Consider the following 72,089-nt stretch of genomic DNA (forward strand, 5'->3'; position numbering starts at 1 on the left):
TTTAGAGGAACTTTAATTCTTTATATCTAGATGGTTTTTAGTATGTTGTATTCTACATTTTTTGTTTTTAGATTTGAGGTTTTTTTAGTGATTATTTTTGTCATTTTATTTCTACAATATACAGACATTTTATTATTCATTTCTGTGTTTTATAATTATGGGGTTGCACTGTAGATGATGAAGACTCAGTTTTGTTTTTAGGGGCTGGAGAGATAAGCACAGTAAGAGAGCATTTGCCTTGCTCTCAGTTGACCCATGTTTGATCCCTGGAGTCCCACCTGATTTCATAAACACCACCAGGAGTGATTTCTGAACACAGAGCTAGGAGTAATCTCTGAGAACCTCGAGTTTGGCCTTGCCCCACAAGAAAGTTTTATTTTTCCTCAGTTCTAGAAAATTGTCTTTTGGCTGTTGTTGCTGTTGGTTTATCTATTGAGCATCTCATTTTCTCTGTTTTCTAGTTCTCTCTCTCCATGTCTCTCTCTATATATGTATATTTCTAGTTCTTTCTATATTATCAAATCCAAATCTTTATTATAGGCAAGATATCACAAAATAGTTACCAAAGAGGCAAATAAATTTTGTAAATTTGATTCATCTAGCTTGCACAGTGTTTTGAAATATAATGTTTTGAAAATAATTGATTCAACTATATTAAAGCTGGTATATTTAATCTAAAAAGCTTTTATGATGTTTTGGCAAACTAATGTGGCAATCTGAACCTAAATTTCTTAACAAGGGCCAGAGAGGTGGCACAAGGGGTAAGGTATCTGCCTTGCCTGCTCTAGCCTAGGATGGATTGCAATTTGATTCCCCAGCATCCTATATGGTCTCCCAAGCCAGGAGCAATTTCTGAGAGCATAGCCAGGAGTAACCCCTGAGTGTCACCGGGTGTGGCCCCAACCCCCCAAAAATTTCTCAACAAAATTGAAATGAAAATATGTAACATTCTACTTTAAAATGGATTGAACATATTCAAAATTGTTCTTGTTATTTCTGCTTCTTTGTAGACATTCTTAATGTCAGTTTAAGTATTAGCTATTATAGAACATCATACTTGTGCCATTTTTCAATTGTTCCAAGATATTTTATATTTAAATATCTTTCATGATGGGCTCAGGTTAGAAAGTGCAATTGTTAAGAAAAATTAGTGATTACTTTTTTTTTTAATTCTATTTATATATAAACCTACTGCAAGCTATACACAAAGGAGACCTCTTACACTAGCAGTCCAAGGGGGAAGGTATGGGAGGCATACTAGGGACAGGTATGGAGAGAGGACAGCACTGGTGGTGGGAATGGCTCTAATTCTTTGTCACTATGTATCTTAAATATTATTGTGAAAGACTTGTAATTCACTTTTATCAGAATAAAAATTATTAAAAAATTTTAAAAATAAAACATTGTAAATATAAAAACAGTATTCATTTTACTTATAAATAAACTTAATATAAACCATCATACATACATCTGTAAATGTTATTGAAAAAATTAAGTATCATTACATATCTAAGAAAATGTTCATTATAAAAATCTTATCTATTTAAAATATTAACTGAAGTTTTTTCAGTTTAATTTTCGATGTTTATAAAGTAGGAATAGTAAAATACCACTACAAGTTAGGTTAAGACACTACCAGATTATATATCATGTTATCCTTAGCCTGGTATAAAAAGAATATCTATACCAAAAATACAAATTATGTATCTTGACAAAAATATGCATTGAAACAAGTCTGGAAATATAGTTAAGAATATGTAGTATAATATGTTATTTATGACATAACTTATAGCTTGATATCGTATATCTTATATAGACAAAGTAGCTATTACCAATAATTCATATATAATACTGGTAATCAAATCTGGATTGGTGCTGTAAAGCGAGCATCCTACTCATTTGTGCTATCTCTTTGGCCTCTAAATAAGTATTTTATAAATAGTCAATTGGAGATAATTCCCAAGCAGTGCTCAGTTGACTCAGGGGTGTGTATCATCCAGTGATCAATTGAGGATTTCACACATGAAAAGCATATACCTCTGATCCCTATGCTAGATATTTTTTGTTTGTGTATTTCTTTTGGGACCACACCTAGTGGTGCTCAGGGGTACACCTGGCTCTGCACTCAGAAAATACTCCTGTTAGGCTCGCGGGACCATATGATATGTTAGGGATAGAACCTGGGTCAACCACATGCAAAGTAAATACTCTACCTACTCTGCTATTGCTTGTGCCCTCTGTTTCTTCCCCCTGTGATTTTTTAACAGCCCCATAATTTGTAAATTATTAGGTGGCTGATAGCAGTTATAAAAGTCTTTGATTCTCATGGGGCCAGAGCAGTGGCACAGCAGTAAGGCATTTGCCTTGCACGTGGCTGACCTAAGACTAACCTCCTGACCTCAGTTCAATCCCCCCATGTCTCATATGGTCCCCTGAGCCAGGAGCTATTTCTGAGAACAGAGCCAGTAGTCCCTGAGTGTTACCGGATGTGGCCCAAAAATAAAATAAAAAAGTCTTTAATTCTTAGGATTAATAAAACTTCAATGCAATTTTGGTTAAAATGCTTATATTCGTAGATGCTGTATAAGTGATAATCTATGCTAGGCTTTTAAACTTAAATAGAATGTTAGTGTTTTTCAGAGACATAGGCATTATGTCTTCGGTTTTAATTATTTTTCAGATGTAATTTTTCCCAGAAAAGTTCATGGAACACATACACAAGGCTCTTTTCCCATGATGTTACAAACCTCCTATTTTGAATTAAAATGCAGGCTGGCACCATAATGTATTTGCTTCATAATCAGACCATCCCTACAGACAGTAAATCTTTGGACATTACTCATGATTTTTTTGTTTAATTCACTTCAAACATTTTAAGAGTGAGGGATATGTTTCAGAACCCTTCTTCTTGCTCACCCCATGCCCACAAAATGTTCCCACAAATAACTGGTTCACTTATCTTATTTGGCTATTTACCAAAGTGTTTCCCTCTCTGTAATATGGTCAATTTAGTATCTCCAACCTTTGTGACCTGCCAACAAACACTTCATAACATTTCTTAGTTATTTTCTCCAGAGCCATATATTCTATTTTATTTTATTTTATCTTATTTTATGCCCTTTTCCCCCTTATTAGCAATGATACCCACATATGTTTTTTAGAAAATAGCCAGCATGTGGATACTGCTGTTGTTTGAACTTGTTCTTTATTTTTCCATCCAAAATATTAGAAAAGTGTCTACCTAAAATATGAAAGATAATCTATGGCTATTGAGTGAAAATTAAATGAAAAAAGTGAATTATATGTATTTCTTAGTTAACTCTAGGTTTTTCTTAGTTTGCTGGAAGTTGTTTGCTTGACAAGAATAAAAACCTCTTAAGTAGTCAATAATTAGTATATATTTCATGTAAAATAAAATTTCAATTCAATGTAAATACTGAAATAGAATTAATGTAATAGGTTAATGTTAACACATATAAACATGTTTCCAAGTGCAGTGTTTTTTCTTCAACTCTATTTATTTCTACATTTATAATAGTCAAGATGTAAAAACAACTTTAGTATCAAAGGATAAAATAAAATATATACATATACAAGTACATAAACATATATTTAGACATAGTGAGATATTATTGAGTTATAAAATTGTATAAATTCAGAAACTATTTCTCATATCAAAAAATACCATCATGTATTTACACGAAGGTCACAACAAAACTCACTTTTGAAAGACAATTTAGTAGAGAGCATTCTCTGATAATTCTAGAATATGGTTACAAAAATGCTGAGATGAGTGCATTACTATTACTTTTATGAAAGATAATATACTTAACATTTTAATGATATTTATAGGTAGTCTTAGATTGTGTTGCATTATATTATTTCTCTTTTTTGTACTAATGGGAAACACTGCAACCTGATTTCATTACTCAATTTACATATATCAATATTATAATTACTTATATTTATCTTTTGTTTTGGGGCCACACCTCGGGTGACGCTCAGGGGTTACTCCTGACTATGCACTCAGAAATCGCTCCTGGTTTGGGGGACCATACTGGACTCTGAGGACAGAACCAAAGTCTGTCCTGGGTAAGCTGCGTGCAAGGCAAGTGGCCTACCACTGTGCCCTACTGCTATAACTCCAGCCCCAAGTTTTCTTTCTTAAAAATATTGCTAATCAGGGGGCTGGCGTGTTGGTGCAAGCAGTTGCCTGCTTTAGCCTAAGACGGACCACAGTTCGATCCCCCTGCGTCCCATTTTGTCCCCCAAGCCAGAAGCGATTTCATCCAAACTCCTGAGCGTCAGAGGGTGTGGCCCAAAAAACAAAAACAAAACAAAACAAAAAAAGAAAGAAAAGAAAAGGGGCCGGGCGGTGGCGCTAAAGGTAAGGTGCCTGCTTACCTGCGCTACCCTAGGACGGACCACGGTTCGATCCCCCGGCGTCCCATATGGTCCCCCAAGCCAGGAGCGACTTCTGAGTGCATAGCCAGGAGTAACCCCTGAGCGTCACCGGGTGTGACCCAAAAACCAAAAAAAAAAAAAAAAAAAAAAAAAAAAGAAAGAAAAGAAAAGAAAAAAAAATTTCAATCAGGAACTATTTCCAGTTTGGTGTTCAGAGAATAGTTTCAGTAATGATGGGGGAAGTGAATATGATTCCTGGGATTGAAACTGGGGCTCTATCATAGTAATCTTGTGAACATGTCTTTTGAGCTACCTACTTTGCCAATAGCAATGTTCATTTCAAAGTAATTCAAAACAATCTAATACATTGGAATCCATAAACTCTCTAGCTTAAATTAAATATAATTCTTCAGTTTACTTCTTAAGTGTTCTTTAAAAATATTAATAACACATGATTAATACTTAGAGCATAATTATAAACATATCTGTAATGAAATGGCAACTATAGTCAACCTAATTTCTGTTCTCATATAATCAATAGTGTTTAACATGTTAAAGGATCTAAAATCTACTCTAAAAGAAAGTTCCAGTGTTATAAATACAAATTAATAATTTAAATACTTAATTGTAGTTAATGATAACAGCATATTCATGAATAGACATTTGATAAAATAGATTAATTTCTCCAGATACAATCAAGATTTTTGTAGCATACACTTTAAATATTATCATTAAGTCCCACCTACTCAACCCTTTCCAATTTAAAAGATGTTGGAAGATATTTTAAGATCACTATTTTGAAAGAGAATTATTTCTATTTTATAATATTTTAGAAATAAAATCTAAATTTGTCATTACCGTGTTTATATTTTTCGGTACCTAATTTAGTACTTTTTTGTTATGATGCTATATTTTGCGTGGAATTTAAAATAGGTAAAGATAATTTAGAGCTACTTTATTTTGAAAATTATACTTCAATATCTCCCCTTTTTGTTAAGTAATTTAATGATATCATAAATTTTAGGCAACAATTAGACCATCAGCAACTAAATATTTTCTCAATATTATGCTAGCTACTTAAACATAACAGAATTTTTCCTTTGTAAAATATGAGCCATCTCTTCTATCCTGTAAAAGTTTCTGCTTTTCAAATCTCTTTGTAGATTCAAAATGTATGAAGTCATAAAGAAATTAAATGCAATTATTTTTAACCATTCTTTACACAGATTTCACTATAACCCAACTTTTATGATATTTTATTTTGCTTTGGTAACATGAGTTTAATAACTTTGTTAAGTTACGTTTGAGGATTTTAAAGTTTATTCTCTGTGATTTTAAAATTAAGCAAGTATAACTTCAGTAGATTTAGTGTAGGCTTAGAAAATACAAGTCTTTAAGAATCCAGAAGATTAAGGCCGGAGCAGTGGCACAAGTGGTAGGTTGTTTGCCTAGCATGCACTAATCTAGGACAGACCGCGGTTCTATCCCCCAATGTCCCATAAGGTCCCCCAGCCGGAACTGATATCTGAGCACATAGCTAGAAATATTGTGGCCTTTGGAATCAGCTCGGAATGCTCTGTCTGTGAGACCTCCTTCAAATAAAAAATAAGATAATAAATAAAACATTACATATTTTTTAAAGTTGATGTATAGCAATATTTGAAATGATCATTCTTATTAATTGGTAAGATTAATTGGTCTGTAAGAAACTATAAAAGAAAAAACACACTCCAGGTGGGTTTCTGGAAGGAGCTGATGGGACACCCTGGGTTTTCCCCACTCCCTGGCCCGGTCGGGACTCTGGCCTAGGGTGGGGCTTAAATCCCCTTCCTTCGGGCTTGGGAGGGTCTCTCTCCCTTCCTGGAGCAGGATTTTTGGCTAGCACGGGCTGGCAGCTGGCAGGCCTCCGTATGTGCCAGCAGCCTCTTGGCCCGGCTTAGGGTAGGGGGGCTCGGACATGGGTCACCCGACCCCCCTCTCCCCCTTTCCTCCGGATCTCCAGGTGGGTTTCTGGAAGGAGCTGATGGGACACCCTGGGTTTTCCCCACTCCCTGGCCCGGTCGACTCTGGCCTAGGGTGGGGCTTAAATCCTCTTCCTTCGGGCTTGGGAGGGTCTCTCTCCCTTCCTGGAGCAGGATTTTTGGCTAGCACGGGCGGGCAGCTGGCAGGCCTCCGTATGTGCCAGCGGCCTCCTCTCCCCCTTTCCTCCGGATCTCCAGGTGGCTACAGAGGTTGGCTAAGGGGGTGGAGATTGATCTGGGGGGTGCAGATAGCTGCTCAGCTATACTCAGTCTGTCACTGGCAATTCCATACCAGTCTACATTTTGCAAACCGCGCGGGGGCGCCCCCGCGCGACCATATGCTCCTCCCAACCATTAGTATTCCATATTTACTCTTCTTAACTTCAGTAACAAACAGTTCTATTCTCTGACCAAAGACATACAGTAGATCTAACAAATCCCAGAACTACTTAGAAGGACAGAAATTGAACACATATTGAACACATATATCTTTTGAATATTTTATGGGTACTTTCTTTAACTGATGTATCTCTCTATATATTCCTCTACTATGATGTTTCTATCCACTTTTCATCTTGTCTTTTCTTTGTAAGCTGTTCAGTAAGGATTGTTGGTGGAACTGTCCCTCAGTTTGATGCCTATGATTGAACTATGTCATGGAAATTGCTGGTCTTGTTCCTATTGCCTCCAGATGCACCAATAACGCTTCACGGCATTGATCCTTGTTTGCATAGACACATTAAAATGGGAAAACACCATACATACAGATAAGTTCTTATCTAATAAATCTCAGTACAATGTACCTTACACCCTGAACATTGATATAATGACCTGGCACAGGCCTCAGAAGAATGGGCGTCCTCCATTCACGCCAGAACCAGGCAAGCTATCTACGAAACATCCAAGGTCTTTTATAGCAACAGCTGGAAGCAGTCCTCTACCAGGAAAGACTCTACCAAGGGTCTGACATCGACCTCCTAAAAAGAGACTTCTGTTTACACTGAGAAGACTTGACAACAACAATGACCTGCTCTACAGGACATGGTTCTCTCTATTGCCCCATAAGTGTGAGGTGAAATGAGAGGATGCTCCGCACCATCCTGACTACAATATGGGATATGCAGACTCCAGGATCTTTAATACAGAAGCATGATACCAACAACAACAGAGACTAAGTGAGGAATGGAGGTGTATTGCCACTACAGAGGAGGACTTGAATTGGACAAACTAGTGTGCCTGGAGCCTAGAGTCAGTCCTGTGCCAGGAAACTTCAGGGGTAGGGTCTCCTTGTATCTAGACCATAATTTGCCTTTCCATATCCCTTATGTTTTGGTGGGCCTATGCAAACAAATGCCACTTTAATACCGTTTTTTACTATGTTCCCTTGACTCCAATCCTTAAGAAAAACAACCCACTAAAACTTTTGAGGCTAACTTAAACTAGTAAGCATGTGCATGGAACTAGAGAAATGTACTTTGCCCTCAATGTTTAAGGAGTTATATAAATCTAATGTCTTTAGATTATATTTTGTGCTGCTAAGTATGTACTACAACTGGGGATTTGAGGGACAAAGTAATTATATTGTACATGGGTTCAGTTTTGTTTTTCTTAATGTTCTTTGGCTGAAAGTTCAAGGCTGGGATATCATCGATGGGACTACCGAGAATTCTGTTTATGGGTGATTGGGCTTCCACTGTAACTTTACCCTGTCCTCTTTCTTTGCATCTTTGTTGTCATAATTAAAATAATAAAAAAAAAAATAAAAAAAAAAGAAAAGAAAAAACACATTGTATAATAAAACTCATGTATAAATGACTATTAAAATGATAATATAACCTAATGAAAATGTGTAATATATGGTAGCCAGTTAATAATAAAAATTCACATAAGTTTACATTTTTTATTAAAGTAAGCTACTCTATAAATAAAAAACATAGAATAGTAAATACAGAAGTCATAGCAGTGGCAGAAGTGGTAGGGCATTTGCCTTGCATGTGCTAACTTAGGATGGACCCTGGTTCAATCCCCCATTCTCCCATATGCTCTCTCAAGCCAAGAGCAATTCCTGAGTGATTAATCAACCAAAAAAGAATAGTAAATAAATTTATGTAGTCAAAATTAACCAATCACATAACTACATAATAGGAATTTAAGAAAAGATACACCTTTCAACCTTATAAAAATTAATAAAAATTGTAAAGAATTTGTTCTCCTTATTTAATGATTTATGCTAAATATCTAATTTATAATTAATTATTATGCATTTATAAAAGTTAGAAATACAAAATGAGAAGGTACACAAAATAAAAGCATTTTGTAGAAGGAAGCACATATAAAAGAGTTATAGTAAACAAAACTTAACTTTGCTTTTGCAAGGTTATTTTTCTTTAGGTGGTTGAAAGGGTCTGTGAAAAGAATTTTCTCACTCTTGGTCAGGCAAGATCCATTGGTTTTAGACTACTGTACTGAAGGTGTCAAATAATATTTAGGCTAACTTTTAATTCGTTGACATGAAATTTGGAATACATGACTTTTGTTTGGCCTGTTAATTTTATCATGTTTAAATTAGATTAAGTATTCATGAGACTGAAATATGAATGCATGCAATCTTTGGATCTTCTAATGAATACACACATTTTAGCAAAATATAAAATGATATAAATAAGAATATTTATCTGATGATAATAGATAAAGCAAAATAGCCTACTATATTATCTTAGTTAGGGACCCAGAGAGATAGCACAACCGTAGGGCATTTGTCTTGCATGCATCCAATCGAGTATATTATCTTAGTTAATATAGTATTCAATATCTTTAAAGTAAAAGAATGTCCAAATATTAAAATATTAATTTGAACATATTGATATAAATAGTGTCAAAATAATATTTCATTTTAACAAGAAGATTGCAAATTTCCAGTTTTTTCTTTTTTGTAAACTTAACATATTTTAACTAAACACAGAAAAATAATAAAACTAAAACTGGCAAATCAAGATCTTACTATTAATTTTCTTTTTTTCATATTTACCAAATTAATTTTTAATTTTTCCTTTACATTTATATAATTTATCTCTCTTGATGTTGGACCTATATTTAAAATATATCATTATTTCATAATTTGTAGAAAAATTATTTTACAAAATAGAAAGCATTTTTCATTGGTGAGTTATAAGACAAAATGAGGAGGAAACATATTATGCATTGAGAAAATCATAATACTCATAAAGAAAAGCTATTCCCCACTTTGGAATATAATTCTAGAATTGAGCTGCTATAAACTGACATTTCAAAAACTCAGAAATATGAGCTGGTCTCTAATAAAGGACACCATCTGGCTGTGGCTTTGTTAGAGGTTTCTTTTCTATTACATTTTCTATCATTTTTGCATAAAAATGCTTCTTTCAGTGCATTTTCAGCACGTGTTTGGAAGGTTCTGTATTGGGTTGCATGCATCCCATTTAGCTGTATTGTGTAGGCTTTTAGCAGTAAGCAGTATGTATTTGGGCAGGTGTGAATTTGCCTTAAATATCAACTGGAAGGACAAAATTGGAGAAGAAGGATAGGAATAGGAGAGGCAGCATAATTATTATGACCTAAGGCCTGGAACACATCCCTGGAAACAGACAAAATGCTGTTGGACATCAGGAGATATCTTCTTTTATTCTTTCTCTGACTGGTTGATTGCTTGTGTGAATGTGCAATCAGATATTTCAATTTCATTCTGAAAGTTTAGTTTGGTTTGTTTAGATGTATATAAGTTATAATATATTTTTTTTTACCACACAGCTTTAAATTCATTGCCAAGTTAACAATCCAAACTTGTTTCTTTTCCTTTTAGCAATTGACATTTTGTACAACTCATTAAGAGAATGAATATAATGCAGAAGTTGTTCATGAAATATAGGAGAAAATGATTTCTGCAGGATATGAACTCCTGATTGATTTTATATATAATATTCATATTATATATGCATAATATACACAATTTTCCAAACCAAAGTGCCTTTTGTGGAAGTTTAAATTTCAGCTGTTATGGAAGCTTTCATTATACAAATATGGAATTTATCATGGGGTATATTGATCTATTTGGCTATTATGAGCTTAATAATGCTTTTATGTAACTGTGAAATTAGGAATCTTCTTTTTCTCTCACATAGTGTAATTATAAGTCTAAACAGTCCATAAAACAAAAATTATAGAAATAAGTTTCTATATTAGTTCCCCTTTGAGGAGAAGTGAGAAAAAATGGACTTTAACAGGAAAGTAAAGAGTGGATTCAGAGAAAATTTGGCATAATTTTGATGGATTACATTTTGAAAAGTAACTTTAAGGCAACACAGTTTGCTTAGATTCATCATTGTCTTAGATTCATCATTGTCAAAGAGTTTTTATTGACTTTTTTTTGTTCAGTTGGAATCCTGCACTTGCATAGTGTTAGATTTTGTCTCAAGTTTGCCTTGTATTGTTTTATGGCCTTTGATAATCTAGTTATTGTAAAGCAGAAAAATATCTCTTCAAGAATGCCTAAGTGAGATGATATTCTACTATATTTTGAGATATATTTGAAGGGGGAAGCAAATTATCTTTACATCTGCTTTGTTGAGCAGAGAGACGAAATAATTAGTATGACAATCTACTGGATATATAGGAAAAAAGAAAAATACATGGTTGGAATGACAAAGGCAGTGCATTGTGCCATTTTATCTCTACTTGTTGACAGTAATGTTTAGTTGCAAAGATAATAGACATACAATTTGAATCTTGAAGATGGACTAACTATTGATGTCATAATTAAGAATACAATGCAGGAGTGTTAGTACAGGAGTGTTTGGATGCTTGCCTTATATCTTATATGCTGCCATTCTGGACCGAATTCTTGTACTACTGATGTTCCTCCAGAGCCTAACCAGGAGTAATACCAGAACACAAAATTCTTATGCACTGTTGGATGATACCCCAAAACCCAAAAAGGATACAAACAACAAATTAATGAAATATATAGACTTGGCATATCTGTTAAAATATTGGGAGGCTAAATATCAGTAGGTTGTTATAATAATAATAGAATAATAAAATAGTAGAATAAAATACAAAAGGATTTGACTTTGGAATATATATATTTGGAATATATATAAATATATATGAAATATATATTGGAATATAATATATTTTAAAATATATCATTAATCATGTCAACACATATAACATGAGTAAATCTAAAGAAAATTGTAAGTAGTACTTTATTTAGATCTTCAAAAAATGTCTTATTTTAGGCAATGCTGGATTGTATGATTATGTACTTTCAAAATGTTACACCTTTTCAATCCTAACATCAAAATGGCAGTTCCTCCACCAATTATATATACCCTAATATCTAATAGCCAATTAGATATAACCTACATCTTTTTACCTATACTTTGGTATCCTCAGTTCTGCTGTCAGGTCTAAAGAGTTTTTCAATGACATTATTTCTTGCAAATTTTTTTTATAAACAACTTAATGACTTCAAAGAAAATAATTATATCAGCATTCTATATATTAGACTACCTGGCATAGAATGATTGGTTCATCTGCTCCAAGTCTCACAATCCTGAAATGTTATTCTAAGATCATATATTTTACACATTATTTTTTGCTATGTTGGACTTAAGTTTCCAAGTTTTTCTATTGTTGTACTGAAGTTTCCAATTTTCTTTGCAAAGTGGCAGCTAATACCAGCTCCTGATACTCAGAGTCAACTAATTTGTGACTCTCTCAGAATAGGTCTTTTTATCTTCCAACTCATCCATAGAATATTATTCAGGTCTTAAATCTAATTTTAAAAAACAATACCCACTTTAGAGTATTAAAGAAAAAGCGAAGAAAATCTTGGGTAAATAAAAATTTAGTAGGTTTCTGCTTTCATTATCTCTACAAAACTTTTTTCATAAAGTGAAAAGTTATGTACTCAATAGAAGAGAAATTCACTGGTTATGTAAAGGATATGGGCATCTTGGGAGTCAAACTAGATTCCTGTTACCATGATGTGATTTTGAGAACTTGGATGTATGGACTTAAAAATAATACTATAAGCACTAGAAATCTGGTCAGATAATAATGGAGGAGAATAAACTATAGTTAGATGTAGTACACAATATTAAAGGAAATAGAGAAATGAGAAACTTGCCTAGCAAGTGATTTATTAATAATGAGAAATGTGCAATTTGCAAAATAAAATTTAGAATGGCACCGTAAGCAAAAACTAACAAATATTCCAATGAAGGTCTCTAGGATATTTTAAAATAAATAACGACCTCATCATCAAATATTTTACTCATAAATGTCTTTTTTATCTTAAATATTTATATTCTTTATTTTTTTAAATATTTTTTATTTAAACACCTTGGTTACAAACACGATTGTTGTTGGGTTTCAGTCATATCAGATGACACCCCTTTATCACCAGTGCAACATTTCCATCACCAATGACCCAAATATCCCTCCTCCCCTCCCTGCCCCTACCTGTACTCTAGACAGGCTTTACACTTCCCTCATATATTCTCATTGTTAGGGTAGTTTGCAATGTAGTTATTTCTCTAACTAAACTCATCACTCTTTGTGGTGAGGTTCATGAGGTTGGCTGTAATGTCCAGCCCTCCTCTATTTTGTCTCTGAAAATTGTTGAGAAATGTCTTTCATTTTTCTTAAAACCCATAGATGAGTGAGACCATTCTTTGTCTTTCTCTTTCTCTCTGACTTATCTCATTCAACATAATAGATTCCATGTACATTCATGTATAGGAAAATTTCATGACTTCATCTCACCTATCGGCTGCATAATATTTCATTGTGTATATGTACCACAGTTTCTTTAGCCATTCATCTGTTAAAGGGCATTTTGGTTGTTTCCAGAGTCTTGCTATGGTAAATAGTGCTGCAATAAATATAGGTGAAAGGAAGGGATTTTTGTATTGTATTTTTGTGTTCCTAGGGTATATTCCTAGGAGTGGTATAGCTGGATCGTATGGAAGCTCAATTTCCAGTTTTTGGAGGAATCTTCATATTGCTCTCCAGAAAGGTTGAACTAGTCAGTATTCCTACCAGCAGTGGATAAGAGTTTCTGTCTCACTGCTTCCCCGCCAACACTGCTTGTTCTCATTCTTTGTGATGTGTGTCAGTCTCTGTGGTGTGAGGTGGTACCTCATAGTTGTTTTGATTTGCATCTCCCTGATGATTAGTAATGTGGAGCATTTTTTCATGCCTTTTGGCCATTTGTATTTCTTCTTTATCAAAGTGTCTGTCCATTTCTTCTCCTCATTTTTGATGGGATTAGATGTTTTTTTTTTCTTGTAAAGTTCTGTCAGTGCCTTGTATATTTTAGAGATTAGCCCCTTTTCTGATGGGTATTGGGTGAATAGTTTCTCCCAATCAGTGAGGGACTCTTGTATCCTGGGCACTATTTCCTTTGAGATGCAGAAGCTTCTCAGCTTAATATATTCCCATTTGATAATCTTTGCTTTCACTTGCTTGAAGAGTGCAGTTTCCTCCTTGAATATGCCTTTAGTTTCAATGTCATGGAGTGTTATACCTATGTGTTGTTCTATATACCTTATGGTTTCAGGTCTGATATCAAGATCTTTAATCCATTTGGATTTTACCTTCATACATGATGTTACCTGGGGGTCTAAGTTTGCTTTTCTGCAAGTGGCTAGCCAGTTGTGCCAACACCACTTATTGAGGGGCTCTCTTTGTCCCATTTAGGACTTCTTTCTCCTTTATCAAAGATTAGATGATTGTATGTCTAGGTTCTGCATTCTCTGAGTACTCAAGCCTGTCTTTACACTTATTTAAAAATTATATATTTTATACATTAAATACGTCACACTTAAATTGTTTGATTTTTTTTAGTTTTTACCGAAATAAAAACCTTGTTTTTAGAATAATATTAACAATTTTATTTTAAAATATATCAGGAAAATCTGCTACATGTTACAAAAATCTATAAAAAATTTTAGTGTTAAAAGGATTAGATATACAAGTCAGAGAGCACAGGTTTAAGTTGTTTACCTTGCAGCAAACCAACCCCAGTTCTATCCCTGGCACTGTATGTGGTTCTCTATACAGTGCCAGTAATAATCCTTGAACTCAGAGCCTGGAATAAGCTCTGCAATAACACTGGTAGGTTGCCTTTTCCCCTCCAAATGACTCCATATGCATTCACTAAAATTATATACCATATTTACTAATTGAATCTCTTTATACTTATAGATATATGGAAATATGGGACTTGGGAGGTAGAAGAGAAAGACTTGCCAGTTTGAATACATTTCTAATATTCTCTTCATGTTTACTATACCTAGTGTTAGTTTCACTCTAAACTTCCTCATCACCTAGTGACGAGCTCAAGTTGATAGCTAAAATCATATTTCAAATAAGAAAACGAAAGCTGGTGCCGGCGAGGTGGCGCTAGAGGTAAGGTGTCTGCCTTGCAAGCGCTAGCCAAGGAAGGACCGAGGTTCAATCCCCTGGCATCCCATATGGTCCCCCCAAGCCAGGGGCAATTTCTGAGCACGTAGCCAGGAATAACCCCTGAGCATCAAACGAGTGTGGCCCAAAAAACCTAAAAAATAAAAGAAAAAGAAAAAAAAAAAAGAAAACGAAAGCTAAGCTTTTGTGCATGCTTGTCTTTATTGTAAAATAACTTCTTTTTTAAATTATGACACTATTGAGGCAGAAGGAAGGCCATATTCTGGTAAAAAACACATACATTTTAATAAAACCTTTCCTTTGAATTTGAATACTAGATAGTTCCCACTTTGGATAGGCTGAAATAAATTAAATCGTTGAATTGATGTAAATTAGTTCTAAAATATTTTTATTACAGAAATATACTGAAAAATACAATAAAAATGAATACAAATACATATTTCTCCTATTGTTAACAGAAAAAGTGAGGAATATATTTGTTAGGTATCTTTAAAAATTAATTAAGCCCAAATTGTATTCTAATTTTAAAATTTTAAATAAGTGGAAACACTTAGAATTAAAGGAGATTTATCCACTTTGTGTATAGAATTGATCAAAAGTAATTTAATGAAAAAATTATGTCATTATTTATAACATAAAATACAATTAGAAAAGAAAAAAGATGATTCTTGGTTTATAATTATCATTTAATATAAATCACTCTAACAATATATGCTGTACAACTTCATTTTCTCACTGTAAATTGTAATGGGAAATTTGCTATGAAATATACACACAATAGATAATTTCCTAACAATATAAAAAGAACAATTTAGTTATTATATCACAATATCTATGCAATACTAACAAAAGTAGAATATAAATTTATCAAAATTATCTGTTAGTTCTTTTTTTTTTGGATTTTGGGTCACACCCAGCAACGCTCAGGGGTTACTCCTGGCTCTATGGTGAGAAATTGCTCCTGGCAGGCTCAGAGGACCATATGGGATGCCAGGATTCAAACCATCATCCTTCTGCATACAAGGAAAATGCCTTACCTCCATGCTATCTCTCTGACCCCAGAGTTAGTTCTTACTATTTTTTTTATCACTGATACATATAGATGAAAATATATATGAAAGTGCTGCATAGTGTCCACTTCTAAGGCACGTGGCTAACTTAGTTTCAAATTTTATTTTTTCACATTTATAGTCACACAATAATATGATGAGAGCTAATTAATTACTTTTACCACCTCCTCATTCTTTTCCCTTTTAGAATGTCTCAAACACTGCTCAAATATATAATGTTAAGAGGGCAGAAAATTGTAAAACTTTTAATATTCTAACTTCATTGTATATAGGTATGGCTTTATTTGTGGTGGAAGATTTGGGCCACACCTGGTGGTGCTCAAGGATTACTGCTAATTCTGTGATCAGAAATGATTCCTATGAGGCTTAAAGTACTGTATGAGATGCTGGAGATCAAACCTTGGTGGGTAATGTGCAAGGCAAACTCCTTACCCACTGTGCTATTGCTTTAGGTGTGGCCTTTGACTATGAGCACAATCAGAAGTCATCTAAAATTTTTTCAGGTCACTGGTAGATGTTTATGTTCCTCTTCAGTTCAGGCTCTGTTTTCTCATTGTCTAAAAAAATGTATTGGGGTAGCCAGTGCACTTATTAGAGAGAAAACTCACCACCATTACATAATATGAAGTCAATACTGTCATATAAAACTAAATCTGTGTTCTTGTAAAGAAAAAGCAGAATTATGTATTTCCTACTCTCACCAATGTCCCAAATTCTCCAACACTGTCCTGGTGACACTTCTAGATTTTTCTTCCTGATCTTCCACTTCCATTCCACCCTTCTTTATTTAAAGTTCAAATTACTGTCATTGGATTCTCCCCACTTTATTGCTATATTTTGTGTACCATATATGAGTGAGATTATCCAGTATTTGAAAAGCAAGTTAAAAAGTTAGAAATACAGGAAATTTAATCAAAAATCTAAAAATAAAACAATTTCTTATTAAACACACAAATAAATTTGAGCAACTTATTCTTTGAAGAAAATTTTAAAGTGTAATTATTTATTTACATATTTAGGATCACAGTTACAGAGTTGCAAAGTTATTTTCAAATTTTGGCGTATTGTGCTTTCATTGAATGCCTAAAAACATCGATCTTTTCACCAGTATCACTTCCTCCACGAATGTCCCTAGGTTCCCTTTTCATTCCCAGTCTGCCTCTATGACAAAACATATCCTAGTGTACACTTTCTTAATTTAGTTCTCCACCCTACCCCAGTGGCAAATTTTCTACTTGAAACCAGTTCTCCTGTTCTTTTTTTAATTGCCATTTGGTATTTTATTTTTCTCTATGGAGTTTCTTTGTAAATTACATATGAGAGATCACTCTGTGTCTGTCCCCCACACATACAAACTTCATTGCACATGATAATGTCCAGATTCATCATGTAGTAGTAAATATAAGTCAGTATGACATCTTTTCATGGCCAAGCAATATTCCATTGTTTATATGTACCATGCTATTTTTACTCAGTCATCTGTTCTTGGGCAATTGGGTATCTCCAGATTTTTATCGAAGTCAATAATTCTATAATATACATGGGAGTGCAAATGTCTTTTCTGCATTGTGCTTTTGGCATTTGGAGCATATTCCAAGCTATGGAATTGCTGAGTCAAACAGAAGTGTACAGAATTTATAGGTTTGTTTGTTTGCTTTGGGACACATCCAGAAGTACTCAGTGCTTCTTGCTCAGGGATCACTCCATATTTTTAGGGTGGAGGGCGCAAACCCAGCAGCGCTCAGGAGTTATTCCTGGCTTCGTGCTCAGAAATCTCTCCTGGCAGGGTTTGGCAACCATATGGGATGCTGAGACTCTAACTAGGATCCATCCTGGTTTGGCTTCATACAAGGCAAATTCCCTACCGCTGCACTATTGCTCGAGCCTCAGGGATCACTCCTGTGAGGGTCAGGGAACCCGATATGGTATTGGGATCAAACTCAGGTGGATTGCATGCATATCAAATATGTTACCCATTGTAATATTACTCTGGTGCAGTTTCTTCATCTTTTAAACAAGAACTGATAGGAAATTTTATTACTTTTAAAGTTGAAAAAAAGAGATTTGACTCCAGATCTATTTGTTATGTTATTTCATGTTGTATATATGACTAGTTGATCATATTATTGAGAATAAATGTAATAAACAAATAGGAATCCCTAAAAATAAAAAAAATTGCACTAATTTGGAAAAGCTAAGGATTTCTAATTTTATCATTAGCTGAGGAAGGTTATCTGTAATTTTTAAGAAAAGGCACTCACTTGTCATTTTGTTTTCTCCCCTTGTGGAGTCAAATTATAGGAATTCTATCCTTAAACATGGGACAATTTACTTATCATGTTCATTACTTAGCAACTTTTCATGATGCTACTTTTACTGTATATTGATTCTTCCCTTTTCTTTTTTTTAATTTTTTTATTCTTCCATTTTCTAACAACAATAAAAATGTACTTAAAAATTGTAGGTCATACATTAATTTCAGGAGAAAATATAACTGTTTTTCTCCCCAAATCAGACATTGTTATTTCAGTTTGCTTTAGATCTCAAGTAGGACATTTACTCAAAGTAACACATAAAACAAGAGAATATAAAACTGTTGTTTCATCATTTCCAAAGTTTCTTTGACCTTTAAAGAAAATGGATGGCACTGATTGAAGTTGTAATGAATACTTGCTCCAGTGTTGTGACATTTCTATTACCTCATTGTTTGATAATTTCTCTCTACCTTGCTCAAATTATGTTTATAGTTTGTGTTTTCCATTTTTCACCTGATGATTTATCCAGTGTTATTGAGGACTCAGTCTGCTTACTGTAACTGTGTTTTTATTATCCTTGTCTAAGAATGACTTTATGATTATGAGTTTCCTCTGAGTCTGCTCTAAATTCTTTGTTGCTGCTGCTACAGCATTAATTCAACTCATAATGTCTTACACTACACTCCTGAATATATTACCTACAAACAACCCACAAATATTTTTATTTCCTGACTCAGATTTTAATTCAGCTATCAACTGTCTTGGGGAGTGCTCTGCTCAATAGAGCAAATGAAGGAGATATTGATTCAATAGCCAAATATTGCTGATAAAAATTCCTGAGAAATAGAAATATTACACATTCATAGCTTTCCTGCACTAGTAAACTCCCAGGAAATTTTTTTATTTTTTAAGTGTAAAGATAAACCTGAAGGCTATCTTAAAATTTATTGTGCTGTGAACACCTTCATAGGATGTGAATGTGGAGCTGTCAAGTTATGCTTACAAATAATGTTATTTTTCTAGACAATTTTATTTTAGAGCTTTGTACAAACATTTCCTAGGCAAATATGTGTATTAGGGCCAAGTTATGTTAGAAAAAGTCCTGGGGAAATGTCTGATAGATATGAATGCATTATCTGATAAAAATTCATATATAACTGTTTGCTCATGGCTTAAGATACAGATAGGCCAAAGATCATTGAAGAGGAGAGAAATCCTGTGAAGTTGTATTTCTAGTCATAACAATCATATGCCTATACCACCAAAGCAGCACAAAATAAATTTTTTTACACCTTCTTTTTGACTATGATCAGTGAGCATTGTAACTGCATAGAAATAATTTGTGCATGATGTACCAGTGCTTATCATGATTCTGTTAGGTGAAAAATAGTCTACCAACACTGTTTTATCTTAAGCATACTTATAAATCTGAATACTTAAGTAATCATTTCAAATCATAATTTAAATTATTTGTGATACTTTTTTTTACGGTTCTTCAGTCTTGTACTGTTTAGCTTTGAGATCAGATCATCAGAGTTTAAATACTGGCTCTATTAAATTTTCTGCCAATCTCTGAACTAAAAGTTTTAGTTGTTTTTTTTTTCATCATAGAAAGGAGACAATAAAACTTGTGCTTTATAGGTGATGGATGATGTAGGAAGCAGTTAGCGCTTATTATAGACTAAATGGTGAGACCTAGTAAATGGTTGCTGTTGGCAGTGTTGTTTGCCTAGTAAACAGAATGTTTTGCTTAGATAATGTTATTTGTATAATACTTATTTAAATAAAATTTTTAGAAATTTACTTATTTTTTGTGTTTGAATATTTTGTCCCAGTATAGGTTGTTTTAGTTAGTTAGTGAGAAGATTGAGGTTTAATATTTATGAACTTCAAGACCTATGTACCTTTTAGGCTTGTTAAAGGAAAACATTAATGACATATGAACAATAAAAAGCATCAGGAGTCGGACACATTGGAGAGGTTATTTGCCTTACATGAGATTAGCCCAGGTTCAATCCCCTGCCTTCTATATGGTACTCCATAAAAGTAGTGATTTCACACAAAACCAGGAGTAATTCCTAAGTGTCACTGGATTTGGCCCTTAAAATAAAAGAATAATCTGTGTTCTTAGTAAAATTTTAAAAGTATTAATCATCTTTTAAATAATTAAAAGCAGTAAATAATTATTTCAAAAATTTATTTTAAAAAGAAATTTATCAAACCCCAATGTTGATCAATCAATGTGAAAATTATTGAAATCAGATAACCCTAATACTGTACAAGGAAAAGTAATATGAAACATGAAGATATTAAGATATTTTCTCAGTTACATTTTTAAAGGTGGAATACTTCCAAAGAAAGCAAAACTCAATCTAGTGAATGTATTAACCTAAGAATAAGTAAGCTTTCAATTTTCAAATCAGATTTAAAGCTGTCAAATTAATCTAGTGAATTTAAATTTTAATTATATAATTATTAGACATGTGTACAAAATCACTTGCTATAGTTTTTAAGGGAACTTGTAGTTTAAATATTAGAAGCACAAGATTTAAAATGTATGCCAGCAGATCAATTGATATTTCAGGTAACTCAACTTCATAAAAATACTTTAAATAAAAAGGCTACAATGCTTTTTATTATAAATATATAGAAACTATTATTAATGTTTTTATATATTTGCATGTAGTTGTATAATTTCTTGGTAATTTATATACATACAGTTTATAACATTTACAAATGTGTCAATTATTATGAATCTCAATGCATATCTTCTAATCATCCTATCCATTTTTGCTAAATAGAGCTACTTTGCTTTACCTAATTGAATATACGATTGTAAATGTGTTAAATTTGGAACTGGAATCAGGATTTTTATATCGATTTTGAAGTTAAGAAGCAAGAGACCTTCTCTTGACATTTTCTCTGAATTTTTGCTCTGTTATTATTTTTATTGTGAAATTTACCTTTTACTTTTCATGTAGTAAATTGCCAACAACTGCTTATAGAACTGAAAAAAATATGAACTTGACACTTGTATGATTCAATAGTAATTAGTCTCTCTGATAAATTTTTAAGTAGATCAGGCATTATATCAAACAACCTGCCAATTACACTTATATACCTACATATATTACCTGCCCTGCATCTTTTCAAGTGGTGCTCAGTTGGCCTAAAGGCCACTCCTACCCCACCAACTAGACTAGCAATTTAATAAGAGCTCTAAAAGATGTGGTTCTCTTTGGATCCTATAATACTGGGAATGACCTGGGTTTTCTGTCAGTCCCTGATGGTTTCCCTGAACTTATGGTGCCTGAGTTTGGATCTAGTCAAGACATGTAAGACATGCCTTAGACCCCTGTATTATTTGTACAGACCTACCTAATTCTATTTCTGCTCTATCCAATACATGGACTTATATATTCTCATGGCATTCTCATTTACTTTTTATATTTCAATTCCATCTATATATATTGCTGTCCAAGTTTATATTAGGAAAGAAAGGTTTTTGAGCTGTAGATCCATATATCTATATTTTTTAACTTATCCAGTTGAAAATACTAAGTACCTTCCAAAATGCTACTCAACATATTATATAGCTCTTAAAAATAATTTTAAATAAGGGTACAAACAGGTTGTTAGGGAGGTTATGAGATTCTACTTTTTGTTTTAAAGATTCATGACATGGAGGAACCAATCTCAAGGCCTTGAATGTTTTAGGATGTGGTCCAATGTTTGATTTGTTTTTGACATGTATGAAAATACATCTTGTACATTATTATTTTTTTTGCCACACCTGGTGACATTCGGAGATTACTCCTGGCTATGCACTCAGAAATTGCTCCTGGCTTGGAGGACCCTATGGGACACCAGGGATTGAACTAAGGTTCTTCCTGGGTCAGCCACGTGCAAGGCAAATGCCTTACTGCTGTGCTATTTCTCTGTTTTTTTTCTTTTCCCCTATACATTTTTTTTTTTTGGTTTTGGGGCCACACCCTGTGATGCTCAGGGGTTACTCCTGGCTATGCGCTCAGAAGTTGCTCCTGGCTTCTTGGGGGACCATATGGGACGCCGGGGGATCGAACCACGGTCCATCCTAGGCTAGCGCAGGCAAGGCAGGCACCTTACCTCCAGCTCCACCACCCGGCCCCCCTATACATTTTTAATAAAGGATTGATGATACAATGTTTTTGTGATTTAGTTTATTGTTTTAATAATATATAACAATTTGTATTTTATTAGATTCAGATTATTCCTAGAGAACTATGTTACTATTTTGGAGAAAACTCTTTACACAAACATCCTCAATAGTATCTTCAGACTCATTGTACTTAACAAATTTTATAGTATTACATGTAAATCATTTTTAAAAGGAATTTTTTGAGTGAAAACTTATCTGTGACATTATTAATTCTTTTAAAGCTCATAACTATTTGATTATCATATTCACAGAAGGGTTGTCAAATGTTTTCTGCAAAGTATTTATATTGTTACTTTCAGTGTTCCAATTTATTATAGTATTGTTGGGTTTTATCTATTTTATATTTAAGACGATAGTCAATCCAGAGGGTATGCAATTATTTCCCATTGCTGTTTCTATTTTGACTTACTGATGGCCAATATTATTGAACATCTCTTTATTTGTATATTTGCATCATTGTGTATTTCTTCTTGAGAAAACTTATTTAAAGATTCTTTATTTTAAATTTAATATTATTTGGGATGGTGGTTTCTCAAGTGATGTTCAGGAAGGACAACTAGAGGCCACTCCAGGCAATTCATTGGGATATGTGTGTCAATGTGAAGGTTGAGGTTAGTGATGACTGGGGTTCTATGGAGCCAGATATTCCCCCAAAGCCACTCTAGAAGTGCTCAGATAGTTCTACAGGTATATCTGTAATTTTCCTGAGCTTTTAGGACAGCACCTGAAGATTCTTAGAGGAATATGTAGAAACAGGTTGGCAAAATAAAAAGAGAACAGGTTGGCAGCATGTAAGGCTTGCAACCTGCCAATATATAGGTGATACTACTGGCTATGTGCTCTAGAGTGACCTCTGGCAGTGCTCAGTGGCTATATACCTAAATGCAAATTATTTTGAAAATATTTACCTCATATGCGATTAAAAAAAGAAAACTCTTTTACACAAAGTATAATTCTGGGTATGGCATTTGCCTTGCATTGCTCAACCTGGGCTTGAATCTTGGCATTCCATCAGGGTAAGAGAGAAGTAATACAGAGAGAGAAGTGAACTCTGAGCATCTCTAAGTGTGACCCCAAAAGCAAAAGTAAATAAAATTAATAATTAAGCCTCTCTGTGTAGAATTCATTTTTGGTTTGTTATTCCTTTGTTTTGTTTGGGAAGACAGGGTCAGTTTGTTCAGATCTTACTCTTGCTTTTTTGCTTTTTTGGTCACGAATCATTCTTGGATGTGCTCAGAGTGTTATAGTGCTATAGATCAAACAGGATTTGGTTATGTACAACACAAGCACCTTTCCTAGTATAATATCTGTCTGGCAGAATAGTTTTTTTAATGGCAATTTTATAGTTCAATTTACTTACCTTTTCACTTAAAATTTTGTTCTGGTGTCAAATAAAGAGAACTAGTTCAAAGATTATAAAATTTTGATTTCTCTAGTTTGCTATTGCATTTATATTTAACACTCATTTAAAATTAATTTGTGTTATATCAAAAGAGGACCAATTACATTATTTTTAATAATGTTGGCATCCACTGTTTTAACACCTTATTTTTAAAATAACAATTTATCTATAAATTATCTTAACATTTTTTATCAGAACTTTAATTTTTCATATATATTGTTTAGGGGGAAATGTTAAAGGCCTAGAAAGTAGACCTGTCATGAACAGAATATAATTTAAATCCCAAGGACTCTGTGTCCTCTCAGACATCAGTGGCCTTCATAGCCCTTGTCATACTCAGCACTTCTGGGAAGGTCACCCCCTCAAAATTAAAGTAAATAAAAAGATATTAAAAACCAAAAGTAAGAATTTAGATAAGAACTATATTAAATTTGTAAATTATCATGCATAATGTTGCTAACCCTGGTTTGCCACATGCAAACCACTTATAATATCTCTCTAGAGTTAGCTTGAATATATAGCTTAATAGTTTTGCTTAAAGATTTCCCTAAGATATTAAATAATGATTAACCTGTTAATATGTATACATATATGTTTATACACTTAATCCTGGCTAGTTACATCTTTAAATTATAGACATGAATAGACTTTTTCAAGACTAACTCCCCTCCTAAAAAAGAAAATTAATATACCTTGGCATAGTGATGTTGCAGGAATGCATAAACATGTGGATTGAGGGGCTGGAGCAGTGGCTCAAGTGGTAGGACATTTGCCTTGCACATGCTAACCTAAGATAGACCTCAGTTCAATCCCCCGTCGTCCCATATGGTCCCCCAAGCCAGGAGCGATTTCTGAGCACATAGCCAGAAGTAACCCTCAGTGTTACCTGGTGTGATCCAAAAAGCAAAAATAAAAAAAAAAAAGAAAGAAATATGGATTGAGAAATACTGGTGGAGGAGCAGAGTACTTATTCATGGGAATTGATTACTGTCTTACAGGTGAGGCTCAGATGAAATCATCAATGGGAAAAGAAATATCTTAATTTAGTATAATTCTGCCTCCTGCTTCTATAATTAAGTTTGCTGAAGGTATTTAAGAAGTCATCTTTTATTCTCTGTACAGAAATAATCTAATCTCATATGAAAGTCTTAAAAAAAAAGCTTCTAGGGGCCGAGCAATAGCACACAGGCATGGCGTTTGCCTTGCACCTAGTTGACTCAGGACAGACCTTGGTTCAGTTCCAGGTATTCCATATGGTCCCCTGAGGCAGGAGCAATTTCTGAACACATAGCCAGGAATAACCTCTGAGCATCACTGGGCGTGGCCCCAAAACAAAAACAAAAAAATGCTTTTAAACCTTCTGATACTGACTTAATTATCTAATTGTGAGATAATTTTATAAATTTCATTTTTGCTCCACTTTTAAAATGAATTTCATTAACATTTTTATGTAAATAAGCTTTATATAATACTATGTTGTACCTACCAAGGAGAAGGCTTGGGAATGGTGGGAAATCAGTGACAATGTTGGAGGAAATTTACATTAGTGTTGGGATTAGTTTTGGAATATAAAATGGCAGAAACAAATGTATCATGCTAAATTATATAAATCATGGTCTTTAAATACAGTAATTTATTGAAAAACCAAACAAAAGCGTTTTCATGATCCAGAGAGATAGTACTACTGCTGCTTCCAAGGCAAGCTCCTGGTTGGCATTCCATAGTCTCCCACCATCCCACCCCCCTGAGCTCCAGGAATGATGCAAATTCAGGAGTAAGCACTGAGCACCAGTGAGGGTGTCCGCAAAACAATACAAAAATTAAGCATAAAGCTACTTCCTGAATAAACATGGTTCCTTTCTCTTAGGGAGCATCTTGCAACAATGGCACATTCCAGTTCCTCTGAACCTTTTCAGTTGAGCTAATTTGATTCTTTTCACCAACATTTTATGGCAAATCTTGCCCAAGTGAAACATAGACTGAAATTAGTTGCTACTGTGAAAACTTCTCAGCCATGACTCTGAAGTCAAAGGAGAAATGACATAGGCAAGTTGATTAGATTTCACATGTACTCATATATCTTTTTCTCTCCAGAAAAACTTAAAAGATATGGCTGAACTTCAGAATTGCATGCATTTGTTTTTTCACTTGCACTCTTAAATTTGTATATGCCCAGCTACACTACTTTTGGTAAGGATAATAGTATGTTAAACCATTTTTTTTTCATTTTGAATAATGGACAGAATGCAAAGAACTTTTACTAACAGTACCTTCACTATCTGTCTGCAAGATTTCTGCCTATTGGGTGTGGAGGAAACTCTGTGTTTCCTTCATATTCTTATTGAGGTAATGAAATGTGTTAGGAGTCCATATGTTGGATACTCTCAATAGTTTACGTTGGTGGTACTTTGAGTGGTCTGTCTTCATAACTACGGTACAAAAGTAAATTCTGCGCACCACTTGTAATCTTGATTTACTGATGTAGGACATAAAAGGGAAAGGGGCAAATGTCAGGTCTGTCAGCTTCTGAAGTTTGGGGAAGTATCATGTGTATAATTAGACATTCTGGTCACACTTGCTTTGCCGAAGGACCCAGTTTTCCAAAAGGTGATCGTTTTAATCTTATGTAGGTTTGAAAGAGGACTGTGAGAAAGTTGACATTTGGCATACATCTGTTTTGGTCAGATTCCTGACAGAAATGCTTCTAAGGAACTAGCTTGGGTATAACTATATTCAAAATGATCCATATACACATACGATTACTGAAAAGAATATTGTAATTCAGTGGATGAATGTTGGAGCATTTGAGAGTACTCAAAGCTTTGAACTTTGATTAGTGACCATATGAGATACAGGGACTCAAACTCAAGTTAGCCACATGCAAAGTGATTGCATATCCCCTGTACTATTATATAGCCCCAGAGTCTTGTAATAAGGAAAAGTATACTTTTATGGGGTCTCAGCTTGTAGTTTCACACAAGAAATCAGAGTCTTGGAAAAAAGTGTATTTTTTATTAATATCTTTATTTAAACACCTTAATTAAAAACATGATTGTAGTTGGGTTTCAGTCATGTAAAGAACACCTTTCACCAGTACAACATTCCCATCACCAAAAAAAGTGTATTTTGGCGAGAGGGTGTTGAATAGTGTTGTAGTTCTTACTGAGCCTTCCAAGTTCCTTGCTATCTGATGCTTTCCCAGCAACTTTTAAAAGCCAGAGTTTAACATAAATTACCTGAGGGTCAGGGTAGGCATAATTAAGGGGACTTCTACTAATTGACTCAGAAAAGGTGAAATGAAAAAGTAAAAAGTGATTTTTTTAGATGTATGATAACAAGTCTTTAAAAGGAAGTCTGAATCTAAGAAATTTAGGAATTGTTCCTCACACTGGAAATGTGACTCAATGTAAGCGCACACTTTGAACATGAGACCTGAGTTCTATTTGTGATACTAAGAATTGTCGTCATCATCATCATCATCATCATCATCATCATCACCTTATTTCATAATTTGTTTTGGCCAGAGATGTTCTAAATCTAAATGAAGCAATGGTGAAGAGACTTTAAGTTCATTCATCAAGTGTCACAATAGAGAGGAAAAGGAAAGATGTGTTCATTCTGTGTGCCATTAAATGAGTTAACACTCAAACTGTATTCTCATACAGTTACATACAACATGAAACTCTTCATGTTGCCCTAGGTTTTATTAGACGTTGGTAAGTGGGGTTAGCTAAAATTATCATACCGTGTTGCTGAAACTGCTTTTCAGAAGTAATAAATATCTTATAGAAGTTTAACAGGAAGAAATGACAAGGAAGAGGCTCACTTAGAAGCTTCCTCTACTTTTCTGCTAAACACCAGAAAAGTCAAAAGAATCTAAAACCTGTCATATATTGTGTTTTAGGAGTAAATGCGTAGAAAATATATCACCATCTTGTTTGTCTTGAAAGTCAGTCCTTTTTTCTCTATTCTCCATTCTCTTCATTCCCTAACACATCTTCAGTTTTTCAGGAAATATCTGTAAGTTCTAAGCCACTCCCTCTACTTTGTTAAATATTCCCCGAGTCAAAGTAAAAAGGTTATATATGAGAATTGTTCCTTCTTCTACTGAATCTCCCATGTTAATAAAAAAGCTTTTCTTTCTTGCAAAGCTGTGGCAGTGATTGACTTTCTGATGCATTGAGCAACGGACCTCATTATGTTTCATTTTCACTTGCTGAATAAGAGAAGGCAGGCTTGACTGCTGAGAGCTCTGTCTTTTGCAAAGTGAATGCCACTCATTCAATCAGAATTTGAAGCATATCAGATAGATGCTAGGTGCTCCTTGCAGAGACATAGAGTATTAGAATAGTGGTTGCTAGATCAGTATTTATAAAAAACTATTTTCAAACATAGCATTAATTCCAGAAGGCATTCATAGTCATTGTAAAGAAATCCAGTTTCTAAAGCAACTCCCATTTTCTAAGCAGCACTATTGAAATAATATTATACCTTATTTGGGGATAATTCCACTCTTGGAAAGCATCAAAATCTATGGTCAGCCAGTAACTCCACCAAGCTCTGCTCATCTTTAACTGCCCCATTGTGCATTTTTCTCTAATATTCTCTGCTTACTGGCCTTCAAATGTACTGAAATCACTTATTAGTTTAATATGTTCTTAGTATATTTTTTAGAATTTTATATACAAGGGTTTTTTTTTTATAAATCTAACTTTGTAGTCTGTATAATTTTAATCTATTCTTCTTATAGTATTATTTAGCCTTACAGAAAAATTTTTCTATTTACTACAACATAAATGTAGCTGGAAGATAAGTGAAATAATGCACATAGAAATATAATACTGCATACTTACATATATAAAAATAAAACTATAATAGCAAAAATATAATGATGTTTTCCAGATTCTGAGAATTGTATAATATATGTAATAATATATAATATTTTCAGTTATAAGACGAATTTTGTCTTTTTTTAAAAAAAATATGGAATGCTTCACGAATTTGCATGTCATCCTTGCGCAAGGGCCATGCTAATCTTCTCTGTATCATTCCAATTTTAGTATATGTGCTGCCAAAGCCAGCACACGAATTTTGTCTTGACTATCAAATGTATAACATGTTGACTATAGTTAACAACTTATATATATACAATGTGTTTAAAGGATAATTCTAAAGTAGTAGGTAATATTATAATTAGCTGTCGGAGATAGAAATGTGATAATAGGTAACAGATTGAAGTTATGAATACCAAGGCAAAGAATACCTGTAGCCCCTAGAAGATATGCAAAAAATGGAATATCTTCTAAATATTTTGCAAAATAAACGACTCACAAATAACTTGATTTTGCATAAAATTTATGATGTAAAAATAGTTTGTGCTAATTGAAAAGACAATAATTTTGTAATATGACAGTTGCAACATGAAATGTATCATACCCCACTTTTTTCTTAGTTTGTTATTGCTAAATGTATAGAAAAACATTCCAACATTTTAAAATTCAAAATTATGAAAACATAAATCATAATTTTGTTAGATCTCCTTTATTTTAATAGTTTTTATGGCTTTTCAAGCAAATCATGGGCTATCTTTGTTCTAATATCTCTTTGCTACATTCCAGGTATTTCCAAACTTTTGAGGGAATTCCTTCTATATTTTATTAACTTCTTAATTTTCAGCAAGTATTTCCACAATAAAGTGCCAATACACACCTTTAAAGTCATAACAGTATTTATCTAGACTAATTGAGCATTATTATTCAAGTAGTATCCATCTACAATCTACTGACTCTCTAAAACATAAAAAACATTCCAACATTATGTAAAATCTAATTTTTCAAAATAAAGTTATTTTCTTCCTTAAAGGTCAAGTTTTAATTTCACAAATATATATGTTGCTCATGCATTTTGTTACTAAAGTTACTTGACTTCTTAACATTCAAATCTTTTATGAACTAACCTCTGGCAATAAATAAGTTTTAATCATTAAAATTTTATCATCATTATCTGAACTCTGATAATATATTCTATGCAATATCATAATCATCTTTTACAAGAGAAAGCATATTTCATGTTAAAGTATATTTTAATTATTTCAATGAAAATTGGTACTTTTATCATTTATGATAATTGATTGTTATTAATATCCTACTATATACTTTTTCAGTATTATTTTTATTTATTTAAACATCTTGATTACAAATATGATTGTGATTAGGTTTCAGTCATGTAAAGAACACCCCCCTTCACCAGTGCAACATTCCCACCACCAATGTCCCAAATCTCCCTCCATCCCACCCCACTCCCACCTGTACTCTAGACAGGCTTTCCAGTTCCCTCATTCATTCACATGATTATGGTAGTTCTCAGTGTACTTATTTCTATAACCACTCTTTGTGGTGAGCTTCATGAAGTGAGCTCGAAGTTCCAGCCCTCTTCTCATTGTCACTGAGGATTGTTGAAAAGATGACTTTTATTTTTCTTAAAACCCATAGATGAGTGAGACTATTCTGCATCTCTCTCTCTCCCTCTCTCTCTCTCTCTCTCTCTCTCTCTCTCTCTCTCTCTCTCCTCTGACTTATTTATCTCAGCATAATAGACTCCATGTACATCCATGTATAGGAAAAATTCATGACTTCATCTCTCCTGACGGCTGCATAATATTCTATTGTGTACCACAGTTTCTTTAGCCATTCGTCTGTTGAAGGGCATCTTGGTTGTTTCCAGAGCATGGCTATTGTGAATAGTGCTGCAATAAACATAGGTGTGAGGAAGGGTTTTTTGTATTGTATTCTTGTGGTCCTAGGGTATATTCCTAAGAGTGGTATAGCTAGATCGTATGGGAGCTCAATTTCTAGTTTTTGGAGGAATCTCCATATCGTTTTCCATAGAGGTTGGACAATACAGCATTCCCACCAACAGTGGATAAGAGTTCCTTTCCCTCCACATCCCCGCCAGCACTGATTGTTCTCATTCTTTGTGATGTGTGCCAATCTCTGTGGTGTGAGATGGAATCTAATCGTTTTGATTTGCATCTCCCTGATGATCAGTGATGAGGAAAATTTTTTCATGTGCCTTTTGGCCATTTGTATTTCTTTTTTATCAAAGTGTCGGTTCATTACTTCTCCCCATTTTTTGATGGGATTAGATGTTTTTTTCTTGTAAAGTTCTGTCAGTGCCCTATATAATTTGGATATTAGCCCTTTATCTGATGGGTATTGGGTGAATAGTTTCTCCCACATGGTGGGTGGCTCTTGTATATGGGCACTATTTCTTTTGAGAGGCAGAAGCTTCTAAGCTTAATATATTCCCATCTGTTGATCTCTGCTTCCACTACTTTGGAAAGTGCAGTTTCCTCCTTGAAGATCCCTTTAGCCTCAATATTATGGAGTGTTTTACCTACATGTTGTTCTATATACCTTATGGTATCAGGTCTGATATCAAGCTTTTTAATTCATTTGGATCTTACTTTTGTACATGATATTAACTGGGGGCCTATGTTCGCTTTTTTGCAAGTGGCTAATCAGTTCTGCCAGCACCATTTGTTGAAGAGGTTTTTCCCTGCTCCACTTAAGATTTCTTGCTCCCTTGTCAAAAATTAGGTGATTATATGTCTGGGGAACATTGTCTGAGAACTCAAGCCTATTCCACTGATCTGAGGGTCTGTCTTTATTCCAATACCATGCTGTTTTAATAAATATTCCTTTGTCGTACAGCTTAAAGTTGGGGAAAGTAATGCCTCCCATTTTCCTTTTTCCTAGGAGTGCTTTAGCTATTCGAGGGTGTTATTGTTCCAGATGAACTTTGTAAGTGTTTGATCCACTTCTTTGAAGAATGTCATGGGTATCATTAGAGGGATCGCATTAAATCTGTACAATGCTTTGGGGAGTATTGCCATTTTAATGATGTTAATCCTGCCAATCCATGAGCACAGTATGTCTTTCAATTTCCGTGTGTCCTCTCTTATTTCTTGGAGCAGAGATTTATAGTTTTCTTTGTATAGGTCCTTTACGTCTTTGGTCAAGTTGACTCCAAGATATTTGAGTTTGTGTGGCACTAATGTGAATGGGATTGCCTTCTTGACATCCATCTCTTCCCTATCATTATTGGTGTATAAAAAGGCCATTGATTTCTGTAGGTTGATTTTGTAGCCTGCCACCTTGCTATATGAGTCTATTTTTTCTAGAAGCTTTTTGGTAGAGTCTTTAGGGTTTCTAAGTAAAGTATCATGTCATCTGCAAACAGTGAGAGCTTGACTTCTATCTGGATTCACTTGATATCTTTTTCTTGCCTGATCGCTATAGCAAGCACTTCCAGTACTATGTTGAAGAGGAGTGGTGAGAGCGGACAGCCTTGTCTTGTACCAGAATTTAGAGGAAAGGCTTTTAGTTTTTCTCCATTGAGGATAATATTTGCCATTGGCTTGTGGTAGATGGCTTCAACTAGATTGATAATGGTTCCTTCCATTCCCATCTTGCTGAGAGTTTTGATCAAGAATGGGTGTTGGACCTTATCAAATGCTTTCTCTGCATCTATTGATATGATCATGTGATTCTTATTTTTCGTGTTGTTGATGTTGTGTATGAGATTGATAGATTTACAGATGTTAAACCATTATTGCATTCCTGGGATGAAACTTACTTCATCGTAGTGTATGATCTTCTTGATGATGCATTGGATCCTATTTGCCAGGATTTTGTTGATGATCTTTGCATCTTCATTCATCAGGGATATTGGTCTGTAATTTTCTTTTTTTGGCAGCATCTCTGTCTGGTTTTGTTATCATGGTGATATTCGCTTCATAGAAGCTGTTTGGGAGTGTTCCCGTTTTTTCAATTTCATGGAAGAGCCTGGCTAGGATTGGTAGTAGCTCCTCTTGAAAGGTTTGAAAGAATTCATTAGTAAATACATCTGAGCCTGGGCTTTTCTTTTTAGGCAAATGTTTGATTACAGTTTCAATTTCCTCAATAGTGATGGGGGTGTTTAGATATGCTATATCTTCCTTACTTAACCGTGGAAGTTTATAAGTGTCCAAGAATTTATCCATTTCTTCTAGGTTCTCATGTTTAATAGAATAAACTTTCTCAAAGTAGTCTCTGTTTACCCTTTGGATCTCTGCAGTATCTGTCGTGATTTCCCCCTTCTCTTTTCTAATATGGGTTATCAGGTTTCTCTCTCTCTTTCTTTGTGAGTTTTGCCAATGGTCTATCAATCTTGTTTATTTTTTCAAAGAACCAACTTCTGGTTCCATTGATCTTTCGGGTTGTTTTTTGGTTTTCCACTTCATTGATTTCTGCTTTCATTTTTGTTATTTCCTTCTGTCTCCTTATTTTTGGTTCCTTTTGTTGGTCATTTTCTTATTTTATGAGCTGCGTCATTAAGTTATTCAGGTATGTCCCTTCTTCCTTCCTGATGTGTGCTTGCAAAGATATATCCTCTCAGGACCGCTTTTGCTATGTCCCATAGATTCTGATAGTTTGTGTCTTCATTATCATTTGTTTCCAGGAAAGTTTTAATTTCCTCTTTGATTTCATCTCAGACCCACTGTTGTTCAGTAGCAGGGTGTTTAATTTCCAGTTGTTAAAGTTTTTCTTCTGTGTAGCTTTGTAGTTCACATCTAATTTCAGAGCCTTGTGGTCAACAAAGGTAGCCTGCAAGATTTCTATCCTCTTGATTTTATGAAGGTATGTTTTATGTATCAACATGTGGTCTATCCTGGAGAATGACCCATGTACATTGGAAAAGAATGTGTATCCAGGTTTTTTTTTGGTGGAATATTATATATATATATACTAGTCCTCTTTCATCCATTACTCTTTTAAGGGTTAGTATGTTTTTGTTGGGTTTCAGTCTAGTTGACCTATCAAGTCTTGACATGGCTGTGTTGAGGTCTCCCACAATTATTGTGTTATTACTTATGTCTTCTTTCAGATTTGTCAGTAATTGTATTAGATAATTTGCTGGTCTCTCATTGGGTGCATATATGTTTAATAGTCTGATTTTTTCCTGTTGCACATATTTCTTAATTAGTACATAGTGTCCATCTTTGTCCCTTACAACTTTTCTGAGTATAAAGTTGGTGTCATTTGATATTGATATGGCCACCCCAGCTTTTTTGAGGGTGTTGTTTGATTGGATGATTTTCCTCCAGCCTTTGATTTTGAGTCTATATTTGTTCTGACTATTCAGGTGTGTTTCTTGTCGGCAGCAGAAGTTGGATTCATCTTTTTGACCCATTTTGCCACTCTGTGTCTATTAATTGGTGAATTTAGTCCATTGACATTGAGGGATATGATTGTCTTAGGATTTAATGTCATCTTTGTAGATAAGTTTGCTGTGTTTGTTGGTCTCTTGGCTTAAAGTAGACCTTTCAGTTTTTCCTTAAGGCTGGTTTTTCATCTGTGAAGTGTCTGAGCTGTTGTTTATCCATGAAGCTATGTATCCTTCCTTCAAACCTGAAAGTGAGTCGTCGGGCAGGGTGCAGTATTCTCGGTGAGGCATCTATTTCATTCAGTCTTGTCACAATATCCCACCACTGTCTTCTGGCCTTGAGAGTTTCTTGTGACATGTCTGCTGTAAGTCTTATGGATGCTCCTTTGAATGTAATTTCCCTTTTTGATCTTGCTGCTTTCAGTATTCTATATCTATCTGTGGGATTTGTCGTTGTAAAGAGGATGTGTCTTGGGGTGTTTTTCTTTGGGTCTCTTTTAGCTGGTACTCTTTGGGCATGCAGGATTTGATTGCATGTAGTCTTTAACTCTGGGAGTATGTCTTTGATGATGTCTTTGACAGTTGCTTCTTCCTGGAGATCTCCTACCTGGGTCTCTGGGACTCCAATGATTCTTATGTGTTTTCTGTTGAGCTTATCAAAAACTTCTATTTTCATCTGTTCACATTCCTTAAGTGCTTTTTCCATTGCCTGATAGTTTGTATTAAGGTGCTTTTCCAATTTCTTCTGCTATGTTGAGTTTTTCTGCATCTCATCTTCCAGCATGCCGATTCTGTCCTCAGCTGCTTTTACCCTGCAAGCGAGGCCATCTACTGAGTTTTTAGTTCAACTACGCTGTTTTTCAGATCTGTTATTTCAGTTTGAAGTTTTCTGATTTTTGTCTTTGTGTTTTGTTCAGATTGATCTATGCTTTCTTTGAGTTCTACAAACATCTTCCATATTGCTATTCTAAACTCCCTGTCTGAAAGGTTAATTAGATGGTTGAAGTTTTTTAGGTCATCTGAGCTATTGTCTTCATTCTCTGTGCATGTTGATTGCCTGAGAGGTTTTCCCATTTTTCTGCTTGTAGTGTGATTTTTTCTGCGTGTTTTGGTGGGGTTCATTGGGTAGAAAGAGTGTGCAGCCGCAAAGGGAAGTGGAGCAGTCGTGCTCTTCTGGAGCCTCTGGGAGTGCTATTTTTCTGGGCCCTTTTCAGCCCACTCCCAAGAGGTTTAGGAGACAGGACAGTGAAAAAACACAAACAGGCAACACTCACAGTTGTGAATCACTGAGCGGTCGTAGATTTTCCCAGCCTGAGGTCACAAACAGGCAACCTTCCTTTCTGCAGAATACTGCAGATAGCCGGTTCTCATGGTCTGACACAGTTCTTGGTGCTCCAGCCTTTGGGTGAGCCTCTGGGAGTGCTATTTTTCTGGGCCCTTTTTGCCCCACTCCCAAGAGGTTTCAGAGACAGGACAGTGGAAAAACACAGACAGGCAACACTCAAAGTCGGAAATCACTGGGCAGGCGTAGATTTTCCTAGCCGTACTACTATATACCCTTATACAAATTTTTAACATAGCATACTAAGAACATAGTAGACACAACATTTTTCAATGTATTGTCAAAATATTTTTAAACTACATATTCCTTATAGTCTTATCATTCTTTATTTTTTGGCCTCTCATCTTTTTTTAAATTTTTATTGAAACTAATGTGAATTACAAGTCTTGCACAGTTATATTAAAGGTACATAGTGACAGTGAATTAGGATATTCTAATTATCTCTCTTCCACTGTTCCCAGTATGTATCTCATACCTCCACCCTTAGTCTCCTGGACTTCTAGTTTAACAGGTCTCCTTTGTGCATAGCTTGTTGTAGTTTGGGTCTCTTAATTCCATTGTCATTGACCTTGGGTTGGGAATTTAGGGTCTGTTCATTTTTTATTTCCACTCAATGTTCATGAGACTTCTTTGCCTCTGGTACCATCCACCTTTTTTTTCCTCTCAATTTGCAGAAAGACATAGAAATATGAGGCAGAACAAGATGATTAATGTTCTATGGTTTTGTTAAGAAAAAAGATCTCAAAAACAAAAATAACAAAAACAAACAAAACAAAACAGAAAGCAGGTGGGAGTGCCTTCTATAAGTTATAAATATAAATTTAAAAGATACAAAAAATAAGGAAAAGAAAAAAAAGAAAAAAGAAGGGGTTAGTATGACAAGAGTTTTTTTTTTATTTTGTTGTTGTTGTTCTGTTGTGTTCTTTTTACCTAAGCACAGTAAGTTTTGTGGAAATTAGAAAGGAAATCTCTTTTTGATTTTATTTTTTTATTTATAATTGCTTAGGTGGGTTAAATGTGTGCAGTAATCAATATGAGTTATAATTTGAGGTTATATTTTTTCCAGTTCCCTTAATGTGGCTAATATTTTCCCTGTTTTAATGCTGACTTGAGATACTGACCAGAAAAATTTCTGAGCTTTAGTATTGAATAAATAACAAATATAATGACTGAGAGGCCAGAGTGGTGGTGCAGGAGATAGAGCATTTGCCTTACACGTGCTAACCTAGGACGGATTGCGGTTTGATCCCTGGGGTCCCATATGGTCCCCCAAGCCAGGGGCAATTTCTGAGTTTATATATATTGATTCTACAAACAAGCATTAATAGTTACATAATTAAAAATAATTACATAAACTATTTAAACTCTCCCCTCTCTCCTCTTCTCTCTCCCCTCTCCTCTCCTCCTTCCTTTTCCCACTCCCATCCTCTCCTCTCTCTCCTCTCCTCTCTTCCCTTTTCTCTCCTCCCTCCTTTCCCCTCTCCCATCATCTCCTCTCTTCCTTCTCTCCTCTCCTCTCCTCTCCCCTCTCTCCTCTCCTCTCTCCCCTCTCTCCTCTCCTCTCTCCTCTCCTAAAACAGAAAGAAGAAAAAAAAGATTTTATTTAAAAATATTTTATTTCTGGGCCGGGAAGGTGGCGCTAGAGATAAGGTGTCTGCCTTGTAAGCGCTACCAAGGAACGGACCGCGGTTCGATCCCCCGGCGTCCCATATGGTCCCCCCAAGCCAGGGGCGATTTCTGAGCACATAGCCAGGAGTAACCCTTGAGCGTCAAACGGGTGTGGCCCAAAAACCAAAAAAAAAAATTTATTTCTGAAATTTGCCAATTTCTTAATAAAATATTTTTCATTCAACGAATAAAGCCATTATACTATGATTTTGTTTGTGTTAAAATGGTGAATTTTTTAGAAGTGAAACAAATATATATTATTTTCTCAAGAGGAAAATATTTTCTCTATAGAGTAAAATGTGTGAAAATTACCTTTGTTGACTAAACAAGGATCAACTAATCTAGAAAATAAACATTTAAAAAATTCATTTCAGACATAATAGGGATAAAATTAAACATGAAAATGATGACAACATTTATTATCTTGAGAAAAATGCCCAAATGTTCTACTTAATGTTTCTTTTACTTTCATTTATAGAAAATAGCTTTAAGATTAAAATCAAATAATTATGGGGCCAGAGCAATAGTGCAGTAGTAGTGCCTTTGCCTTGCACATGGCTGACCCAGGATGGACCTCAGTTCAATTCCTGTGATCCTATATGGTTCCCCAAGCCAGGAGAGATTTCTGAGTGCATAGCCAGGAGTAACCCGTGAGTGTCACCTGGTGTGGGCCAAGAACATAAACAACACAAACCAAACAAAAAACCCCACAATAATTATATCATTTTTTTAGTAATACTGACTTGTTTTGAAATTTTGATATAAATTCTCAAAACATTGCATATAACTTGAATTTATCCTAAGTGTTTGTGATTAGATTTAATTTGACAGTTATGAGCAATATGTTATCAGAGAGAAGCAATTTCTTCCCCCAAAATATTCAATATATTACCTTTGCTGGCACACTTTTAGAGGTGGATAGGATGCCTGGTAATCTAGTCAATGCAGTTGGTCATTTTACATATTTTAGAGATGAAGGCTACTCATTCAGATAGATAATGGAAATAGCTAAGTGGTGAAAATAGCAAACACATAAAAGGAAGCCAAGAAACGGAAATTTTCTTTTTGACCTTTCACCTAAGCACAGGTAGAATGCAGGAAGAGCAGTTCTCACTCTCATTCACATGGTGAAAAATAATGGAAAGCCAAAGAGTCAAGAAGCAGTGGTGCAATCAGTCTTGAGAGGCAGATCTCAGAGCTCCAGGGAAAGAATCTAGAGCAGCAGAACAAAAGCATTAAGAGCACAGCATGAGTGATGTGGTTCACTGGAGCAAAAACAACAACAACAAAAAAAAAAAAAAAGAAGAAAGAAAGAAAGTAAGAAAACAGAGAGAGAGAGAGAGAGACATGGATAATAGAAAGGGACCTAGAACTCCTTTCTTAAATGGGAAAAAGAGAAATGTTAATATCGTAAACAACAGGAAAGTTTAATATGATGATTTACATGCAAAATTCAAGGTTATACACAAAAGACTTAGGGAGTTTCTGTGGTAACACTGTGCAGTGTTGAAACTTCCAGTTAGTCTCAACTAATGGTGAATTAGATGAACCAAATACTATTTAACCAAGATACACTTTAAGATAACCATATATGACTTGGGTGAGAGTATATTTTCTGGTTGTCATCAGTGTGAATCTCAGAAGAGACAGAAGGTGCAAGAAAAAAGCATGCTTTTTGGTAACTGATAAAAGTGAGCTTACTAATATTGGCAACAAAGGTATGATATTCCTAAATAGAATTACAGTTTCATTTCCTGGCTTTAATTGTTCTAAAAGTTGGGTAAATTTGTCTTTATTTATGGAAGTTCTTAGTAAGTTCTTCTATCTAGGTTATTTTTCCTTTAATTATATACCAATATATATAATATATAAATCAGTACCTTGATTTATCATCATTTTAGCATTTAATGTACCCTGTAATTAAAGACTATTTACTTGTTTTTCTTTTATTAGATTGGATCATCCTAAGAAATAATATAATGTTGTATCCTCTTTGAATCATCAATGTTGGAATGGTACACAGTTCTTATATTTTAATATATTTTTAGCAAATAAATAAAAAGATTAATTGAAACTCTGTACTTCTAGGTTTGTATGTTTATAATTTAAAAAGCCTGTAATCTTTTGGAATTTATTTTTAAAAACAAGATAAGGATTGTTTCCTTATAATAGTCATTAAGAGGGGGCAGGAGCAATAGCACAGTGGTAGGGCACTTCCCTTGCACGCAACTGACCCAGGATGAAGCTGGGTTCAAACCGCAGCATCCCATATGGTTCCCCAAGCCAGGAGCAATTTCTGGCTCATAGCCAGGAGTAACCCCTCAGCATCATTGGGTGTGACCCAAAAACAAACAAACAAACAAAATAGTCATTAAGAGAAATGTAGATGGATATCAAGTTTAAAGTACTTGTTTTATTTGCAGAGCCATGAGTTTGATATTGGACACAAATGGTCCCTGGAACACAGTAAGATGTGTCCACAAAACAAAATAAAATAAATTTCAGTAAGTCAGTTTAAAAGGTAGACTGTTTAAACACAATAAAAATTTAATTTGGGGGTAAAATAAAACATGATTTTCTTTTGATTTATTTATTGTAATTTTATATGTTTAACATAACATGAATATATTTAATATAATTAAATAAATTAAGTATAATATATTTAATATAAATTTAATATAATATTAGATATTAACTTCATTAATGGCATAAGAATTATATATATATTATATGTAGTTAATATTTATTTTCTAAGGATTTGTACAAATCAACTTAAGTAGCAGTTTATTTTTCTGCTCTGCTTGTAAATAAAACATACCTTATAGCAATTAAAATTCAATGAAAATGTAAGATTTTATGTACTTTAGTGTCACTCAGTTGTTACTATTCAATTATTTCAATTCCTTTAATTTCATCTCCATTTTGAAGTGAAAGCTCTTTATAGCCTTGAGGAAACTGAATGGTGAGTAGATAAAATAAAAACTTAACTTTTAGTTTGGCAGGAAGTGGCAAAACAAGTATGAAAAAATATGATATGATATTCTGGCCAGAGTGACCCAAAGAGCTTCTCAACGGTTATCTCATATACACATAATAGGAGAGTCTTAATTATCTTTTGGGTAGAAGTTTTATTTTAGCAATATAACAACCTTAAGATTTTATATGTTTCTGTGTCAGCAATACTATAGCCTTTAATGTTAAAGGAGTTGCATAAATTTTGTGGCTTTGGATTGCTTTCTGTACTGCTAAGAAATGTTACAATATATTACAATCTGGAGACTTAAGGGACAAAGTAAATGTGCATGTATTTTGTTTTATTTTTCTTAATGTTTTTTTTTTTTGGCTGAAAATTTAAAATTAAGTTGTCAGCAAGGGGATTTCTTTTGAGAATTCTGTTTATGGGTGATTGCCTTCTCACTGTACCTTCACCTTGTCCTTTCTTTGCATCTTTGTCTTCAGTAAAGAGAAAAAATATTTTATATGTTAGGAATTTTATATGTTAGGAAAATCATCAGTTAAGTAAATATTGAACCTGTTAATGTTGCTAAGAAATCACCTCTGCTTATTATTTGAATGGAAAATTGCCCTAAATTTATGGTACTCCTTATTAGAACTGTTGGGGTTTGTTTCAGCAAAAAACAAAAACATAACAAAACAAAACAACAACAACAACAAACACTTCACAAATGTCAAGTTTGTGTAATTGGGAGACCATTCATAGGGTCTGAGTCAAGTCATGAATTTAAGTTAGTGACTTGAATATTTACACTTCAAGAGATGGCAACAAATATATTTTAAAAAAAGAAAAAAGAAAAAAAATGTTGGGGCTGGAGCAGTGGCAGGATATTTACAAGGGGTACAATTTACAAGGGTTAAGGAATCTGCCTTGCCCGCTAGCCTAGGGCGGACCACTGTTCAAACTCCTGGCATTCCATATGGTTCCCCCAAGCCAGGAGAGATTTCTTAGCTCATAGCCAGGAGTGTCACAAGGTGTGGCCCCCCAAAAAAGAAAAAGAAAAGTATGCTAGCTCCAGACTGAGATTAATCGCACAAACAAACAAACAAAACAGAGGAGAAAGCAGTAATGCAAAAAGCAAAAAAAAAAGTTTATTCAAGTACCAGCATGCTGGTGTTTAGAAGGAGTTCCAAGCTATTTTTTATAGGGTGTGGGTCCTCAAGCTAGGGGTATAACTATAGGTTCTTAGTTCTTAGGTTGAATTAGCCAGGTTTAAACGGGTTGACTGAAGTAGTGGAGGTGCAGCCTATGTGCCTGCCAAACTTTGGGAGAAAGTAGGTCACTTTATTGTTAGAATGCCTCCAGGTGTTGCTAGTTTATCTAACTGTCCTGACCATTGAAATTACTGGAACTAGTTTTCTTTCTGTACCTAATCCCTATCCTCTGAAATTTAAGATTGTCATGGCTGTCCTATGCAAAGCAAGGTTTCAGAAGAGAAATAGTAGCAGTTAATTCTAAACTTACATTTCCTTCGAACAGAAGAAAAAAAAAGTTTAAAATAACAAAGAATAAAAAAATGTTCAGTAGCAAACACATTTGTAAAAATATTTCATCTCTAATAAAGTCATTAATACAGTGTCAAAAGTTTTAGTAAGCTCTTGTTGTTAAGTGTCTATTCAGTTAAATAGGTGTGTTTCTACAGGGATGAGAGCATTAAGCAAATGAATTTCTCCAGAAATTCAAACTGATACTGCAACTTTTAGGGCCACACACTCAGCTGTCAGGCTTCTTGGAAGAAAAAAAGATATGGGGGAAATATTCTTGTACTCCCTCCAAAAGTCGCTGGTGCTATCAGCCCAAAGACAGCTGTACCTAAACTTTTGACAGATTCGTAGCCCCAAAGGGAATCAGATTGGTGATGGGGCAAAGCTATCAGAAAACAATTGTGGATGTTGGAGGCAGCAGGTGTGGTTTCAGTGGAGTGGAGGCTTGGTGTGCATACTCCTCCAGATATATCTAGTTATCTGCTGCTGGCTTATTGGACCAATCTTTCAAGGCTTGGTTTACAGTACACCATGAGAAAAGAGTAAGTCTATGGAGCTTTTCTTGTTCAAACATGGCAATGTATTTGTGAATATGGTTATGGCAAAAGAAAGATATGGGTTTGAGGTGCCCACATTCACAAAAAAGCCCTGGTACTTTCAGTCCAAAGAGTGGCTTAACTAAAGTTTGGTCAGATTGGTATCCCTAAAGGGAATTATAGAGGGGAATTGAGAGAGAGCCATTAGGAAAACAAAAATTCTGTGTGATAAAGGCAGCAGACATGGCTTTGGCAGGATGGAGGTTCAGCCCACCTTCACTTCCAGAGGTAGAAAGCTTTCTGTTGAGTAGTCTGGTATATTCATAATCTTTTATATAAAGTAAATTTTTAATTATGTAAAAATATGTTTATAAATTTTGTTCCATGACTAAACTTCTTTTAATCTACAAAAGTGTAACTTATGATCTTTTTTTGTTTAAAGATATTTCCAATAGGATATTTGCCACTTGGGTAGGGTAGGATAGGATCAGACAAAGAAGATTACAACAAGGTATAAGGTATTACATATCATACTGTGTCAGCAATAGTACTTAAATCCAAAGTAAAAAACTATGATATATTGCCTCTCATAGAGGCACGGTAGTCGTAGGTGGCAATGGAAAAGAAAACACATTGGTGGAGGGAAGTAGACACTAATAAAAGAATTAATGTAGAAACATTTTTTTTTTTTTGGTTTTTGGGCCACACCCGGTAACGCTCAGGGGTTACTCCTGGCTATGTGCTCAGAAGTTGCTCCTGGCTTGGGGGACCATATGGGACACCGGGGGATCGAACTGCGGTCAGTCCAAGGCTAACACAGGCAAGGCAGGCACCTTACCTTTAGCGCCACCGCCCGGCCCAGAAACATTTTAGTCTTAAAAGCCAATCATGATTAACTTTGTAATTTATGGTAACTTTTTAAAAATTCTATAAGACTGCAGTGATACTATGATGTAGTAGGTTATAACAAAAGTGATAGGCAAATGCACTGAACGTGGGGAATCATGATTTGATCCCTAAAACATGAAGGTCACTGAGATCTTCTGGGGAAGTTTCATTAAAAACAAAAATCTAAAAACTTATGACTATTGTGGTGCCAGAATTATAGTATAATGAGTAAGATATTTGCCTTGTATGTGGGTGACTGTGATCCGATCCTTGGCCTCCCATATGGTCCCCTGAGCCCTCCAGGAGTAAGTCCTGAGTGCAATGCCATAAATGACCCTAAGTACTACCAGGTGTGGCCCAAAAACAAATAAGTAAACAAAATAAAACCAAACCAAACAAAAACCCTTATGACTTTAAAAAATTAAAGAATTATAATTTTAAATGTGTCAATGTAATAAAATTAGAGGGAATGAGTGGATATTTTGGAGTTTTATTTTTCATAGGACTTAAGTTAAAATTTTTATGAATAAGTTGTTATAAAACAAAAGTCTTCACAGCTATTAGCCAAATATTGAAAGCAATGAAAAGAAAGTCACTTTTAAATTAATTTTTGACAATGTTACAGATTGAAACAAAATGATTATATTCTCAGTGGGTTTTAGGCATTTCCTGGGCATATGCATTTTTATAAAAGAGGTTAAAACTGCAAGGTGTCTAAATCAGAATGTCCATGAGGGAATATGAACCTACACATCTTTGGAAGTGTTGGAGAAATTATAAAAACCAAACAGAAATAATTCATCTTGTGAAAAAGTAATCTTTGAGTGTTGCAGATTTATTTGGAACTCTCAAATAACTTTTATTACCTTTCACCTTGCCTGAACTTGTAATTCATAACATACCAATATTTTTCTGAAGCACAAAACAAACAACTCTAATGTTAAAGAAAATCTTTCATATTTTTAAAATTTTTATATGTACTTTATGCAAAAATAATTAAAATACAGTGGTTTAGTTTTCCTTTTACAATCTCCAATGCAAAACAAAACAAAACAAAAATAAAATAATTGTATAAATATTATTACCCAATGATAAAATACACTTTCCTATAATTTTAGGAAAGGGGACTTGAACTTTTAATAGTTGAATTATTTTTGTTTACTAATAATTTTAGTAATATTTTATTTATATCACTAGTTTATTTTACTTTTTATTTTGCTTTAATCTGAGCTGTGGTCATATTCCTATCATTGTGTCCAGACATTACTCAGTTTTGCTTGATGGATTATATGCAATGCCAGGATTAAATATGAGTCAGCTGCATGCTATGAAATTTTCTTAACCACTATACTATCCCTTTAGCCTCAATATAACTATTTTAAAATTTATTTTATTGTAGTGATAACAATATGTTTACAAGAATCTTAATATTTAAAAGCTTGGTATAATAAATTAAACACGGTATAATAAGTTACTGCACCTCTACAGTCATCAAATATTACCCTCTAGCACTCCTATGTTAATTCCAATTTTCTATGATTTATTATTCTTATTACTTTGTGATAGTATCAATATTATTTTTCATAGTTTTATTGCTTTTACATAGAGACTCCAGCAGACTTCCAAAGTCCCTCCACAATTATTTAAAATACCATATTAGCTTTCATATATGCATTTTAACTTATATTTTGGTTACTTGATCACTATTTTTAAAAAAATCTTGTTCCCATGAATTTCACAATAAAAATCTAACAGTAATGCAAAATTATTGTTGCTCTCTATTGAAAAGATTAATAGATTAAGATGTTAAGAGATTTTTCTGTTTTCTTATAAAGTTATCTATATAATAAAAATAAGGAAGAAAATATTGAAATGATAGTAAACAACCCCAGTGATGCCTTTTAGTACTAACAAAAATAGGTATTCTTCTTTATTTTTGTTTGTATGTATTGTAAAAATGCTGTTTTGTAGGTTTAATAGTTTGTCAAAACTGGAAACTAGTTTCTCCTATTAATATTCCTTTTATATCACATCTTTTATTAAAATAGATATTTCTTTTAAATTTTTGCTGTTATTAAGGACTTTTTAGCTTCTAGAGGAAATAATCTAGAAGTACTTTTTTCATTCTCAAAGTTTTGTGAGTCTGATTTGAACAGAATTATAGCATTTACATTCTACTAATATCTGTATTACTTCCTAGAATAGCATTAACATAAAAACATTGCTGATAATGTTCTATATCAATCAACTACATAAACTGTTCATTTCCAGATGACATTTAGCAAATCTACAGTAATTGTAGTTTTTCTCTGATAAATTGCTCTTCAGGTCACAATTTGTGATTGTGATTTTGTCGTTTTGTTATTTTAGAATCTCCATGAATACCTGCAATATTAATAACTATCATTTTCATATGGCAATTTACATGAGGAATAATATTGCAATGATTATTTGGTATTCAATTATTTTCATATTGTAAACCTTAAGCTATGCTATGGCTATATTTGTAATTACTAGGTGTTACTATTTCATATACTCATTTTGTAAATAAAAAGTAATTTTTTCTGAATACATTTCTTTAAAACCTGCCCCGACATTTACCTTTATATGATCCCTTAGATAAATCTGTTCTAAGATGAAGAAGCTATATTGTGCTGTTTATTTAGGTAATTATTATTATTATTATTTTTATTTTGTGTTTGGGCCACACCTGGTGATTGATGCTCAGGGGTTACTCCTGGCTATGTGCTCAGAAATCGCTCCTGGCTTGGGGAACCATATGGGACACCGGGGATTGAACCTTAGTCCTTCCTAGGTTAGCACATGCAAGCAAACACCCTACCGCTTGTGCCACCACTCGATAATTTTTAACAGTGATAGAAATATTACCTTGATGGGGCTGGAGAGATAGCATGGAGGTAAAGCGTTTGCCTTTCATGCAAGAGGTCATCGGTTCGAATCCCAGCGTCCCATATGGTCCCCTGTGCCTGCCAGGAGCAATTTCTGAGCATGGAGCCAGGAGTAACCCCTGAGCACTGCCGGGTGTGACCCAAAAACCACAAAAAAAAAAAAAAAAAAAAAAGAAATATTACCTTGTGGCCTGAGAGGTGGCGCAGCAGTAGGGCATTTGCCTTTCATGTGGTTGCCTTAGGAAGGACCTCAGTTCAATTCTAGGTGTCCCTTATGGTCCTCCAAGCCAGGAGCAATTTCTGAGAGCATAGCCAGGAGTAAATCCTGAGCAACACCAGGTGTGACCTAAAAAACAAATAAATTAAAGAAAAAAATATTACTTTGAAGACATTTTATTACATTTGATGATATTGTATAATTTTTCTAAGAGATCCTTAGGACTTTTTAAACTAAAAGGAAATGACGTATAGCTTTGATAAATATTTTGTTTCTCAAATTAGAAACTTCTTTAGATAAACATTTTAAAGTAAATATGATTTCCAGTATCATGAAAACCTTGCTTATAATGCTTTTATAGAAAATATATGTGGTCGAAACTAAAATAAATTTTAAGATATTTTAGGATTTTGTATTGATAAATGTGTATTATAAACATAATAATTACTAATTATAATGTAAATATTATCTACAAAATGAATACAAAAATAAAAGATTTCATAATCTAAGCACATTAAATGACTTTATATTTACTCCATTATTTTTCTACTAATGATTATAAAGGCTTTTTCTTTATGTCCTTTAATAAATAAGACATTGAAACAAATATGTTCATAAAAATAAGTTGTGTCTTATTCAAGTAACTAAGGAAGAAGAAAGCACGCTTAAGGTATGACTGAGATATTACAAGAATATCTTAATTAACTTACAACTATATATAACCCTGTAAATAATCAGGCTGTCACCAAAGGTACAAATCACAGAGTTAGAGGTAAAATTTGAATATATTTTATTTAATTATTTGTTAGTTTACTTTATTATTGTTCAAGGCCTACTCCAAATTCTGTTTTTTGAGTTTGTTCCTTATGATACTTATGCAAAATTGTGGTAACAAAGATCAATAGGGGACCTCCTACATTTTAAGCATGCTCTTATAGAAGATTGACTCATCACAAATGTAATTATTTCATCTTTCTCCCCTTGTACTATTCAATTTACCTAACTTGTTAATTAATTAAATAACTTTTATTTAAACAATAACTCATTTCTTTTTACTTTACAAAGATTTTGTATGACTCCTATTTGTGTCCTTCATATTTTTATGAAGGAATGAAATGATGCTCTCATTCTTTAAAATTAAATATTTTATTACAATTTAAGTACTAATGTTGCAAAATTGTTTAAGTTTATAATTTTTCTGTACAAAGTTAATTCAAAACACTACAAGCCACAATACTCATACCCTCCAGCACTGTCTTGATGTCACTGCTTATCTTATCTAATCTTCATTCCTCCCCATTGTTTATCTTATCTAATCTTCATACCCCCTTCCTTTCATTTCTAAGTCAAAGAACAATTTCTGGTACTTGTTTCATGTCTATTTACTTTCTTTTTCTCTTTCTCTCTCTCTCTCTCTCTCTATTTCACAGATGAGTGAGATCATTCATTATTTGTTCCTTTTTCTTTGACTTATTTTTATATTACCTTCTGATAATCATCCATGATATTAGACCAGAACCCATAAAATGCTGCTTGAGGAAAATATACTTTCCAGGACATTGATCTCAGAAGTGTCTTGAGTTTATTCCAGAGACAATGACAAACAAAAGAAACATATAGATAGGAATGATATCTATAATATAATCTCATTCCTTTATCTCGTCTTTCAATTATGCTCATTTCCTTGGACTATATGAAGTTTTCATATCAGCACGTTTATTGTAAAGAATGAGTCATCTAAATATTGAATGGACCTTAAAGCATGAAAAATATTGCTATCATTTAGTTCATGATGCTAAATGTGCATATGTTTGCTGCCATAGAATTATCTTAATGGGTTAACATTAAGGTTATAAAACTTAATGGATTGCCATAAATTAGTATAGAATTAAACTATAATTGATTTTAGACCTTTTTAAAAATGGCCTAGGAATTTTTTCCAAACTACAACTATGCTTTTTCAACATTTTTATTTTAATCAGGAAAAAAAAAAACTGTTTCATTAGGACTCAATCTTGGTATTAGAATTTTAAGAATTTGGAGAATTTTGAGTAATATATGATGATATACATATAATTATATAAAACATTATAGATTATAGCATTTGCACATTATAGTTTCACTTCGATAAAATATTTTTTGTTTCACTTATGTATTTTTCTATCTTGCTACTAGCATTTGTCTGCAGAATTGCCTTTTATAGAATGTAATATTAACAGAATGGCATTGTTGGCTTTCCATAATCTTTTCTACTTTGTAATACACATTTTTGTTCTGTCATTTTATAACAAGATAGCTCATTTATTGCTGATTAATATATCCTAGTGATATATATATTGGTTTATTTATGTTTTTCTTACTGAATAGGTTAGTTGTTTAAAATGTAAGCAATTGTAAAGCACATTCTTATAATGAACTAGAAGTATTATATAGATAGGCATAAAATTTAAGTTATTTGGGTAAGTATATTTACTAGTTCTAGAATAAGAGTGTGCTTACTTTTGTAAGAAACAAACGGTTTTCCAAAGTCACTTTCACTTTGCATTCAAATTGAAATTATTCAGTTTTTGTTTTTTCACATCTTTGTTAGCATTTGGTGGTGTTTTGCATCTTGTTCATTCTAACAGTAATTAGGTTTCCTGTTGTTCCTATAATTTGCATTTTATTGATGACATGTGACAGAAAATATTTACAAATAGTTACTTTTCATTTGCACATTTTCTTTGGTGAGTAGTCTGTCAGTTATTTACAAACTGACTTTATAAGAAGGATTTTTTTTGTGTATGCATATTTTATGTAATAGTTAAGTGAGTCTTTTTAGTATTCTTAATAGTGTCCTTTAAAGAGTAGAAGTATTAAAATAAAACAAAGTTCAGTAAATTTTTTACAGATAATATCTTAGGTGTCTAAAAAGTTTTTTTCAGCCCCAAAGCATCAACTTTTTCTCCTAAGAATTTTAAGTGTTACTTTTTAAATATTGACCAAGTTTACATATTGGGTTAATTGTGCCACTAACATATTTGTTTATAGATATTCTATTTTATAATTTGTTCAAATGTATATTTCTTTCTTTTTAATTTTTATTGTGACCAATGTGAGTAACAAGTCTTTCACAGTTATATTTAAGGTACATAGTGACAGTGAATTAGGGCCATTCCCACCACCAGTGTTGTCCTCCCTCCACCCTTTTTCTAGGCATGCATCCCATACCTCTCCTATTTGCCCCCTGGAACACTAGTGTGACAGATCGCTTTTGTATATAACTTGTTGTAGATTGGATATCTTGGTTCTGTTGTCTTTGACTTTGGATTTGGAATTTAGGTCTGATCATTTTTTATTTTCACTCAATGTTCATGCGTCTGTTTGCTCCTGGTACAATCGACTTCTTTGCCCCCCTCAATTTATGTGGCAGAACAAGATGATTCAAGTTCTGTGGTTCTATTGAGATTTAAAAAGAAAAAGAAAAAAAGGACAGCGGGGAGGAGCTATCAATATCAATTTAAAAGAAGAAAGGGAAATGTGAAAGAAAAGAAAACAAAAACAAAAAAACATAAAACAAGCAATGATGAAAAGTACAACACAATAAACAACTAACCAAAAACAAGAAAAATTATATTTCATCTATTATTTTGTCTTTGCTCTATAGTCAAAATATATTTTTATGAACTATAATTGTATACTCTATAATCTCCCATCAGTTTGTGAATCTATTAGTCTATTTCAATAATTACACCTCACTGTTTTCGTTATTGATTATTTTATATTCTTTTTTTTTTTTTTTTTAGATCACACCCAGCAGTGCTCAGGGGTTATGCCTGGCTCTGTTCTCAGATATTGCCCCTGGCAGGCTCGGAGGACCATATGGAATGCCAGGATTCAAACCACTGTCTTTCTGCATGAAAGGCAAAAATGCCTTACCTCCATGCTATCTCTCCGGCCCCTATTTTATATTCTTTAATATTAAAATCATTTGATTATTTGATAAGCTTATGTTAAGTCTTAAAGCCAGGTGATGTTAATTATCCAATGTATTCTTCTTATTTATGTTTTTTCTGAGTCTTTTGCCTTTCCAAATAAGTTGGACAATATTAATAAAATAATAATCTGGGTTTTGATCAGAAAATCACTGAACCTAGAGAGCAAGTTTTATTGTTTTGTATGTTGTAGAATAATATTTTATTTTTTTAAATAATTTATTTAAGTGCCATGATACTGGCTCACTATATGAAGCTTACCTCCAAGAGTGGTGAGTACAATTAGAGAAATAACTACACCAACAACTATCATGAGAGTAGTAATGAGTAACAGAAGTAGAATTCTTGTCTCAAATACAGACAGGAGGTAAGAAAGGAGGGAAATGGGGAGCACTGGTGGTGCGAATGTTGCACTGGTGAAGGGGGGTGTTCTTTTTATGAGAGCTGGTTTAAGAACTGCCATCTAATAATATTTAGCATTTTATCTGTAAATATAGAATATATTTCTATTCAGTTTTACTTGTGTTCCTTTATTTAGAGTTATATTGTTTTACCTATAGGTCTATACATTCTTAGATTTATATCTAAGTATTTAATTTATGTATTTATTCAAATGACATTGTGCTTTTGATATCAAGATCTCCTTGTCAATTTATGCATAGGGAAAATAATAGACTTGTTAATCATATCCTTGTCTTGTTAAATTATTTTAGTTCTAGAAACTTTATTTTTAAATATTTTTGCATATCTATCTAAATGATAATGACAAGAACAAGGCAATTTGTTTTTTCCTTTCCAATCAGTATATTTTTATTGCTTGCCTTATCTTATTTCATTAGATTTGACTGAAAAAAATGATATTGAAGTACAGTAATAAGGATAGGAAAGGAAAAAAATTGAGGGGTAGAAGGAAGGGACAATGGAAAATAACAAGGGCCAGGTGCAGTAGGATACAGCAGAAGTGTCATCTGTGATATATCTATATATCTAAACCACAGAGCCATTAATAGTGTAAGCAAGAGACCCAACGACCACCAAATTTAAAAATGTGCTTGTCATGAAGTTCAGCTAGCCTGGGAACACAAGTGGTACAATCAATGTTGAAGTATTATATGCTTGAAACACAAGATGTTTAACTTTTCTAATCATAGTACCTTAAATAAAAAATGTGAAAGAGAAAGAATATTTTTGTCTGCCCATCCCCAAGAATGAATATAATCACCAAATGTTATGTTTTATTATGTTTAATATTTTATTAATATTTTATAATTTTATAATTTCATTTATTATAATTATACAATAAAATAATTTTTATAAATTGTGGTTATAATTTATAATCATAGATATACTTGATTCATATTTGTCTTTGTTTCTAGTTTATATTGTTTTTTATTTTGTTTTTATTCAAAAATGAGTATTATGGTCTAGAGATATAGTACAGGGATGAGGTATTTGCCTTGCATGAACTGACCTGATTTGAAACTCTTGCATAAAACCTACCTGATTTGATTCTCACACTACATATGAACCCCTGAATTGCCAGGAGTTATCTAAGAGCACAAAACCAGGTGTAAGTTCTGAACATTGTCAGATGTGCCCTTCCATGAAAAAACAAGGCATAAGAACAAGAGAACATAAATAAGCAATATTGTCAAATATCATTCAAGAATGTTTTCATATGACCACATGCTTCTGTTAGCTTATTTGTATGATCAATTACACCCTTTTTCACAGAGATTATTTAAAACAGTAATTTACTTTTTAATTGAATCACTGTGAATTACAGAGTTACAACATGTTTCAATATTAACCTTTAGGCATAAAAATTTTCCAACAAAAACCTCTTCAGCAGTGACCACATCTCTCCACCAGATACCTCAATTATTTCCTTTGTATTTCCCCAGCCTGCCTTTTTGGAGCAGGCTACCAAATAAATGAAGGACAGTGTTTATGGTCTTTATTTGCATTGCTTTCTCTTATTCCTCCATATCAATATATAATATTTACAGATGTATATATAGTTATGGAAAATATATTATAATATATGTATAATATAAATATTAAAAACCCCATATACAGTTTCTTTATATCGCACATAAGAGTGTGGGAGACCGCGCACCCCACAAAAGAACTCTGGATGAATTTTCCACCGCCTGCCTGATTCAAGCCATAAAGTTTGCTTAGCCCCGAGCCAACTGGAAACTCTGCAAATAAATTTAGCCCAGCACACAGAATCTGGCTTAACCAGATTCCTTAACCTTTCCATGGAACCTGTTTTTGTAACTGCTCTCAAGCACGTAGTTATAGATAGGTTTTTGTAAAGTTTAAATTATGATCCTTATTGCTTGCACAAAAGAAAGATCTAAATGGAAAATAGGCTAAACAAAAAATTGTATTTGCGTAAATATCAATTAGCTATTTGTTTAAGGATTTGCTTCCCCTCCCCCCATCCTGCCAGGTTCCTCTTTATCCTTCCCGCCATCAAAATGTGTTTATGCTCCCATTGGTTAAAATTGTTGTACTTGTACAAATCTGATTGGTCTATGTTTCAATCCTATGTTACTACTCCTCCCACTGAAGGGCATAAAAACCCTGTTCTCCCCTCAATAAACCTCTTGACTGGAACGCACCTTGAGCATTTTACTAACTTCTGCAGCTTAATGTTTTAGGTGTTCACAAAAGAGCTTAACACTCGCGAATTATTTGTAGCTGCTTTCTGCCTTCTGTCCAGGTTGAGAGAAAGCTGTTGGCCGGAATTCTCTCCCAGTAAAAGGCAGGAGCAGAGACAGTTATATAAGAGAAAGATCATTCTGTGTCTGTCCTTCCTCTGACTACCTTCACTCAACATTATACTCTCCACATATATCCACATATCAGAAAATTTTATGACTTCACATTTTATCATGTCAAAAAATTTTTCATTCTCTATATCTGTAAATTTATTGCTCCAGCCACAGTTATTAATTTTAATAAAACAGAGATCTTATATCATTTTAACTCTATCTTTTTATATTTTTATGATACTATTTAACTTATATTGACTTTGTTTGGAAAAAGTACTAGGGAAGATTGAATATAATAATAAAATAAGATTAACTTCACTTTTGCCAATGACAAATTATTGCCAGAGAAATTGTAGTCTTTCTTTCTTTCCCTACTTTACATAGCAAATTCTAAATTTACAAACATCAATAAAAATATTTTAAAGTTTATTGTATCATAAAATTTCTGAAGAATCTATTTAATATTTATTAGAATTTTATTAATTTCCACATTTTATAGATGAGAAAATTGGGTATTGAAAAAACATATAATTTTTCATTATTAAAAGCTGCAATTATAATTAAAATGTATATATTTATACTTATCAAGGCTTATGTGTGGTGTGTTCTAGGATATATTTGGAGTGCCAGCAATAAAATCTTAGGCATTCATGTACAATGGAAATAGTCTAATTCTTTTCTATTTCTCTATAATTGAAGATATGTATTAAATAGTTGAAGATAAATATTAATAGTTTTATTTATTTTAGTATTAATAAATACTTTCACATTATATTTTCCAAGGAAATTTAAAAAATTACCAGCATGTATATAATAAAATTATAGCAAACAGGAAAGGAAATACTGCATAGCAAAATAAATAAACATGTCCTAATGATGAGTTTAATAAAGCTCAGGGGTTCTAGTCTTCCACAGAAAAGGAAAGGACAAGTTTAAGTTTTTATTTTAATTTTTTAAATTTTATTTAAACCATTGTGGTTTACAAAGTCCTTTATAGTTGGGTTTCAGATATACAATGAATCAGCCAATTCCAACCTCCCTCCTCCATGTTCCTATAGAGCAACCCAACCTCTCACACTTTGCCCCAAAGCCTGCCAGTATAATAGGCCCATTTAAATTTTAATTTGTCAGCCTTTGGGTCTCTTGGTTCCATTGTTGTTGACTTTGTCTTGGATAATTTCCTTTTTAATTTGTTGATTTTGCCTTGGATATATCCTTTTTAATCTCCACCAATGCACCTGAGACCACTTGGCCCCTGGCCCCCATCCTTTCACTTATTTTCCTCCTCTTAATTTTACAGGAAAATGCAGAAATATGAGGTAAAAATAAAGTATTCATGTTCAAAGGTTCTATGAAAAAGAGGGAGTCCTATCTAAAAGATAAGAAAGGGCTCAGTTTTTTTTGCATAGACACGGCAAAATTTGGGAGAACTAGGAAAAAATAGCCTTTGGCCAAGCAGTTTTGTCCCTACCCATGAATCATTGAAACTTCTTGCAATAACTACATGCTCTGGATATACTAAGTTGACACTTGCCTGATCCCCTGCTATACAAATTTAAATATTTGAATAATTTTTATTGTGAAAATAACACTGTATACCTACCTTGTGAATTAGTACAATATTCCAAATAGTTCTCAAATTTAAAAAATATTACAATCAAGTCAATGATACTCAAATGATTTCAAATTACAGTAGAACAAATTGTGCTAAAATATAAAGCACAGTCATATTTAGGAAGAGTTCTTTACATAGACTTTGGGTTTAGGCAATTCTTCCTGGAGATATATTAAGAGTACTAAAGAATGTGAAGGAAGTATACAAAGATATTCAACGGGAGAAAAGGGAGAAGTTGAAACAGGAGTGAGGGATATACTGTAACACTGTCAGTCCTATCCCCTTATAATGGATATAAGAACAAAGCAATCAGATGAAAGCAGATAGATTCTACTGAGTTTGATGTTACATTAATTGACCAGGATACAGGAAAGGCAATTAAACACATGATACATGGCTTTTGGAGAGCCTGAGGTTATACCTAACAGTGCTCATGAATCACTCTTGATAGGCCAGAGGCAATATTGGTACTGGAAATGAAACCAGGTAGGTTGCATTCAAATAGGTGCTCTACCTTGTACAATATCATTTAGTGCCAGAATGTTGCTGCTAAAATATTTTTACTTTGTTTCATTTCAAACCTTATTCTAAGATTTCTAATTATTGTCAAAGAAGCAAATACTTTGTCCTTAAAGAAAAATAAATATATATTTAAGACTAGTTTTAAATCCTTATTTCACAATTAAAATTTTATTCATGGTGTGTAAAGCAGATGTTACGAAGTATTCTTTGAGATTAATTGATTAATAAACTTGGACTAAAAGTCTAGCATTGCCTATTGTTTTTTGAAAAGAAATTCAACCACTTTTAGTATATTTCCAAATTTCTAGAATGGAGATAATGCTACTGGTCATAATGGTATTTTGATCTATTTGTAAAGATAAGCATGAAAACCATATTACATCTCTTAATACATACAAATTTTACACACTCAAATGAACTTAGTTTTTTTACATGATCATTCCTAGCAATAACAGAACTAAACCAGGTTGGCAGCATGCAAGGCAAGTACCCACCTGCTATACAATCTCTCTGGTCTAATAAATATTAACTTTAATTATTGCATTGCAAAAATAATATGTATAGCAGCCATAAGTAAATTCAGTCTTTATATAAATTGAAAAATGGCATTTTGGATAAATAGATGTGAGATAAATAGTAAGATTTGCCTTACTTTTGCTATGTATTCCCTAAAATAGCTTTATTTTTTTAATTTTAGTAAATTTACTGATTCAGTATAACAAGTAATTTTACATATTGCATTTATCTGATATAAAAATTCTTAAATGACTTATTAATATGTCTCTAACATTTCAAAATAGAGTTCAATATGTGTGACTGTAATTAATTTGTCACATATAGAAGAAAATTTCACACATCTTTAATATCTTATATCTGAAAATAACTTTAAACAAAAATATTTAAATAATAGAAAGTAGTTTTAATACTTCAATGTTCTAATAGAGCATACCTTGAGATGAGTCAGTTGTATTTCTATAGTACAGCATTTATCAGATTAATATTTCTATATCTTAATGGAATGATTAAAAAAATGAAGAAGCAATTCCAGAGGAATTTCAATAAATTTAGGTGTAATGAGAATACAGGAAAATCTCTTATAGGAAAGCAAATGTAAGATTGTTTTTAGTAGGAAAATTCAGGGGCATGAATATATTATTTGAGTGTAAATTCACTTCAGTGGTATAAAAGACTTATATTAATTAGGAATAATAAGTATAGAATTCTTGTACCATGAGGCTACAATAATTTACATCTGTCAGTAAATTAAAAAAAAAAAGACCCTTGTGATGACATGTTTATTCCAGTTATTTCCATTGCTTTAGAAGGACAAGATATTTTCTCAGTTCTATGTCAAGTCAGAGGAAAAATTAATTAAGAATTTCCATCTTTGAAAGTGCCTTCCATACAACTGACCTGGGTAGATCCCAAGCACAACGTATAATATTGTAAGTTTACAGAAGTAATCCCTGAGTGCAAAGCAAGGACTATGTCCTGGACAGAATTGGGTGTGAACCCAAAACAAAAGAGCAGTAAAGAATTACCATATTTAGTGACTTGAACAATAGTAAAGTGGTAAGGCATTATTGCAGAATTGGGTTGTATTTTTTGTACCACAAAAGCCCCCAAGTGCACCCTAATAGCCCCCAAATGTTTTAATGTTTTAAAATGTGTAATATATAACAGGGAACATCTTATTTTCACATGAATTCTACATGTTTTGAGACTTCAGACAAATATGTCCATCACTACAATGATCCCAATTTATCCAGAAGTAGCAATCTCTAATATTTGCATATTTGCATATTTGAACATTTTGGCTTTTCTTTACATTTTGGCCATACGTAAGGGACCTCAGAACTTTTTAAAAATTAAAATTGTTAAAATCACTCTAGACAGATTGAGATTGTGGTGGTTTTGATCCAAAGTCAATTTTGTTCAAGGTAATGGCCTGATCTCCCTAGTCCAATCAAAGTTGATTTTGATATCATCTAACGTAATTGAGAAGGGCCCTGAGAGATAGCACAGTGGCGTTTGCCTTGCAAGCAACCGATCCAGGACCAAAGGTGGTTGGTTCAAATCCCGGTGTCCCATATGGTCCCCCGTGCCTGCCAGGAGCTATTTCTGAGCAGACAGCCAGGAGTAACCCCTGAGCACTGCCGGGTGTGGCCCAAAAACAAAAACAAAAAATAAATAAAATAAAAATAAAAATAAAAATAAAATAAAGTAATTGAGAAACAGTATTAAGACAGTATTTTTCTGCGGATAAAGGATATTATTCGGTGATTTTTTTTTTGTAGTTGATACCAAATTTTTTCTCCTCTTTTCCTTAACCTTTTTACCTCCAGTAGAATAACATAATTTGAATCATTCAGCCTCATAAATTGAGGAGGGAAAGAATGATACCAGGACCAGTCATATTAACATGTAGTGTAAATAAAAAATGACCAGACTGGAACACCAAAAAGAATAGATACCCAACCTATAACAAGCTGTAAGGCGGAGACCGTTTACACTAGGATTCTGGGGGGTAAAGGAGGGAGATGTGGGAGTCATACTGGGAACAAGAGTGGAGGGAGGACAACATTGGTGGTAGGAATGCCCTTCATTCATTGTCACTATGTATCATAAATAATTCTGTGTAATGAACTTCAGTCATAATAAAAAAATACCAGAAAAAAAGTGAAAGCTGATTAGCTAGTTAAGAATATTTTGTGAAATTTGAATCATTATGGGCATTTTCGTTCATTTTAGTTTCAGTTTCTTTAAATTAATATCAATATTTAAGCACCATGATTATAAACATGTTTGTAGTTGGGTTTTAGTTATAAAAAATAACACACAACTTCACCAGTGAAACCTTCTCACCACCAATGCCCCCCATCTTCATCCTCCACCACCCCTTCCTGTCTCGAGAACAGGCATTCTATTTCTCTTTCTCACTACCCGTGTCATAATAGTTGTTAGTGTAGTTATTTCTCAAACCGCATTTTTTTCTGCTCAACTAAGATTACCTATTTATATTTATTAAACTTGATAATTTTACTAGTTCAATTCAAAATACATTCACAGTTTTGAACTGCAGTAAATAATATTAATATGTTTAGGTCCAATTCCCATTCAAGAAAAAAAAATTACAAGATATAACTTTGAGTAATAATAGGCAAATCATAGGGGATTTTCTCATGACCTCCAAATTGAAAAATCTCATTTAAGCTAGCAGCAGTTATGACACATTTTCATTAGTTTGTTTTTCTCTGCTAAAAGTCTCACAACTATTCTCTTGTGGCAGTCTTATGTGCAAAGAATAGTTCATTCCCATGATTAAATCCTGTTGGACTAAGGATAAAAAGAAATCAAAGTCCTTCTTTGAACTAAGTTTTTCTATTATTTCAGATTCTTTACTCTTTTTTTCCTAGCAAGCCATAGATATTATTATTAAGCTAAACATCATGTATGTAAGATCCAACTTGTTCATTTAATGATTTTTTGAATTATTATTCAAGTAATTGAATAACATCATCTGATATACATATAAAGTCAGTTAATAACTATGAACAAGGAAATATGTGCTACTAACATTCTAGCACCCTCAAAATATAAAAATTACTATACAGGCGATGACTTTTTCCCAGTAATAATGTAGGAATGGACATTTTTGACATAGTATATTCTTAAGTAAGTAATTTTATAAGTTTCTTAAGTAGTTTTCAATAGGAATAGTGACTTTTTTTAGTAATAGGTATGCTTGCAAATTTAGTTACAGGCTGCAATTAAAAGGTAAGGAAGACTAGGTCTGAAGAGATAGCTGATTCCTGGAACCAGGCTAACCTTAATTAATTCCTGGAACCAGGCTGTAAACCATAAGGACATTCCAATACAAGGACATTTTGCATTCCAGCACAGAAACACCTTGGAAGGACACAGGAGGGAGATGAAACCAAACTGACCATTCTGCATTTCAGCACAGGGATACTTTGGTCCCCGTGGGGAGTGGGACCAAGAGATGGCAGATTACCCTTGAAGATTAGGGAGGAATAATTGCATAGTCACTAAAATTATAACACCTGGGGCCGGGCGGTGGCGCTGGAGGTAAGGTGCCTGCCTTGCCTGCACTAGCCTAGGACGGACCGCGGTTCGATCCCCCGGCTCCCATATGGTCCCCCAAGAAGCCAGGAGCAACTTCTGAGCACATAGCCAGGAGTAACCCCTGAGCGTCACAGGGTGTGGCCCAAAAACCAAAAAAAAAAAAATTATAACACGTACACACAGATGGCACAATAAGTATAGAATAAGGGTAAAATCTAATTTAAGTCTATTCTCGCTTTTGTCACTGGCTTATTGAAGTATGATATAATAAACAAGGCTCCTTTCCCCTAAACACTCTGGTCACTACATTATCAAGGGGACAGGTTCTCCACCCTGTAGATTAGGAGACTACCTGGAAGGTCCAACCCATATCTCTACATGCTATCAGTCTAGGAGTTAGGGGTAGATGATGTCATGAAGGGGTTGAACAGACAGAAAATTTCACCTTTTTCAGTAAAAAAATATTGGATGATTTAAACTGTATAAATCTATGAAATGCTTTGACCTGTGTGCTCATTATCATATGAATTCCCTTAAATATTTGTGAATTAGGATGCTTGGGGTCTCATTGCAGACCAAATTCCTGGCTTGTGGTGACACCCCAGAGCTCTGGAGAAATAAACCTGATTGCTGATTACATCTCTGAAGGTTCATAGTCTCTAATTAATGCAATGGGTTCTCCCTTACTCTGGGCTTTCTCACAGGCCTGGGGCATTCCTGAACCTTGGGCCCCAGGCTTTCTTGGTCCCTTTTAACAATATGAATATGTTAATTTTGAAAACCTATCAAACCAAGTTGATTTCAAGAAAGTCAGCTTTATTTCACACTCTCACCAGCAATGTATCATTATTTTGATTTCCTCAAATATGTCCTAGAACTGTCTACTTAGTACTTACTACTTACTCAGTAAGTATTTAGTGCTTACTACTTAGTACAGTCTTCAATCTCTTCAATATAAGGATGAATAATACTTGAACAATAAGTAAGATATCATTGTTGCTTTTATTTTTAATTTTTATATTTTGTCTTGGCTAGCTTTGGTTTGGCTACGTTAGAGGACCTCTTTGAATCTGCTCCAGCGAAGTGAGGAACACGCACAGCATATGATGGAATATGAAGAAATGAGAGGACAACACAAAATATGTGGGAGAACAGCGTTCTAAATTTTAATGTGAAGGATTAGGGGTATAAAGGGGTTTTTTGCTAGTCAGTTTTTTCTATGGTAAGAAAAAGAATACTCACATTTGTAAAGCACAAATATCATCTAGTCTAAATATCATCTAGTAAACAGAGACATTGTCAGTATACTTTGTATGATTTACAAAATGATTCATCTGACTAGGGTGGCAGATCTGATTATTAAGTAAGAGTCCTGAGTTAAAAAGGAGAAGGTTAATTTTAGCATCTCAAAGCAGTTCCTCTCTGGCTAGCATCAGATGTAAATTAGAGGATTAGCAAAGAGCTGAGTTTCCCTATCATACTTTCTATTTATAAGGGGAGACGTTTTATTGTTTAAGGGACACATTAAGGGGACAAACTATGTCTAAAAAGGATGCGATTCTTTTCCTGGTAAAAGTCAAAAGCCCAAATCTACATCCTTTTCGATGTTATTTCTGAGGTAAGCATTAGTTAAAAAGTACTAAATTTTCCTTTAGAGATGTCCCAAAAAGCAGAAGCTGCAAGGGTATTTTAAAGACAGAGAGGAAAGAGATTATTTTTTTGGTGCTGATTTTTCCAGTTAAAGAATTTTGATCAAGTCTATATTATATTGCCTGTAAAATCCTTAGGTTAGAAGTAAAAGGTTCAGATATATACTAAATACAGCTGAAGGAATAATCATCTGTAGGCCAATTAAATGTTTGTTATAAAGCTTGCGGAATGTCAGTTCCATTAGTAGAAATATCCTCAGTCATCTACACTGAGGGAAAAACTTCTCAGCACGCCTTCTGATGAGATATTTCTTCAGGAATTTTTGTTCAGTCATCCGCACTGAGGGAAAATCTTCTCAGCAGGCCTTCTGATGAAATATTCCTTAGGAAATCTTTAGATCCCTCTTAGGTTATAGTGTGACAATATTTTATATACACAATTACAATACTATGCTTTCCTGATTTATAATTCTTGCTTTTCTTGCTTTTGATCTTTCACTCAATTTTAAACAGATAATTTGTTTATATTAATGGTTCATTTTATGAAGGTTTAGTATGTTGGACAAAATTTTACCTTTATTTATTTATTTATTTATTTATCTATTTTGGGCTTTGGGGTCACATCTAGTTATGCTCAAGGTTTACTCCTGGCCATGTGCTCAGAAATCGTTCCTTGCTTTGGGGACCATATTGGATGCCAGGAATTGAAACCAGGTCCATTCTGGGTCAGCCACATGCAATGTAAATGCCCTACGGCTGCTCTACAGCTCCAGCTATAATTTTCAGCATATCCAGTGGTGCTTGGGGTGAATGCCTGCATCTTTGATCAAGGATTAAACCTGGTGAGGCTCAGGGGTACAAAATGTAGCACCAATAGAACCTTTCCTTTGGTATTAATTTTTCTGGACTCAAACTTTTAGCTTTAAAGAAAAGGGTGTCCTATATAAATGTGGGGGTACAGAGTGTTGCTCTGTGTAAAATAGAATATTAAAAATTATTCCTCAAAATTTTGATTAGGGATATTTTCCCCTTTGTAAAATAATAATATTTTATATGGGTTCTCACTGATTATACATTTCAATTATTGTGAAAGATTTTTTTAATTATTTTCACTTTTTCGAAGTTAAGGTTTACACAATTGAATAATTTTTTACTTCGTTGTTTATAACACACTATTTTATTGACTCATGCATGAATTTCTTTCATTTAGTTAACTTTCTCTGTTAATGTTAGAAATATACTAAAAAATGTGCTACCTTAAATAAAAATACAACTTGACAAAAACAGCTATATACTCATATATTTTTTCTTGCATTCTAATTTTTGCTGTTTCTAAGTGATCAATGTTCTAAATATTTCATTTTATACTTTTGTATATTATTTTAAAGACATTTATTTCGTTAAAAATATAAGCTAAAGTTTTAGCATTATCAGTTCTATAAAATATGCATGATTATGTAATCATTCAGGGAAAGTTGTTTTTATAGGAAGTGTGCATTCATAAATTTCACTCAAATAATTTTGTATCTGGCTTCAAAATAAATACCTTCTTTAAAAATTGTTTTTGATTTCTAAAGTTATTCAGTCTATTTTGCTTATATGTCATTAAAATTTTAGAGATTCAGAGAAAATTCTCAGAGTAAGGATCACCTTTAAATTTGGGTGCACTAGTTTATCAGACTAGTTTACATTTTTTTCTCCAAATTCATCACAGTACTACACCTACTTTTGATATTTAGAAATACCTTCTATTTCTATTCAGTTAGTAGAACATATTGAAATTAACATCCAAATGGAGATTAGTTTTCCAAAATGAGACTTCTTTACATACTTTCCAGAAAACTTTTTTTGTTTTATAAGCTGTGAATTATTTCATACAACAAAGCTTATGATTAGTAAATACTCAGTTGTAGTGTTGACTTCATAGGATTACTTTTATGGAAGGCATATTTTTTCACATTAACTTTTAATAAGTATGTTTTAGAAATTTATTAAAATATGACACATATGGGCCTTTTAGCCTATTTGCTTAATTTAATTGGTTCTAATTATACAATGTACACCAATTAGGTATGTATTAATGATTGTGAGACATCTGTGTCACAGATGTAAGGAAGATAATGTAGTGATGATTATTTTTCCTTGAATTCTTTCCAGGATAGCCATAATACCAAGATTTTTATAGAAAAGAGTTCTTTATAACTACATAGGTCAATAATTTTTTAAAAATTTCCTGTAGGTTAAAAAACCTAGAGATTCTATCCCATTACCTTGCAAGAATTTTAAACATAATAATAAGAAACTGAAAGATCATAAAGCATCTGAAATACCACTGGATAATCCTGGCATAGTATACTTAAAAATGAACTATTACTTACCAGAGAAACTCTGGAATTTTGAACACTATAAAACATATACATAAGTAAAAAACAACATTATTTACAAAATTATGAGGCATTGCAGTAATATAAGATAATTAGTTAGTTGCCTTAATGATTAACTGAAACTTTTCTTTTTTTTTTTTTTTTTGGTTTTTGGGCCACACCCGTTTGAAGCTCAGGGGTTACTCCTGGCTATGCGCTCAGAAATCGCCCCTGGCTTGGGGGACCATATGGGACACCAGGGATTGAACCGCTGTCCGTCCTATGCTAGCGCTTGCAAGGCAGGCAACTTACCTCTAGCGCCACCTTCCCGGCCCCGAAACTTTTCAAATATAGTGTTTTTGGTAAAGATGATAGCACTTTATATTTTGTTTCATGTATTTTATAACAGGCAATGGTTAGTATACAAATATACAAAGTTAAAAGAGATTAATTACAAACATCGGCCTATCCACCATCAAAATTCTTCCATTGATGGTTTATTTGTTATGAATTAATAAATCTAACTATTCTTTTATTCATCTTTTGATTTATTTTTTATGCTTTTAAAAATAAATCATTATTGCATTCTTTACATGAGTTTATCATACACAGTGAAAACTAAAGTTAAATAACTACTAGCTTTCATATTAAATATTTATATAGGAAAGATGATTAAACACTAAGGGCACATTTATTGCATTTTAAATAAATTCAGTGTCACCAAAGTCACCAGAATAATTCAAACTCAAATGAAGGTAACAACATGCCTACCACTTAGAGCGTTTTGTTGTTTTTGTTGTTCATCTGTTTATTGTAATTAATTGAGAAAGATGTTAGAAAAGAGAAAAGGACATGATCATGTTCAAGAGAGAACACGGGTTTTTACAGAGTGGAAATAGGCAAACAAAGAAACAAACAAGCAAGCCAGATACATATTTAAGGAAGAATATGAACTTGAAGAGCTTCACCATAGTTTTTTCTTTATATATTTTTTTCTCAGCTTCAATCCTTTCATAGGTAATTATTGTTTTAGTTTCACTTGTAGAACTGGTGTTTTATTTCATTGAGAAGTTCTGTTGTTTAGAATAGAGATACTATTTCTCTTTTGGTAAAATTATTGCTAGACCTATTTTAAAATTATAAAGCCAATTATTTAAGTTTTATATTAAAATTTTGCTATTTACGTAAGAAGTGAATAATGCTCATTAATCTTACAGTCTATGACCTATCTCAATTTACAGAGTATGTCTAGTTTTTTCATATTTCAACTGATAAAAAATGGGAGTATCACTTTTGTCCCATGTGGTGCTCAGGAGGCCTAGGAATTCACACTGGCATTTTCATCCAGCTGGGTAGAAGGTTCAGCACAAGGGGCAGAAGATGTGATACGGCTCAGGCACCCCAATGTTGGGAAAAATCAGCCTACTCTTTTATATTTTATGTTTTGGGACCGCACCCAGCAGCCCTCAGGTATATTCCTGGCTCAACCAGAAATGGATCCCTGGGAGGCTCCGGGAACCATATGCGATACTAGGATCCACCTAATAACTACCTACCACTGTGCAATCGCTCATAGTCAGCCTATTCTTGCATTGTAGTCATCATGTGGTGCTGGAAAGTGACCTCTGATCAGTTGCTTGCTGGACTTTTCTTCTTTATTCATTAGTAATAAAAACTTACATTAATAGACTTTAATATTATATTTAATCTTTCATTTCTTTCTTATCTTTTCTTTTCTTTTCTTTTTTTAGTTTTTGGGTCACACCTGGTGATACTCAGGGGTTACTCCTGGCTATGCACTCAGAAATGCTCCTGGCTTGGGGATATGGGATTGAACTGCAGCCCATCCTCGGCTAGCGCTGGCAAGGCAGACGCATTATTGCTTGAGCCACCACTCCGGCCCAGTGATCTTTCATTTCTTATAAACTGCATTAATATTAATATAATGTATATATGCTAAATTAATTGATTTATTTAAGCTATTTTTTTTGTGGTTTTTGGGTCACACCTGGCAGTGCTCAGGGGTTATTCCTGGCTCCAGGCTCAGAAATTGCTCCTGGGAGGTACAGGGGACCATATGGGACGCCGGGATTCGAACTGATGACCTCCTGCATGAAAGGCAAACGCCTTACCTCCATGCTATCTCTCCGGCCCCCTATTTAAGCTATTAATATAATACTAATATCATTGTTTTATACCAATATCACTATTGGTATAAATAATATAATAAATTATTGTAATGATAATAATTCATAAATAATAGTATTAGTATAATACTAATTATTATTATAAAATATTATTTTAATATTGCTTTATACTTGCAGCACTATTAGAACTCCAGATAGCCAAAATCCCTATATCATGATCCCAAGGTCTAATCCATACTATATGGCACCTTCATATAATAATGCTATTGATTATCATTTAGGTTTGTAACGTGCTTAATTTATTAATACTTGACATATTTGTGATATTATCTAATATTTTTAAGGGTGCTATTTGCTTGGATGATTTTCCTCCAGCCTTTGATTTTGATTATATTCTGATTATTCGGGTGTGTTTCTTGTAGGCAGCAGATGGTTGGATTCATCTTTTTGATCCATTTTGCCACTCTGTGTCTCTTAACTAGTGCATTTAGTCTAATGACATTGAGAAAGATGATTATCATGGAATTTAATGTCATCTTTGTGTATAAGTTTTGTGTGTTTGTTGGTTTGTCTTGTCTTAAAGTAGACCTTTCAGTTTTTCCTTTAAGGCTGGTTTTGCATCTGTAAAGTTTCTGAGCTGTTGCTTATCCATGAAGCTATGTATTCTTCCTTCAAACCTGAATGTGAGTCAGGCTAGGTGCAGAATTCTAGGTGAAGCTACCATTTCATTCAGTCTTGTCAATATTTCACCACTGTCTTCTGGCCTTGAGAGTTTCTTGTGACGTGTCTGCTGTAAATCTTAATTTTTCTTTTTGATCTTGCTGCTTTCAGTATTCTATCTATCTGTGAGATTCATCATTGTGACGAAGATATGTCTTGGAGTCTTTTTCTTTGGGTTTCTTTTAGCTGGTATTCTTCGTGCATACAGGATTGATTGCATGCAGTCTTTAGCTCTTGGAGTTTCTCTGTGATGATGTCTTTGACTGTTGATTCTTTCAGGGGATCTCCTTCCTGGGCCTCTGGGACTCCAATGATTTTTATGTTGTTTCTGTTGAGTTTATTACTTTTCATTATTTTTTCTTAGTCCATTTAGCTATTTATTGTATTGACTTTTTCTAATAACCAGGATTTTGACTTTTTATAGTGTTTTATTTTTCTATATTGTTTGTACTCAATTCTTTATTTTCTTCTACTAATATTGATTTACTTTAATCTGTTTGCTTTATTTCATTCTCTATTACTGGCCCATACCACATAATGCTTGGTGGAAAGGGAAAATGGCAGCTCTCAGCTCTTTGTTTGGGGTACATACTTAGTAGAGCTGTGTAATCATGCATTGGCAAAGATCAAACCTGAGCTTCCTACATGCAAAGCTCAGGTTTAGTATATGCACTATCGTATTGACCACAGTTTTCTTCTTTTAAAATACTAAATTATTTATTAACTTAAATTAAATTAAACCTATTAAATTATTTTTGTTTTTCTTTTTTGATCTTCTTAGGTGAAAAATTTGTTCATTAATCTATGTAAACATATAAATGTGCAATTTTTTTGAAATACTTCTTTATCTTTAATTTAGTGTATGTTTATTTTTGTATAAGTTTTAACTAATTTTGATATTTTTCTTGTGAGATTTAAACAATTACATTATTTAGAGGCATGTTGATTAATTGCTCAATAATTTCTGCTTTCAGATGCATTCTTAATGATATCTAATGTAATTATATTGTTGAATTAGTTTCCCAAGACTGCCAGAAGCTTGGAGTCTTAAAGCATTAAACAATTTTGTTTTGTTTTGTTTTTTACATTTCTGGAGACCAGAAAAAAAAACAACAAACAGTCATTTAGGCTAAATTCAAAGTATTGCCAGGGTTAGTTTCATTTGGTAAGTTCATGGGAGAAAGTGTAAAACCTTATTTGTTGTTGTTTCTTCTATTTGCATTCCAAGGCTATAACCTCTTCCATGAATCACATCAACTTTCTTCCTACATCATACCACATTCCCTTTTATCTCTTCCACATGTATCCTTATAATGACATTTCTTATTTTAGTTTTTAAAATCCACCTACATAATCCAGTATGGTTTACCATTTTAACAATATTTAATTTAAACATAATCCAAAGAGCTTTTTCATTGTAAATAGATAAATTTGCAGAATTCTTAGAATAGGACTGAATTTTTTGGGAAGTCTATCATTGTCCTTGATGCAGTCCCCAAAGATAATTGTTTCTTCCACAGGGAGAACATTTGTATGCCATCCAAAGATATTAAAAAATGTAATCTATTCTCATTTAAACCAAAGGTCAAAGTTTAAAGTTTATAGTTTAAAAAATTTAAATTTATCATACCCCAAATCATAATTCTACATCTAATCTCAATGTTATCAAAAGTTTATTCAGTGAGATATTCGAATTTCTCTCTTATTTTTTTCCTTTGTTTTGTTTATGAACCACACCTCTAAACACTCAGAAGTTACTCCTGGCTGGCTTGGGGGACCCTATGGGATGATAGGGATTAAACCTAGATTGGCAGCATGCAAGGCAAATGACATACTAAATGTGTTATCATTCCACCTCCCTTTGAACTTCTCTTAAAGCAAAATTCCTTATAGTGGAATTCCCCATTTCTTTTTTACAATTGTATTAAGTTGATAAAATATGGTGTATTTTTATTTTTTGCCAACAGTATCTTTATTATTACTATTCCTTATTTTACTAAAATCAAATGCCTTAACAAATCACAATAAAACTTTAAGAAATTGCCTGAAAATTTCCTCTGTTAAGTAAAGAAAATTGTTTATAAGTTTTGTTTTCCAGATATTTCCCTCTGGAGAAACCCATGATTTTTCTTAAACGGGTAACCCTCTCTTTTTTCTCTTCTCACCACTTCCTTTATATTTTCTTAAATGAAACTATTTTGCTTCTAATTGAACTTTACATATGATCATAGGACATGATGTAATTAAGCTGTCTACAAAATATAATTATTTATATCTTGTATTGTTTATTTCTGTCTGCATTTTACTAGCAACTACTTCAATATATGTTTTGTTTTTAACAGTATTATTTTAATACATAATTTTCCCAAGAGAATATAGCATATTTTTATATCATATCTCTTTTAGTTCTGAAAATCTTAACATTAGTAACTTTGATGTTTATAATTATATCAACAATTTATTTAGTGCATTCAAGGCTTTTCGTAGTATGCAATTTAAATTTGTTTAAGTTAATACTTTTTGTTAACACAGAAATCAGATACTAAAATCAAATAAGGTTTCTATCTGAGCTGTTAGCACTCATCTCAAAGTTGGTTTCTTAAAACAACTCAAATTTCTTTCCTCACAGTTCTCGAGGTTCGCAGTCTGGAAAATGACTTTATACTGAAATCAGGAATTTTAAAGGGCTTATTTACTGTAGGCCCTCTGGAGAATAATGTCTTACGTACTTATTAAGTATGTTGGCAACTTCTATTGCATACATTTTCTCGAGTGAACTGTGGGTGCCCCTGCCTGCGGGGACACCAGTCAAAGTGTGGGTTACTTTTTCTCGTAGGAAGATTTCGCATACACACAGACACAATGACAGACACAGAGACAGACAAGAGAAGGAAAAGGATTCCAGATCCAAATCCAAATCCATTTATTGAAACACAAGGCCTGGCTTATATACTTTTTGCCGGCACAGTTCTGCACGTACACATGTCGATAGGGGATAGGTACATTGAACAGGCCGGAAAGTCCAGCTAACAGGACCCATGCTAGTAGGTCAGAATATACAGATAATGAGACCCATCACCATGGGCAGGGGTGTACTGATAATGGGACCCATCTCGGGCAGGTCGGAATGTACAGATAACTGGGACTTCAAATAAGATAAGTTAGAATCAGTTTCCCAGAACCAATTTTCTATGCCTCCTTTGTCTCTGTGCAAGCCAAAAATGGTGACTTTTATTTCTCAGGGCTCTCAGCTTTTTGCAAAGGCCTGCTTTAGCAAAGTTCTGCGTTTGTCACAGGGCCTGCTTTTGGCTAAGTTTTTGCCTTGTTACAAGGCTATTTGTGTTATGATATCTTAATTGAATACTTTATAAAATATACCTAACCATTATCATAATGGATATATATTATGTAATTTATTTACTTTTATGATGAATATTACACATTATAAAGAAATGGTAAATATTATATTGTTATATTATCAGATACTTTCAATTTCTAACACTTTAATTTTTTAAATTAAAGATGAGTATTTCTTTTTTTTTTTTTTGGTTTTTGGGCCACACCCGTTTGACGCTCAGGGGTTACTCCTGGCTGTGCACTCAGAAATCGCCCCTGGCTTGGGGGGACCATATGGGACACACCGGGGATCGAACCGCGGTCTGTCCTACGCTAGCGCTTGTAAGGCAGACACCTTACCTCTAGCGCCACCTTCCCGGCCCCAGATGAGTATTTCTCATATACATGAGAATTACAAAAGGAAAAGAGCCAAGTTTATATAATTAAGAAAGGAAAGTCTGTTCAACAAAGGATATTGCATAGACTGGTTATACATTTGCATAATAATGAAATCAGCAACTCTTTTACACTATACCCAAATATGAGCTCTAAATTGATAAAATTTTAGATGGTAGGACATAGAATCCATAGAAAATATAAGAATAGATACTTCATGAGCTTAGTTTCAGCAGCATCCTCAGTGTTTTGACATTATTGGAAAGGAAAAATGTAAATCTAAGCATATGAAATTATATAAAGTTAAAAGTTTTTAATAATCAAAATAAACTATCATAGGGGTTGGGTTTAGGATATAGCATGGTGATCAAGGTACTTGCCATGCTTGTGGATGACTCGTCTGTTTTTTTATAGACTCCAGGAGTAATGATTGAACACAGAGCTAGGAGTAAGTACTGAGCACCACCACTTGTGGCCAACACCCTCAATATTTAAAAAAAATATCAATAAATAATTCATGCTACTGAATGGGAACAAATATTAATTTGTACATCATATATCTGACAAAGATAGAATATTCATTATACATGAGAAAACTCTAAAACCCAACTTCATAATAAAAATTCCATCATAAATATAGAATGACTGAACAGACACTTTTTCCAGACATTCAGGTGCCAACAGGCACATGGAAACAACTCTCATTATCACTTTTTACCAGGAAGATGCAACAATGAGCTATTTTCTAACACCTATGAGAAACGCATTTTATCAAAAAATATTAAAAACATGAGGTAATTTATAGAAGTAAAAGAATTCCTATTTTTTTGGTGGGAATGAATTTGTTTAGTATCTACAAAAATACTATGTAAATTTAAAAATGTAAATTGAAAATAGAGCTATTACTGTAAACAGCTCCAGTAATAAATATGTATACAAAACACATACATAAACACTATTCAAATAGATATGAGTGCACAGTATGTTCATTTTACAGTTGTTTTAATAGCCAAGATTTGAAACAAAGCAAGTGCATAAGACAGATGCGTGGATAAAGAAGATCTGTATATGTATCTATCTATCTCTATGATGTATATATGTATTTATGCATAATAGAATACTACTCAGCTATAAAAACACTTAAATTTTATTTATATATTCATAATAGTTCACACCCACAAGTGATCAGATTTTATGTCTGGCTCTGTGCTCAAAGATTACTTCTGGTGTGGCTATGAAGACTATATGTGGCTCTAGGAGATAAACCCGAGCAGGTACATAAAGTCTATATTTCTGAATACTTAGAAAATATAAAAAACATTTGCAACAGCAAGGACCAAACTGGGGATTTTTACTAATAGAAATAAAACAGAAGATTATCTTACTTTTATGTGGTATAAAAAGAAGCAAAACTTGAGAGAATGCCAAATTAAACAAAAACAAAACCAAAAAACATCTTTAGATAACGGAACTCTAGATACCATAAACTAGAGAAAGGAAAAGATGATTGTGGTGGAAGATGGTATTATATCATTTTTTGAATAGCTGGTAGATATTGTACCCTAAACTATGTACACATAAATCAATAAACTATATATATATGTATATATATTTACTTTTTTGTAAAGCAAATGGAGGGGTTTTTTGGGGGTTTTTTTTGGGGGGTGGCGTCACCCGTTTGATGCTCAGGGGTTACTCCTGCTAAGTGCTCAGAAATTGCCCCTGGCTTGGGGGGACCATATGGGATGCCGTGGGATCGAACTGCGGTCCTTCCTTGGCTACCACTTGCAAGGCAGACACCTTACCTCTAGCACCACCTCACCAGCCTGAGAAATGGAGTTTAAAAGAAGCAAAACTATAGTCAAGATAGCTGGAGCTAAACTAAGTTAAATCTTTACATTTCCAATTTTGAAGCTGAATGTTTGTAAATTACCTTCAGACATGCTTGTGAATTATCTTTATTTGAATGTTTTCTCTGGTACCTGGACTTATGGTTCAATGCAGTGTTGCTCAGGCTCTGGAGTGTAAGGGTTTACTTGGTCTACCCCAGAAGTGACCAGGAACCTCCAGGACTTAGCACAATAATGCCTGGGGAGGAGTGGTTATAGATTCTGGTACGTGACTCCGATTGAGCTCATTCTAAGCATGCATCGTAATTGCTATTATATCTACAAGATACTTTAGTATCTTAGAACTGTTCTTGCTATAAATTGTGAGCTCAGTTTATTTCAGTTTCTATTTTTATCATAGACTAAAAAACTAATTAAATATTTACTTTCATCAAAATATTCTAAAAGAACTTCAAAATTTCAACTGACTCTTCTAAATTAAACACAAATTTCCATTCCCACTACAATATACTAAATAAATTCTGTGTTGTCTCAAAAGGCTCAATTATTGTGTGATACCAACATTT

The 72,089-nt window shown here is 33.4% G+C and overlaps 1 non-coding gene across 1 annotated transcript; it reads right to left on the reverse strand.

The window, feature by feature from the left end:
- Positions 1 to 28,793: 28,793 nt before the first annotated feature.
- Positions 28,794 to 28,900, reverse strand: LOC126008348 (U6 spliceosomal RNA). The gene has a single exon (XR_007495682.1). It is a non-coding gene; the product is annotated as a U6 spliceosomal RNA (small nuclear RNA).
- Between the last annotated feature and the right edge of the window lie 43,189 nt (positions 28,901 to 72,089).

This window comes from Suncus etruscus, chromosome 4 (genome assembly GCF_024139225.1).
Source record: "Suncus etruscus isolate mSunEtr1 chromosome 4, mSunEtr1.pri.cur, whole genome shotgun sequence".
In the NCBI taxonomy this organism is placed as follows: Eukaryota; Metazoa; Chordata; class Mammalia; order Eulipotyphla; family Soricidae; genus Suncus; species Suncus etruscus.